Genomic DNA, 70,513 nt, shown 5'->3' on the forward strand with positions numbered 1-70,513 from the left:
TTTTGTTCTCTCTCGCGTGTTCAGAAATACCTGCTAACCACAGCCGCTAGAGCTCCCAAACACTCCAAGGAGCAACTCTCAGGGGCAGGTTCAATTAACAGTCTGACATTTCAGAGCATTACATGATTGGGTGAATACTACACGTTTGCTGAAGAACACGTTTCCAGTCACAAGGGAACACCCCTGCATGCCTGGCTGCACGATCCCACTCCCGTTAACACGAGGGGGAAACGCCGGGCTGCGCAGCAGCTCCTTGTACCCACCAGCATGCCGCACAGCTCTCCGTTCCCTAAAAACCTGCCCTGAGCAACGGGTTGGAGCCAAAAACTCAGCAAGGGGGATCCCCGGACCCTCCCTGCTCCCCCCCCCCCCAAAAAAAAAACCATTTGGGGTCCCCGGCGGGACACCCAGGGTCTCGCCGGGGGTCACCGGGGTGGGTCCTCCGGGGTGCCCCCGAGGCCCCCCCCCCCCCGGCAGGCACACCAGCGCCCCAGAGAACCCCCACCGGTTAAGCTCAGCGGGCACCCAGCCCCCCCAGAGTACCCCCCCGGTGAACCCCCAAAGACCCCGGGCTCCCTGGAGAACCCCCACCGGTGACCCCAGGCAGCCCTCAGGGCATCCCGGAGGACAGACCCTGGTGAACCCCAGGAGGACCCCAGGCACCCCAGAGGACCCCCACCCGTGACACCCAGCACGCCCCAGGGCCGCTTGGAGGACCCCCGCCAGTGGCCCCCGGCCGCCCCAGAGGACTGCCCCTGGTGATCCCCAGCAGGTGCACGGGCATCCCGTAAGACCACCTCTGGTGACCCCCAGCATGACCCAGGTTGGCTTAGAGGACCCCCACCGCTGTCCCCCACCGAACCCCCAGGCACCCCAGAGGACCACCCCCGGTTATCCCCAGCAGGCCCCCGGAGGACCCTCCCCGGTGACCCCCGATGAGCCTCCTGGCACCCCAGAGGACCCCCCCCAGTGACCTCTGGCGGGCCCCCAGGCTCTCACCTATGGTGACCCTCCCGCGGGTCCCCTGGCGCCCTGGAGGACTGCCCCGCAGGGACAACCAGCAGGCCCCCGGGCGCCCCGGAGGAACCCTGCCAGGGACACCTGGGAGTGTCAATCTCTGTGAATGTTCACATAACAGAAAGGGAACTCAGATTTTAGCCCTAAGTAACTATTTTTAGAGACAGGCTGAAAAGAATCGCTTTCCAGCCAGGGACCATTTCAGCATCCTCAAAGCTGAAAAAACAGTTGACAGCTCTGTCGAATCGTGTTCCTGGCAAAAAAATCCCAGGGACCAGATCCAGGGACCAAGGACTGCCCACTGCAATTTGGTGCAGCAAGTTGCACACAAAACCCCCTTTTCCCCCATTGTTTTTATTTGCAAATCACATACCTGTGCCTCTAGTGTCAACGTAGATTTTCCATCCTTTTTTCTCATGTCCTCTCAATGGTCACATTGGTGAAACCACAGGGTGGCACGGGCTGTGTACCCTCTGTCATCTTCCTTGCACAGAGGGACACTTACCCCTCATACCTCAGACACTGGTTTGTACAGGTGGGGAGCAAGATAAATTCTCTAAGTTGGTGGACCTTGTTATAAATTACTCTTAGTCAGAGAGAATTTGAATTAAGTCAATTAGTTTATTGAGTAAGCAATCAGCAAGCAAAACAGTGCTGGGCGGCCAGGGAGCCCATGCTCCTCCAAACAGCGCGCAACTTCCCCCTTTTGCAGTCCCCTTTTATCATCAGGCTCTTCCGGGGTTACGTGGCTTTCTTCTACGCAGCTGCGTCAATTGTTACTAGGGGGTCGTCTCTGTCCCTCCTTCCGGGGTTACGTGGCTTTCTTCTACGCGGTTGCGTCAATTGTTGCTAGGGGGTCGTCTCTGTCCCTCCTTCCGGGGTTACGTGGCTTTCTTCTATGCAGCTGCGTCAATTGTTGCTAGGGGGTCGTCTCTGTCCCTCTGGTGGTCGCACAGATGAAGGCAGTAGTAGTAGTCTTCCTCATCTCTCTCTCTCTCTCATCTCTCTCTCTCTTCCTTATTTGGTTATATTTGTCCTCAAGACAGGGAAGTAGGTTATCGGTTTAGCAATCTACTATTTATACAATGTTCCCTTAGCCATATATCCGAGACACCCTGTTTCTGGAGGATGTCTCAGCATTTCAACCACTGTTTGAGGAACTCCCTTTGTTCCCTTCTTAAGGTAGCAAAATAATGAACAAACATTCTTATTGTCAATCACAGACATCTTCCAAAAGTTTCTCCACGGCTGAGACGCAGGCCTGTAGGGAAGAGGAGAGGCTTCCTTCGTACTGCCAGGGTTGTTTAGCCAATTCATCCACTGTGGGTTCCTCATGGTCTTTCCAGTGGAGGTGCCTCCTGCTCTAGATACCTGCCCATATCCTCCCACTCTCCCTGCCACTCCTAACTATCCTGCCTCAGGACACATCTCTGGATGACACTCTTCAGTGTTTGTTTAACCTTCGACAAAACCTGAAGTGTATTCAGGAGACATAACGAGAAGAACATGCTGGTCTGAACATCGCAAGGATAGTCAAAGGTTTGGAAAGCTACGATAACATTCCTGGAGGAGAAGAAAGGGAGAGTGAACAAGGGGGAAGAAACACCTTCCCCTGACCCTACCTCAGAAACTATTAACAATTACACCTTTCACACTTTCTCTTCAGGGAGAAAATCTACAGAGGGGTCAGGGGGAAATGTCCAACAATAGTTTCTTTCTTTGAAGTTATCTCCTTGAAGTTATAACTTCTGGTAATCCAAAGGCTTTTGACTTGCATATTGTGAAAACAGCATTTCTTTTATGAACAGCACATTCTCACAATTTCCACTTAGTGAAAGTAACGCTAATGCCACCAGTATCTATCCAAATTTGTTTCTACTTACCAGAAGTTGTCATTTGAGTTCACATTAAGGCACCTTTTTCACACAGTCTGTTGTTCCATCTTAACAAGTACTTAAGAACATTCTTCAAAGTCAGGCTTACCTGTAAGCACTGGAGCTTCTGAGTTTGGGGTTTTTTTAATCATTATTTTATTTTTAAGGGCTGGAAAGGGAGCTTAGAATCCACATAAGTAATTTCACTGAAAACAGACAAGGTGAAGGAAGTACTCAAACTCCTCAACATTAAACAACTGTAGAACCCAGGAACACTTATCTGCCAGCTTCTGAACTTGAGTCACTTCCAAACTACTTCACAGTGAAGTCGTACCACCAGGGTTTTACTGTACTGAGAAGGCACCACCAACGTAGCTAGCTCGTAGAGTCACTAAAACTATTTCACAGAGATGGTAGGAAACATGAAGAAAAAGCAGCCTGCTGGGGAACACTGAGTCCACTTCATCACACTGGAAACACACCCTAAACAACACAAGCCTCCAACTCTCCTGAGGAGGCAACTCCCCACAGCTCCTCATGTTTCCTATATAGCAAATGTCAAATGATCCACACCTGGCAGATTTCACTTAACAAGGGTGGAGCCAAGAGACCTTGTGGAATAGGCTCATCTACCTGGCTTCAGTCTTTTAAGGTCAATCACTCCTTATCACTAATAGAAATAGCCTGAGACGGGGCTTAGTGGTTAGAGTTGATCTAATGAATTGACTACAAAAGGTGCACAAGGGTCATATTTCTGTTAGTCATTCTGTGAGGAAAAGTAGTACAGAGCCTGTTAAAATCAATCAATCAATCAATCAATTTATAAATAGAAGAAATAAAAGAAAAAAGAAAATGACCTTAAAGGCAAAATTGCTGTCATAGATTTTCTTCTGTCCAGTCACAGCAGATAAAGAATATATCAATCAGAATTACTTTTCTTGACATTAATGTTATTTAAATTTGCTTTTCTGAGATCTCTTCTTTATGTAGGACTTTTCAAAATCTAGCCCCATGACCTGTGACTACACTATTTACTTTGGCTGCGTATAAACTCTCACGTATAAATGCCAGGATCCGGATCCTCACTCACTATTCAGGTCAATGACTGGGCTGAAGGTTTGGGCTTTAATTTGGTTACATGCCTACATTGCTGTTTCCTGGCAGGTCATGGCAAGAAGATTGGCTGGCTTGGGGGAGCTTATGTACACGTGGCTTTTAGGCTGCAGCCAAAGTGTTCCTCTAGATCTGGAAGTTTGAAGAGGGTTGCAGTCTCCAAGCTCAGATACAACCACATATTAGTCTGGCATAACTGATTTTTGTGTTCCTTGCAATAGCTGTTCCTTCACCTCCTCTTCAGAGACAAGCACACACGTCTCTTTCGTGCTCCTTCATTAGGAAACAAACCAGGAGAGATTAAAGCCTCTTTCTTCAAGTCAGTAAGATACTGGGCTACAAAGATGGTGAAGGGCCTAGAGGGGAAGACGTATGAGGAGCGGCTGAGGTCACTTGGCCTGTTCAGCCTGGAGAAGAGGAGTCTGAGGGGAGACCTCATCGCAGCCTACAGCTTCCTCACGAGGGGGAGTGGAGGGGCAGGCGCCCATCTATTCTCTTTAGTCACCAGTGATAGGACCCGCAGGAATGGTGTCAAGCTGAGGCAAGGGAGGTTTAGACTACACATCAGGAAGAGGTTCTTCACTGAGAGGGTGGTCGCCCACTGGAACAGGCTCCCCAGGGAAGGAGTCACTGCACCAAGCCTGTCAGAGTTTAAGAAGCGTTTTGACTGTGCACTTAGTCACATGGTCTGAATTTTGGGGTAGACCTGCGTGGTGCCAGGAGTTGTACTCAATGATCCTTACGGGACCATTCCAACTCAGGCTATTCTATGATTCTATACCCTCCTTTGGTTTCAGCGAGAATTCAGGCCCTCCCAACTGAAGTTTCTTCTGGATGGTGTTTCTTCTGAATAAGATAATTTCATTTCCCTTTTGAAGACTTACAAGGATGTAGTAACAAAAGCAAAGGCCTAAAACAGTACCTGAGGCATAGGCTACTTTTCAGCCTGCAGCAGACTATAGGTGTGATATTAGCATTTCAGACAAATGTGATCTACGTAACGTGAAGTGTTCCGGCATGCTTACAATTTGCCAAAGGCCACAAAAGGGGACCTTCATTTTAAGACTGTATGGAAAAGAAAACAAAAACAACAACAACAACAACAGAGAAGTAACTTAACCTTCACCTAAATTTTATTATTATTTTGCAACTCCTTCAGGTGTCCACAAGGAATTCTGCCCCTCTCTTTACCCAGCCCCCCCCCCAAAAAAAAAAAAAAAAATAGAAATTGTGGCATAGAGGTATAATTTCAGTTCACACCAGAGGACATTCTTCTCACTGAAGTACAGTTAAGCCCCACATAGTGCCAAAAAGTAATGTATTTACAAGTTCGTTTTACATGTTGGCGTTATTTACTTGTCTCGTCTTGCTGAATGCAAGATCTATCTTGATCTATCTGGGGGCTTGATCTATCTGGGGAGGAACATGTAATGCCGTGCAAGGTTGTTTGGTTGTATGACTGACAACATGACTTTAAAATTTTGAACTGTTTGTATAGAAGCAAAATACAGAAGAGTACACTATCACCAAGGGAAACATAGAAACTACCTGTTGCTTCTCAGGTTTAAAGTTAAAAGGTGTAAGCATCAGTTAAGGTGTAAGAAAAAGTGTAATCAGCTGTTTGAGCACCATTCTTATGTATACATGAACATTTTCCTCTCCAATTTCCAAATTGGATTGCAACATTTTTCATCATACTCTTAGATACGGATTCTGATTTTAACACTGCTTCCTAGTGCAAATTTCCAGAAAAGAGAGAAGCAAACCAGTCCTGACTGCTTTGAATGAGATGGAGATAGCAAACAAATGTAAATGAAGAAAATAAACCTGTAGCAATGCTTTCAAATAACATTCAAATAACCCCTCCAGGTGACCCCCCTGTGGGCCTCCGGATGCCTTGGCGGAACCCAGCCGGTGACCCCCAGTGGGCCCCAGGGCACCCCAGAGGATCCCGCCCGTTGACCCCTAGTGGGCCCCCAGGCGCCCTGGAGGACCCACCCCGGTGACCCCCGGCAGGCCCCCGGGCGCCCCGGAGGACCAACCCCGGTGACCACAGGTGGGACCACGGGTGCCCCGGAGGACCCACCCTGGTGACCCCCGGCGGGCCCCTGGGCACTCCGGCGGGCCCCCGCCGGTGACCTCTGGCGGGCCTCCCAGTGCCCCAGCAGACCCCCACCAGTGATCCCCAGCGGGTCCCCTAGTGCCCCGGCGGACCCCCACCTGTGACCCCCAGCGGGCCCCCAGGCGCCCCGGCGGACCCCCGCTGGTGACCCCCGGAGGCATCTGGGCGCCCTGGTTGACCTTCGCCAGTGACCCCCTGAGGGTCCCAGGGCGCCCCCACGACCCCCCGCCAGTGACCCCCGGCGGGCCCTCCAGTGCCCCAGCAGACCCCTGCCGGTGATCCCCAGCGGGTCCCCTAGTGCCCCGGTGGACCCCCACCTGTGACCCCCAGCAGGCCCCAAGGTGCCCAGGCAGACCCCCGCCAGTGACCCCTGGCAGCGAAGGGATGAAAGACATGGACTCCCGATGGCTCTTGAATAGGAGACCTTTAATGCCATTTTTCACTACTACATATACTTTCCCTGTAGCCCCATGTGCTGTCCATGCGCCCAAAACTGTCATACAATTGGTTAGAGACCCTCAGACTCGTGCCTCGAGCCAGCCAGCAATTGGCCACTGCCCAAAGCTCATCTTTAACAGTGTAGCCAATTTACTTTATCTCAACCTTGCTCAAGTTTTTGTTTCTACCGCTTGTTTCCTCATTATCTCTAATTCAGGGACGTGTGAAACAGCACAAAGCCACCTGCAAATTCCTTTCCCACAATTCGTTGCAGCCCTGGGGCAATGGCAGTGACCCCATGAACTGGGTCTGCCTCCCAACCTGCCCAGCATGGCCCTGCAGAGTGCCCCCGTGCCCCAGACACCCCAGCCCCATCGCTCTGCAGAGCAGAACCACCAAAAAGGGAGTGTTTTGTAGGTGTGGTATTATGAGCTCGGTGGTGACTCAGAAACTCTAAGTCCAGCAGGAAGCGAATGGCTGTTAAACAGCCTGTGAGGTTACTTTGCTCTGAAGTACCCGACAGGCCATCCCTTGACTCCTGGCTGGGATCTGTGCCATTAGGCTCACATCTGCCAGTGTGCGTGGATCAGCAGAAGGCACTTGCTGTGCATGTAGTTTGTGAGATCAACTCTTCCTACATATCTGGGAAGCCCCATAGGGGACCAGGTCTTGGATAGGGGTCATCATGTCAGAGGTGATGACTTTTGCCTAAAGTCATCCTTCAGGGCTGCTTTCAGTTCTCTACAAAGAAGTGGCCACTGCCTCCACGATGCCCGAGGAAAACTGAAGCATGCATGAGGGCCTGGAAAAAGTTACCCTGGATCCATAGGACCCATTCTAGATCTAAAAGTTGGAGGCAGGAAGCACAGTTTTACGGTGGTGAAGAGCTGCTGGGCACATTGTGTGGGGTGCTCCTACAGGCATTTGTATCCTTTTCCAACATGCCTTAGGTGCCGCGTCTGTCTCAGAAATGGAGTACCCAACAGAGGTGAGACAGATACTCTGAGATCATGAAAGCCATCAGAAAACTGCCCCTAAGAAGATGACTGATATGGGGAGGTCAAGAGAACCCTGGACAAGAGAGATGTGAGATTTGTGGGTGGGGAATAGGAGCTTGGCCAGCAGAAATCAATGATTTCAGGGATGTTAGAAGGTTCAGGCAATGTTGATTCTGCTACAACGCTGACTGAAAACAGTCATGTAAAGCCCTTCCCCTATTTTAACCAGTGACATTAATCCTTAAACCTAAATACTAGTCCACACCCTGACAGGAATCCACTGCTCTAATGCCTGACCTCAAAGTATCCTTTGAAGCCAAAACTCAGCCCATACACTCTTTCCCTTACATTTACACTCTTGCTCACCCTGATCCCTGCCCTTAACACTAGCATTAAAGTGCTCTATTTAACCCTAGACTTCTTACCAGATCTAAACAAACTCCTAAATCTCAAAGCTTGCCCATAACCTAACCATAGGCAGAACACCTAAGCAGAACACCAAACCCTTCTACTACAATTTTGCCTAAACTCTAACCCAGAAAGGTGAGCCCTAATACCTAATATCATACATGAACACCTAACATCCAAAGCCCCTCTTCCTGTGCATTAACCTCCTCACCTTCAGCCTCTCACCTGACCCTTAACTTTAGGCGCTTGACCCCTTGGGGCAGGGAAGGAATCTTCAGGTTGCTGTGCAGTCACGTGGCATTCAAAGATGAATGTTGGGGGGCCATGGATCTGATCAGCTTGTAGGCCACAAGGAGGAGATGTGTGGGAATGCCCTGATGAGCTCAGCTCTGCCTCAGGATCTCCTGCACAAGCGGGAGGAATGTGACTGTGGAAGTGACTGTGAGGTCACTTCTGTCTCTGCAGTTGATAGGGAACCAGCAGGAATGTGTCACAGAAAGGGACTGTGAGGTCACTTCTGCCTGTAGGTGGCAGGTCACCATTGACTCCTACCTGGGATCTGTACTTTTTGGCTGACATCTGCCAGTGGCCCTCGCAGGCCAGCAGAAGGCACCTGGTTGGCATGCTGACTGTGGGATCCCCTCTGCCTACATACCCAGGACAACCCAGACAGAAAGAAGGCCCGGATATGGGTTGTCCTGTCCCTTCTGCTTGAGTACATGACTGGACTGCAGGAGGCACAAGGCTTGAGTGTGTCTAGCCAAGAAGCTGCAAGACCAGCAGCAGGCCCATGGCTTTAAAAATGCTGGTGAGGTGACTTCTATCTTGTTGATTGACAGGCCGCAAGAAGGCTGATGTGTTGGGATGCCTACTTTAGGAGGGGTTTCCAACCCGATGGAGCTTTCTGTGGTAGTAGGAAAGAGCAGGAGAGAAAAAACTGCCACAAAATGAATCTTGGAAGGTTGGCACTGGCCATGAGGATGAAGAATGTCCCTCAATGGGTTGTGCTGTGCTGCCAGAGGTCACCCAAAGAGTGTCTGTGAATACACCATGGCTCTGTGTTTTAAGGAAGAGTTCATGAGGATTGACGAGACTGGGTGAAATGATGGAAATGCTGGGATGAGAGCAAGGTGGTGAACAGAGATGGGTGTCTGCAGACTTCAGGAAAATAGGGAAAAGAGTGTGACAGCATAGGAAAGTCTGCAGAGGAGAAGGAAGAGGGTGATGGCAAGAAGGGAAGACCCCAACAGCCCTGATGTTTTTGTCCGCTTGGCTAGAGCTTATGAGGAGAGAAGATATACTCATTTCAATGAGGCCTCGTTGCTTCCTTACAACCCTGTGCAGAGGCTGGGAGGTATTGTTGGTAATAGAAGATGAAATATACAATATTGCTTAATATGTGTTATGTTTGCGATGTACTGTTCTGGGGCTGCGCTTGGAAGATAGAAAATATATGTGCAAGGATAGCATGAGAGAATGCACCGATTCATGATGAGGAGTAAGGAGGACTAAAAGAATGCTCAATTTGCAAGACATCTAGATAACTGGGGCCTCTCGGACCCCAAGAACTGGATCAAACCAGCCTTGTGGTTTGGACTGAGACCAAGGGCTAAGAGAGCATGCGTAAGAAGAAAAGGTTAAAAAGTTCAACTCTGAAGAAGACATCTTACTTCATCCCAACAACCACCCGGACGACCACCAGAGAATGATACGCAAGCGCAGAAGGACTGATAAGATAATTAGCATACGAAGCAGGGCAAGGCAGAGCTAGGAAATGAATATGCATAGCTGTGTTGTGAAACTTAATGCATATGTAATATTTTAGGAGATAAAAGAGAACTGAGTAAACAAATTGGACGAAGTTAGATTTGGGCAGGCATGCCCCTAACTTCCGGCGCCTAATAAAGCACCTTCATATAATCACTCTGTGGATTATGTGTCTTCGTGAATGCTAACAGTATCATACCACTGTTCTTCTCATGGCATCACACTGCCCACACAGACCCCAAAAAGAGTCCTGACCCAGACATGGGGTACAGGATCTCCCCTCCCAGTGGCTGGGGTCAGGCCTTGGCCCTTCTGCTTCACTAAAACCAACCAAGATTTTTCTCAGAACACTGCCTTTGCCTGTCTTGTAACCATGGCCTCCCATTATCTGCCCCAACAAGTCCCTGGGGAGGCTTTGTTAGTAACAGCCCTCAGCGGGGCCCATTAATACTCCAAGTCACTTCAACTTTTCCGTCTGACTTTACTTTCTCAAGCAGTTGCATCATTCTCCTCTCAGTACCTGATATTTCATAGCCTCAGCACCAAAATACACCATGGAACTCATTAAAATTTGGAAACTCCTAAGCAGTCATATCTCTCCTATAATTCTCATCAACTCTTCAAGACTTGTAGAGCTAATTGGAGAGCTTTCATGTTGTAGTTAAGGAGGAAAATTTCAAAGAACATCTAATAAAAATCTTTTCTCATTTTAAAGGAAAATTTTTGTTGCATTTCAGTTTGGAGCATTATTTTCCTATCAATATTGATTCAGGACTTCTCCTATGGAGATATGCACAGGGAGGAAAAGCAGACTCTTGAGGTCTGACACTGCATGGACAACCTTGTTCCTCAGCACCCCAGCCCTGCCATTTCTCTCATTGGCCACCTGGCACTTTCATCACTTTTTCTTACATCAGAATTCTGCACCAAAGTCTGCAGCTGGATGTTACAGCTCCTTTGCACCAGCTCCCTCCTGCTTTCCTTAGAGACCTGGCTGCACACAGGCGCAGAAGTGTTTTTCATATTTCCAAACAAACAACAAGAAAACTTGGAGCAGTTTTCCAAAAAACAAAGCAAGCTCCTCATCTTGTCTGCCTCCAGTGAGGTTGACCTTCTTAAAAGGATGACTGTACAAGAAGTCTTTTATACTGATGGAAAGGAAATTATAAGTATTACAATAAGTATTAATCCATATGATATTAATTCAATGGTAATTGATGAGGAGCTTCCTAAGAACAAAATCAGACCAACTGCTGATATATGGGCAAGCTTGAACTCCTTGAAACTCAAAGCAACCACTGGGTCAGTGAGAGCGATCTGAGTGATCAAAGAGTAAGAGGAGGGCAAACCAGGAGAACAATGGGAAGTGCATAGGTCCAGACAGGCAGCTGGAAAGGGGACATTCAGCAGTGGGGTAGGGGAGGCCAGGAGAAGCAGTCCAAGTGTGGTGCTACTTGTGAGGACACGTTTGTGCCAGCCGCCTGAGTGGGCAGCAGCTGTGTGCAGGCGAGGGGAGGCCAGGAAGCGCATGCCAAGAGCTCTCCTGTCAGCAGAGACAAGGCCAGGGCTGAGGGCAAGGGGAGAGGCAGGCGCAGGGCAGGGGGCTGCAAGGGCCATGCTGGGCTCCCTGCCCCTGCAGCAGCCACACTGGCCCTCAGCAGATGTGCTGGCCGCACTGGGAGGTCCTGGCGTGCATCAGAGAGAAGCAAGGAGGGCGCTGGAGAGGGCCAGGGCGAGGCAGGTGGCAGAGCCCCATGCAGGGGCTGGCTGGGGGTCCCCTCTGCTGCAGGCACCGCATGCAGCATGGCAGGAGGAGGACAGACAGGGCTCATGGCCACGGTGCAGAGCCTGGCCCTGGATGCTCCATGACCGCATTGCAGGTCCTGGCAGGCTGCGGTGAGGGGAAGAAATGCCCTGAGCCCCCTTCCTGCTCTGCCCAGGCCAGCAAGGGCCCAGAACAGCCTCCTCTCCCCTGCCCCTGCAGCTCTGGGCTCCCTCTGTGCAGCCCTGGGCTCCCTTCGCGCAGCCCTGGCTCTGCAGCAGGAAGCCCTGCTGGGAGCCCTCCCCTGCATGCTCCCACCTCTCCCTGATGCTGCTGTTGCCCTCTGCTGGGCACTGCCCAGCCCAGCCCAGCCCAGCCCCTGTCCACCTCTCCCCACCCTTCTGCCCTTGGCTAGTCAGCCAGTCTTGGCCCTTTCTGCTTGTTCACTGAAGGCCTCTGAGACCTTTGCACTGTGGCCTAGTTTTACTGTGAAGATCCACCCACTGCCCACCCAACGCAAGGCACATGGTGCCGCTAAACAACCCTTAGGATATCTTGGTGGCTTCTGATACCTCCTTGTTGCCAGCAGCCCTGGCACGTCAGACAGTGTCAGGAAGCTGCTTCTTGACCATTCAGGGCCTCCAGGAGCACTGGGAATCCGCCAGTGATGACTCAGTCCAGCCCTGACTCCCTCACCCAGCACCCTGTGCCCTCATGCCCCTCTGTCCAGGTGGCACCCAAGTGCGAGAGTGAGGCCTTGAGCCTGGCATTCCCTGAGTGTCGTCTGCACTCCAGTTTGGGAAGAAAATCCCTGAGCACTGAGCAACTTCACTTTTATTAACAAGATGCCACAACAGAGGCCAGGTGTCATTTAGGAATAAACACATTTAGAGAAAGCCTCTGGGTCACACAGAGGATTGGTCATCTGGAAAAGAGGAATGAAAGCGAACATTTAACTGCAAATAGAATTTTAAAGAATGATATACCTAAAGGTCACAAATTGCCTGATATTAACTTGAGTAAAGCTAGAAAAGTGAGATATCCCATTTATTGCTAAGTAAATATTACCACTAGAATCAGTTTCTTCAGTGTGGCTGTCAGACCTGGTTCCTCATGCTGTAGATGAGGGTGTTCAATGCTGGAGGCACCACTGAGTACAGAACTGCCATCACCATGTCCAAGGATGGGGAGGAGATGGAGGGGGGGGTTCAGGTAGGCAAACATGGCAGTGCTGACAAACAGGAAGACCATGGCCAGGTGAGGGAGGCACATGGAAAAGGCTTTGTGCCGGCCCTGCTCAGAGGGGATCCTCAGCACCACTCTGAAGACCTGCACATAGGACACCACAATGAAAACAAAACAACCCAAGACTAAAGAAACACTAAACACAAGTACCCCAACTTCCCTGAGGTAGGCATCTGAGCAGGAGAGCTTGAGGATCTAAGGGATCTCACAGAAGAACTGGTCCACAGTATTGCCTTGGCAGAGGGGCAGAGAAAATGTCTTGGTCGTGTGCAGGACAGCATTGAGAAAGCCACTGTCCCAGGCAGCTGCTGCCATCTTGGCACAAGCTCTGGTTCCCAGGAGGCTCCCATAGTGCAGGGGCCTGCAGATGGCAATGTAGCGGTCGTAGGCCATGACGGTGAGGAGATAATACTCTGCTACAACCAAGAAGACAGAAAAGAAGACCTAAGCAACACACCCTTCATAGGAGATGGCCCTAGTGTCCCAGAGGGAATTGGCCATGGCTCTGGGGAGAGTGGTGGAGATGCAGCCCAGGTCGAGGAGGGCGAGGTTGAGGAGGAAGTACATGGGGGTGTGGAGGCGGTGGTCGCAGGCTACGGCGGTGAGGATGAGGCCGTTGCCCAGGAGGGCAGCCAGGTAGATGCCCAGGAAGAGCCCGAAGTGCAGAAGCTGCAGCTCCCGTCTATCTGTGAATGCCAGCAGGAGGAACTCACCCACAGAGCTACCATTGGGCATCTGCATCGTTCTTGGCATGGGGTTCTGTGCCAGGGGAAAAAGCAAACAAACAAACAAACAAAAAAACACATTAATAAATCAGAAGACTTATATGAGAAAAACTTGTTCCATTTCTCAATTAATCCAACGTAATGATTGTCCTCTTTCAGGATTATAGTTGGCAGGTCACTTTCAGGAGTTCTGAATGACACTGCCTGAGGATGTGCCTGTGAGTAGAGACTTCTGCTGTGAGCAATACATGAGGCAGTCCTGCCCAAGAACAAGAGGTTAAAAGGAAAATGGGGTAATCTCAGATTCAAGTCACCTGCTAATAAAGAGCTTTTCCATATAGTTTCTCACAATTCACCCATCTGCAGAGCAAGGCTATGGGGATTTTGTATGGGGATTTTGTATTTTTTGTCTAGCTGCCCACGACAATCCTGACGACTTTTTCTAAGGCAGAAATCCTGGGCATTTCTGCTGTACTCCAAGAGAAAGCCTGTGGATCGTCAGAGGCAAAGGGACTGTCCCTTTAATGCAGAATGTTCTTTAGAGAGGCCAGCCAGTCTGTCCATCACAGGTGGTCACAGCCGCCCTGTGCTAGCATCCATTTGAGATGCAGGACAATTGCATTCAGAGGGTCATAGAGTCATAGAATCATAGAATATCCCAACCTTGAAGGGACCCACAAGGATCCTCAAATCCCACCCCTGAATCTGTACACAACCACCCAAAAATCAGCCCATATGAGGGTGTTGTCGAAATATTTCTTAAACTCTAGCAGCCTCAGTGCTGTGACCACTTCCCTGTGGTGCCTGTTCCAGTGCCTACAGAACCTGGACACTGCTGCGAGCAAAGGAATCCAGGCTCAAAGTGCACAACTCCAGACCCCTCACCCTATCGCCGTACTCCCCTTCCCCCAAGCACATCAAGGGCTCACTCCATGGGCATGTGAAACCCCCATCCCCAGCCAGCCTGGAAACAAGAACAGCAGCAGCACGGCCAGGTGGAGAAGCCAGGAGGAATGCCAGCGTACTGCTGCCAGGGGAGGCAAGGCCAGGGAGGGACAGACGGACACTCAGCAGACCCTCCTGTGCTGCAGCTCTGCCTGCAGAGGAGGCAGCTCCTGCTGGGGACACCGGAACTTGAGGGCATAGGCTGTGCTGGTGGGAGAGGAGAGCAGGGGGTGTCCCAGGGAAGGCACCTGCCCTGCAGGGGATGGCAGGGAGGTGCCTGAGCCCTCCCTCGCACAGCATTTCTGTCAGAAATCTCACTGCCTGCCCATGTCCCTGCTGCCTGCCCATGTCCCTGCTGGGAGACGGTCCCCACGTCTCTTCCCTGTCCATGGCCAGCAGACCCCATCCCACACGCTGTGTGCTCAGATTCACTCAGATTCCCCTCCACTGCAGGAATCTCAAAGCACAGAATTAAAAAAAAAAAAAAAAGTATTTCCCTTCAGACAAACCAAACCTCAGTCTTCCTCTGGAAATGCCCTTTTATAAATTCCATTCTCTAAGGCATCTTCTACACTTTGCTGGAGAAACAGAGAGACCGATCTTGACAGATGCTATCAGCCATTGGATGTGCCAGATGTAGAAGACCCTTTGGCAACTGCATCTGCACTGCCCTGCTGCCAGACACTCACGGTGTCAAGAGTCTGCAGATCTCTCCTGCCACATGCTGCCCTCCGTTGTTGCGCTCCTCACTGCCTCCAAGCCCTCTCTCCTTCTCTCCTCTCCCCGTGCCACCTGCGGTCAGAGCCCCCAGCCCTGCTGCGCTGTGCAGAGGAGCTGCTCCTGGGCAGAGCTGTCTCTCTGCAGCGCTGCCCGCTTGCAAGGAGCTCCCCTTGGGCCCAGGAGCCCGGCCCAGCTCAGCAGCACAGCACCCAACCATGGCATCGCTTGCTCTGTGCCATTGGGCTCCCTCGAGGTGTCCCCAAGGCCTCAGGGCTGACAGCTCCTGAAGGCAGCAGGGTCTCTCCTGGGGTGTGGTGCTTGAAGCAGACTGAAGTCATCACCAACCTCTTCTCTCTGTAGATGTCAGAGGCTGATTCCATAAGTGTGATTTCTGCTGTTAGACTGTGGTTGTCAAACCTGATGTTGTGGTTTAACATGGCTCTCAGCTCCGCACGACACAGCTCTTCGCTCAACACCACTCCTGGTATGGGGAGAGAGAAACAGGAACAACAGGAACGTAAAAGCTTTTGTGTTGAGGTAAAGACTGTTTAATAGGTCAGAAAACAAACAGAAAATAACAATAATAATGATAATTATGTAATTTATGGTTAATAATTATAATAATAATAATAATAATAATTAGATGTACAAAGGAGGTGATGCTCAAGGCAATTGCTCACCACCCACTGACCGATGCCCAGCCTGTCCCCAGGCAGTTGTCTCCTGACTCTTCCCAGCCTGCATCAGGATCTCCTCTGCAGGTCTCTTAACCTTACTTTGTTTACAACAAAACCATCTTTCAGAAGGATTTGAACTATTTTTTCCCCTTTCTCAAATACTTCTGCTGTGTTACCCCACTCAATGATGCCATCAATGTACTGGAGGTGTTCAGGAGCTTCCCCCTGGTCCAGAGCACTCTGTATCAGTCCATGGCAAAAGTCAGGGCTGTGTTTCCATCCCTGGGGCAGTCAATTCCATGTGGACTGGACACCCCTGAAGTGAAAGCAAACTGTGGCCTTCACACTTCTGCCAAAGGGATGGAGAAAAATGCATTAGTGATATCCATTGTGGCATACCACTTGGTTGGAAGCCTCCAGTTCATGTTTAACAAAGTTCTAGCATGCCCGGCCCAGCAGCACTCACCAGTGGTGTGACTTCATTCAGGCCACAAAAGTCCACCGTTAGCTTCCTCTCACCATTAGACTTCCACAATGGGCATATGGGACTATTAAAATGTGAGCGAGTCTTGCTGATCACTCCTTGGCTCTCCAGTCAATGAACCAACTCATGCATAGGAATCAGGGAGTCTCTGTTAGTACAATGCTGCCTCAGCTGCACTGCTGTGGTAGTGATTGGCACTGCTGTTCATTGGCCATCAGCACCCCCACAGCAGAAAGGTCCTGTGAGAGAGTGGGCAAGATAGACAACTGTTTACTGTCCTCCGTCTCCAAGGCAGCTATGCCAAAGCCCACCAGAAAACTTTGGGTCTTTGAAGTACCTTTTCCTGAAGCCACGATTTCAAGGAGCCTCCAGGCCAGTCTCGATGGAGTACTTTTGCCACTCTTTCCCATTAGACTCACTTCAGCCTCCAATACAGTTAACTGCTGGGATCCCTCTGTCATTCCAGAAATACAGATGGGTTCTGGCCCTTCATAGCTTGATTGCATTACAGTACACTCTGCACCGGCGTCCACTAGAGCCTTATAACTTTGATGGGTCTGATGTGCCAGGCCAATAATCCTCAAAGTCCAATACACAACGATTGTCCCCTTCCTCCCTCTGGATGGAGGGTGGGCCCCTCTAGTCCTGCTCATAGTATTCACTACTCTGTTTGGAGGACTGCCCACTAGAAACTGGAGCAGCAATTTTCTCAGAAGATCCCCTTTTTGCCGATTTTTTTCCTTGTGCTTCATGTATCCATGCCTTTAGGATGGAGGTAGATTTTTGCATCCCATTTTCTCATGGCCTCTCCATGGTCACACAGTTAAAACCACAGGGTTGCACGTGGTGTATAACCACTGTATCACTTTTCTTGAGCAGAGGGACACTTACGCCTGACAGCTGAGGTATTGGTTCGTGCAGCTGGGGAGGAAGATGTATTCTCTTGTAGTTGTTGGACCTATTTGGACAGTTTCTCCATATATGAGATGCGGGTCCATAGGGAAGAAGAGACACTTTCTTCATACTGCCAGAGTTGGCTAGCCAATTCATCCACTGAGGGTTCCTCTTGGTCTGTCCAGCTCATTTCAGCCAATGAGTTGGCATATGATGATGGTGCACCCTGTACAAACTTCTGCCACATGGGTCGTGTGCACTTGACTTCATCTGGATCTTTGGATAGCTGTTCGTTGTCTAGGTTACTATAAATCACCTCCAACATGGCTAATTCCCTCAGGTACCGGATAACCCTCTGCATGTTGGTCCACCTTCCTGGTTGACATACAAGACCTTTCTTGAAGGGATACCTTTCCTTCATGCCTAACAGGAGTAAGTTCCTTGTGCCCTTTCCCAATGGCTGTGTCAATCATCCCTTCCATATAGGGGGATCCCAGCTGCTTGTCTTCCCTGCCCTCTAATTCCAGGCTATTGGCCCCTTTCTCCTCACACTGGAGCAGCCAGGTGACAATGTGCTTGCCTAGATGATGGCTGAAATCTTTTCCCATATCTCGTAGCTTACACTGGGATAGGGATCACATGGTTTCTGATGTTTATATGATCTCTTCTTCTTTGTCCTCCTGCTTACAAGATGGCCTAACTTTGGAGAAACCTGCCTCATCTTCTTCTTCTTCCTTTCTTGTCTGGATAGGAGTTTCTTTCCTTTCTAAAGAAAAACTGACTTTCACATCCATTGTTTTCACTTGCATAAAGAGGCAACTGATACTGGCACAGGATGGTTCTCTGGCCCAGCCATGGGGCCCATTGCAGGGGTTGGAGTGTCTGCAGGGCCCATCACAGGAGTTGTTCTGGCTGCAGGGCCTTTCAGAGGAGTTGGAGTGGCTTCAGGGCCTATTGCAGGTTTTGGAGTGGCTATAGAGCCTGTCACAGGTGTCAGTTTAACTTTGGGCCCATCTCAGGAGCTATAGTGCCTGCAGGGCCTGTTCCAGTATTTGGAGTGGCTTTGGACAGGCTATGGGCCTGTTGTTCTGGCTGCAGGGCCTTTCAATGGGAGTTGGAGCAGCTGCTGTTCTTTAACCTTCAACAGCCCCACAACAGAAGGGCCCTGTGAGAGACCTGGCAAAGTATACAACTCTTTAATGTCCTCTGTCTCCAAGGCAGCTGTGCCAAAAGCCCACCGGTACCCTTTTGGATCTTTGAAGTACCACCTCATGGGGAAGTCTATGCCAAGGTTGCATGGAGCCTCAGGGCCAGCATTCTTCTTACTCCTTTCTTGTCTGGGAAAGAGTTCTATTCTAAGGAGCCCAATTTTCATATCCATTGATTTTTCTCGCATGTAGGGGCAACCGATACTGACACAGGTTGGTTCTCTGGCCAGCTATGGGGACCATCACAATGGCTGTAGTGGCTGCAGGGCATTTACAAGGATCTGGAATGGCTGCAGGGCCTGTCACAGGGGTTGGAGTGGCATTGATTAGAGCTCGGTAAGCATAGGCTAAGTCCTAGCGTGTTGCAGTGATTTGTGTGTCTAGAATTGCCAGGCTGATGACACCCCTTTTTCTAGTATTTCACCAGTTTTTTAGGACTCTGCACTTGCTCAGGGGTGAAGTTCCAAAGCACTGGAGGTGCCCACTGCTCTAGGTGCCTGCCCATATCCTCCCACACTCCCTGCCACTCCTAACTCTCCTGCCTCTGGACAGATCTCTGATTGTCATGCTTAAGTAGTTGTTTAACCTTAAAGTAAAGCTGAAACACATTTAGGAGACATAACAATAGGACCATCCCAAGGATATTCAAAGCTTTTCAGAGCTATTGTAACTAGCCTCCAGGAGAAGGGGAACGTTAATGAGAAAGGGAGAGCGAAGAAGTGAGGAAAAGTATCCCTCCCTTGTTTCCCCCATGGATTGTTCCCTGAGGAGAAAAGGTACAGAGTGTAATTCTTAATAGTTTCTGAGTGATAGTTCCTGAGGTATGGAGGTGATGGCAATGCTCAGTACAAATAACAGATTTGTCACATGATCAGTAATTGTATAGAACCATAAGCCAGTGTTATACAACATAGCAAAATAACTTTAAACCAGCCACAGAAATGATAAACAGCACAATGGGAACACATACAGTAAACAATGTGCTATACAACACATTTCTGAAAACAAGCACAACAGACCTGAGATCCAAAACGCTGACATTGTGATCAGCAACTATTAAACTGGTCTAATGCTTATAACAATTTAATTTTAGCACTCTGTGGTAAGATCTGTCATTATCTCAACCCTTCATGCCCCACACTGGGTGCCAAAAAGACTGCTGCGGTTTAACACGCCAATTCAAGTACTTGGAATTATTCGAACGAGTCCAGAGGAGGGCCACAAAGATGGTCAAGGGGCTGGAGCACGTCTGCTATGAAGGCATGCTGAGAGAACTGGTACTATTCAGCCTGGAGAAAACAACGCACCGGAGAAACCTTAGAGCAACCTTACAGTACTTAAAGAAAACCTACTTCTACTTAAAGTACTTAAAGAATACCTACAGGAAAGCTGGGGAGACAGTCTTTGTCAGGGAGTGTAGTGATAGGACAAGGAGTAATGACTTTAAACTAAAAGAGGGTAGGTTTAAATTAGATATACGGAAGAAATTCTTTACTCTGAGGATGGTGAGGCAGTGGAACAGGCTGCCTGGAAAAGCTGTGAATGTCCCATCCCTGGAAGCGTTCAAGGACAGGTTGGAATGATTTTTGAGCAACCAGGTCTAGTAGGAGGTGTCCCTGACCACAGCAGGGGGGGGTGGAATAAGACGATCTTGAAGGTCCCTTCCAACCCAAACCATTCTATGATTCCATGATCCCATGATTTTGTGACTATCTATGACACTGCCGTCATTGTCCATGATGATGGAAGCCCCTTGATCAAGGGGCTGGAGCAACCTCCCATTAAAAAAGACTGAGAGAGATGGGGCAGTTCAGCCTGGAGAAGAGAAGGCTCCGGGGTGACTTCTTTGTGGCGTTTCAGTATTTAAAGGGGGGTTATAAAAAAGATGAAGAGTGACTCTTTGCTGAATTAGATAATGACAGGATAAGGGGGAATGTTTTTAAGCTAAAACAGGAGAGATTTAGATTAGAGGTTAGGAGGAAATTCTTCTCTCAGAGGGAGGTGAGGCAGTGGAACAGGTTGCTGAGAGACCTGAGAGGTGCCCCATCCCTGGAGCTGTTCAAGAGCAGGTTAGATGAGGCCCTGGGCAACCTGATTTCATGGGGGGCATTCGTGTCTATGGTTGGGGGGTTGGAACTAGGTGATCTTTAAGGTCCCTTCCAACACGAGCCATTCTATGATTCTATGGTCTTATAAACTATACCTCAAGCATGACTCCCATCCCATCAACCTTCCTGTGGTCTGTCACCTGACCAGAACAAAAGGTACCTCACCATCATCTTCAATGCCATGTGCATGCTTCTGGCCTTTACGGTCCCTATCTGTGCCACATTCCTCCTGCTGTATTGTCAGCGCCAGAGACAGAAGTGACCTCCCAGCCTCCTTCACAGCCACGTGCCTCCTGCAGGCCCAGCAGATCCCGAGGCACACCTGACCTCATCACAGCATTCCCAGCCATGTCCTCCTTGTGGCCTCTGATCTGATCAAATACCTGTCACCTCACATGCCTCTCCCAATGCCACGCACTGCTGAAAGACCTCACAGTCCCTGCCCTGTCCCAAGGGGACAAACAGGTTAAGTTAGGGATAGGAGTGGGGTTAAAGCTGAGATGTGTTGTGTGCATGCTGGAGGGCTTTGGGAGTTAGGTGTTCAGGTTAATGTTTAGGAATTAGAGATCACATTCCAGGGTTAAGGGAATGGCAAGGGCATCGAGGGAGGGACTTGTGTTCTGCTCAAGGATCCTGCTCAAGGTTTAGGATAAGGGCAAGCTTTGATAGATATAGTTTAGGTCTGGGTTGAGGGCTAGTGTTAAGGCTGGCATTTTACTCCTTGGTTAGGCTTAATCATCCTTCTGCTTGCCCTTCTACTAGAAGATGGGTTTGACATCTGCCTTTTCCAAGTCCCGAAGCACGTCTTTGATCAATCTGTCATTTACAAGGTCTTTGAGATAGATCTTATGACAATGTCAGCAGTTCCACCAACATCTCTTTCACCCTTCCTACACCACCACTAAGCAACCTGAGCATTGACCAGGGGGTGATGAAAGTTTGGGAAAGGGCTTGGTTAACATCTGTGAGGAGGGCTGTTATGGGCTTCACACTGACAGTAATGATGGTGTCGTAGAAAACAGTGATACTTGTGAGGACAGAAGAGCAGTTGGATAAGACCTTGGGCCTGCCAACACAGAACACACACACATGAAAACTGCATGAGACGGAAGAGGAAGATTGGATCCAAAATATAGATTTTGAAAGCAAAGGCCATGCATATTACCGTGGCACTGCAGGAGAGCTCCAGCAATGGGGCAAAATCAGAGAAGTTGTCCACAACACTGGGGCCACAGAAATGTAGCTGGGAGGAGGAGAAATAATTACTGTACATGAGAGAAATTCCCCTAATTCAGGTACAGCTGCCTTCTGGAGTCAGATCTTCCACTTCTCGAGCCTTGCAGAGAACAGGGATGGCATACAGCCCGGGACTGATTGTAGGACATGGCCCCCAGCAGGAAGCACTCCCAGAAGGTACAGCTGACAGTGCTGCCACCTCTGTGAGCAAAGGGGGTGCTGTCCCCAGTCAGGAAGCTGGCCAGCATCCAGTGCAGGGTGGTGGAGCTGTACAAGGTCTGCAAGGAGGATAAATCTCCAAGGAAGAAGGACACGAGCATCTGCAGGTGTTTGGTGGCAGGCACCATCACAATGATGAGGGTGTTCCACATCCCAGTCACCATGCTGGTCATGCAAGACAGGAGGAAGAGATGTGTCTGAGGGTTGAGGACCTTCCATATTCACAGTAGGGGAAACTCAACCAATGATGTCATATTGTCCCATTCCCCTTTCTTCATGGAAACCATTTGTTTCTTTCTCAGTTCTTAAATGGTGAAGAAAGTTCAGAGAAGTGAAATGCTCCCTGCCTGTCATGGCTGAGGTGTCCTGCAATGCAGGAGGAACAAAATAGGGGTTAAGGAATCATTTGTATTCATGTTTGACAACCACAGTCTAACAGCAGAAATCACACTTATGGAATCAGCCTCTGACATCTACAGAGAGAAGAGGTTGGTGATGACTTCAGTCTGCTTCAAGCACCACACCCCAGGAGAGACCCTGCTGCCTTCAGGAGCTGTCAGCCCTGAGGCCTTGGGGACACCTCGAGGGAGCCCAATGGCACAGAGCAAGCGATGCCATGGTTGGGTGCTGTGCTGCTGAGCTGGGCCGGGCTCCTGGGCCCAAGGGGAGCTCCTTGCAAGCGGGCAGCGCTGCAGAGAGACAGCTCTGCCCAGGAGCAGCTCCTCTGCACAGCGCAGCAGGGCTGGGGGCTCTGACCGCAGGTGGCACGGAGAGAGGAGAGAAGGAGAGAGGGCTTGGAGGCAGTGAGGAGCACAGCAAGAGAGGGCAGCATGTGGCAGGAGAGATCTGCAGACTCTTGACACTGTGAGTCTCTGGCAGCAGGGCGATGCAGGTGCAGTTGCCAATGGGGTCTTCCACAGCTGGCACATCCAATGGCTAATATCACTTGTCAGGATGGTTCACTCTGTTTCTCCAGCAAAGTGTAGAAGATGCTTTAGAGAATGTCATTTAGAATTGGATTTTTCAAGAGGAAGACCAAGGCAGTGGCTACCTAAAAGGGTAAGGCTTTTTCTGCAGTCTGTGCTTTCAGATTCCTGCAGTGGAAGGGAGTCAGGTTTCATGGCAAAGGATTGTCAGGATTGTACAGCAGACTGAGACGCCTAGAGCATTGCATTGAGAAATCAATGTCAGTGGTGAAATTTGTGAAGTCCTTTCCCACACATCAGCGCACGGACTGCACCAACATCATATTTGTGGTCCCCTCGGGTTTTATCTAAGCTGATCTTTAGGAGCTGCAAACCCTCTGTGATGCCCAGTGCCCTGTCTTTGGGAGGTATCTGTGGGCCAGAGCAGAGCACAAAGCATTTGCAATGAGCATGAGCTGTCTCCTCTGCAGCCAAAGCTGCAGCAGAGGAGGGTCTGCTGAGTGTCCATCTGTCCCTCCCTGGCCTTGCCTCCCCTGGCAGCAGCACGCTGGCATTCCTTCTGGCTTCTCCACCTGACTGTGCTGCTGCTGTTCTTGTTTCCAGTCATTAAAAGGAGCGTGGCCAGCAGGTCAAAGGAGGTGATCCTCCCCCTCTACTCTGCCCTGGTCAGGCTTCACCTGGAGTACTGTGTCCAGTTCTGGGCTCCCCGGTACAAAAAAGACAGGGATCTCCTGGAAAGAGTCCAGCGGAGGGTCACAAAGATGATACGGGGCCTGGAGCATCTTCCCTATGAGGAAAGGCTGAGAGACCTGGGTGTGTTCAGCCTGGAGAAAAGAAGACTGAGGGGGGATCTCATCAATGTGTATAAATACCTGAGGTGTGGGAGACAGAAGGATTTGGCCAACCTCTTTTCAGTGGTTTGTGGGGACAGGACAAGGGGCAAATAGCCAAAAAATTGAGCTCAGGAAGTTCCGCACCAACATGCAGAAGAGCTTCTTCATGGTGAGGGTGATGGAGCACTGGAACAGGCTGCCCAGAGTGGTTGTTGAGTTTCCTTCTCTGGAGATATTCAAGGCCCGTCTGGACGCCTACCTGGGCAACCTGCTCTAGGGAACCTGCTTTGGCAGGGGGGTTGGACCCGATGATTTCTTGAGGTCCCTTCCAACCCCTACAATTCTGTGATTCTCTGATTCTGGCTGGGGATGGGGTTTCATATGCACATGAAGAGAGCCCTCGGTGTGCTTGGGGAACGGCAAATATGGGGACAAGGTGAGGGGTCTGGAGATGTGCACTTTGAGCCTGGATTCAGCAGTGCCCTGGTTCTTTTCAGGTGAACATGTGAGTGTAATTATCCTGCAGCTCATAGGCATGCCAGCAGAAGAGACCAGCCTTTATGGACAGACTGGCTGTCCCCTCTGAAGTACACCCTGAACTAAAGGGACAGTCCCTTTGCCTCTGATGATCCACAAGATTTCACTTTGGACTGCAGCAGAAATGCGCAGGATTTATGCCTTAGAGACACTCCTCAGGTGTGGTGGGGCAGCTAGAACATAATATGGAAAATATAAATCCACCTATGTTGCTGTAGGTTAGGACTGTCTCCTGCATTGTCCATAGCAGAGTCACCTGCCCCAGGGAGGCCCTCAGGCAGCATCATTAATATGGCATGAAAGGGACCTGCCAAATGTCTGCAGATATTTGCAAAGGGGGGCTTAAAAGAGAAATGGACATTGTTTCTCTCACATAACTCTGTGGTAAACGGTCCTCCTCTGCCTTGGGCAGGACCCCATGGCCAGAACCTGTAAATGGCCAACAGCAGCTCTGTGAGTGAGTTCCTCCTGCTGGCATTCGCAGACACGCGCGAGCTGCAGCTCCTGCACTTCGGGCTCTTCCTGGGCATCTACCTGGCTGCCCTCCTGGGCAACGGCCTCATCCTCACCGCCATAGCCTGCGACCACCGCCTCCACACCCCCATGTACTTCTTCCTCCTCAACCTCGCCCTCCTCGACCTCGGATCCATCTCCACCACTCTGCCCAAAGCCATGGCCAATTCCCTCTGGGACAACAGGGCCATCTCCTATGAAGGGTGTGCAGCTCAAGTCCTTTTTTTCGTCTTCTTATTTGATGCAGAATATTCCCTCCTCACCATCATGGCCTATGACCGCTACATTGCCATCTGCAAGCCCCTGCACTATGGGAGCCTCCTGGGAACCAGAGCTTGTGCCAAGATGACAACAGCTGCCTGGGGCAGTGGCTTTCTCAGTGCTGTCCTGCACACGGCCAATACATTTTCTCTGCCCCTCTGCCAAGGCAATGCTGTGGACCAGTTCTTCTGTGAAATCCCCCAGATCCTCAAGCTCTCCTGCTCAGATACCTACCTCAGGGAAACTGGGGTTCTTCTGGTTACTGCCTGTTTAGGTGTTGGCTGCTTTATTTTCATTGTGGTGTCCTACGTGCAGATCTTCAGGACTGTGCTGAGGATCCCCTCTGAGCAGGGCCGGCACAAAGCCTTTTCCACGTGCCTCCCTCACTTGGCTGTAGTCTCCCTGATGGTCAGTACTGTCTTGTTTGCCTACCTGAAGCCCCCCTCCATCTCTTCTGCATCCATAGACCTGATGGTGTCAGTTCTCTATTCAGTGGTACCTCCAGCACTGAATCCCCTCATCTACAGTATGAGAAACAAGGACCTCAAGTATGGAGTGAAGAAACTGTTTCTATACATGCTTCTTAAGCATCATTAATGTGTTTATAATATCTAATCATAATTATGTGAAATTATTGTGATTCATATCATTTCATTTTCATCATTATTTCAGTAATGTTATTCTTAGCATCCTGCCTCTTAAGTAGTTTATTTACTTTGACCAAATCATCTAATCCACCTGTAGTACTAGTCTTCCAGTGTAAATAAAGACAATAAAGAAGCCATCAGAAATTCATTGGTCTCAGTATCCCTCTCTTCCCGTCTCCTCTGGAGCTGGGGGAGCAGCCCCAGCACACAGGAGAGGCTCAGGGCCAAGAGCCCAGCTGCCACATGGAGGAGCAGCCCCGGTGGCCCTCAGGGCTGCCCTTCACTGCCTGCTGGGCTCTGCCTCTCTGCTGCCTTTGGGTCGGGGCTGCTGCTTCCCTGGAGCCATGGCCATGGCCAGCAGCAGGACGTGGCCTTTTCACTGCTGCTCTCTTTTGTTTCCACATATTCTCTTGTGCCCTCACATTTGACTAGGACTTTAGATCTCATTTATCTTGCTCACAGTCTTGTCTGTACAGGGGCATCTCTTTCTTTGCACAGCTCTTCCAAAGCTGGTGTTAGGAATAAACCCAAGGAAATGCTGCATGAACAGGCCTCTTGCTTTTCCGGGCTTCAACGTGGACCAGAATTTCAGAGTGATCAGTTTAGTGCTGGACTGGGAGCTCCCTTCTTGGGTTGCCCATTGTCAGCAAACAATAACTGGCCTTGACTGGCCTGAGAGTGTCCTGCAATTGCTGGGTCTTATGGCAAATGGCATCCTGGAGAGGAATCTGGAGCTGCTCTGTGCCTGGACCAAGCCTCTTGTGCTGGCCTGGGGAGTGGGGCTGGCCCTGAGGGGCACAGGCACTCTGTGCTGGGGATCTCCCACGCAAGAGACCAGGGCTCCTGCAGCTTCAAGGACCTCCATTTCCTGAGCCGTGGCTGGCCCCAGCGTTGGGGGCTGCTGGGTACGCTCAGGGCCACCTTCATCCCAGCAGCTGCAGTGCCTTGTGAGGGGCTGGGGCTGTGGTGGCTGTGCCCAGAGCCCTGCAGCAGCCTGCGATAGGCACTGCCCTGGGGCCAGCCCAGCCTGGGCTGCTGGGCTGGGCTGGGCTGGGGAGAGGGCAGGGAGGTGGGGAGAGGATGGCAGGGGCTGGGCTGGGCTGGGCAGTACCCGGAAGAGGGCAACAGCAGTGTCAGGGAGCGGTGGGAGCATGCAGGGGAAGGCTCCCAGCAGGGCTTGGTGCTGCAGAGCCAGGGCTGCGCAAAGGGAGCCCAGGGCTGCAGGGGCAGGGGAGAAGAGGCTGCTCTGGGCCCTTTCTGGCCTGGGCAGAGCAGGAAGGGGGCTCAGGGCATTCGTTTCCTCACTGCAGCCTGCCAGGACCTGCAAGGCGGTCATGGAGCATCCAGGGCCAGGCTCTGCCCCGTGGCCATGAGCCCTGTCTGTCCTCCTCCTGCCACGCTGCGTGCGGTGCCTGCAGCAGAGGGGACCCCCAGCCAGCCCTCGCATGGGGCTCTGCCACCCACCTCGCCCCGGCCCTCTCCAGCATCTTCCTTGCTTCTCTCTGATGCACGCCAGGACCTCCCAGTGCATGCCAGCCAGCACATCTGCTGAGGGCCGGTGCGGCTGCTGCAGGGGCAGGGAGCTCAGCATGGCCCTTGCAGCCCCCTGCCCTGGGCCTGCCTCTTCCCTTGGCCTCGGCCCTGGCCTTGTCTCTGCTGACAGGAGCGCTCTTGGCATGCAGTTCATGGCCTCCCCTCACCTGCGCACAGCTGCTGCCCACTCAGGCGGCTGGCACAAACATGTCCTCACAAGCATCACCACTCCTTCGGCTGCTTCTGGTGACCTCCCCCACCCCACTGCCTTGACTCCTTGTCTCTGCTGGGCACCACCTTCCACACTCAAATGTGTCCCTGGCCTGCCAGCTCCCTCTTCCCTGTCCCGTGGAATGACAGAGCCATGGGTGGGACACATTACCCTTATGGGTTGTAGTGCTTGTGTAATTTCCAATTTTGATGGCACAAAAAGACAGTTCCTTCACCAGTGATCTATACCCTTCTTCATGTTAGGCCACAACTGAACATCCTTCACTACTTTTAGAGTGTTTGCTTTATCTCACAGATGAACTGGGTTAGGTCTCCTTGGTTAGTCTGAGGTACAATGCAATGCTTTTTGTCTTCTGACACTCCAGCACAATATGTATGACTTTCCCTTACTCTGTGTACTGACCTGATGGGACATTTCATGTTTTTCACTTTCATATTCCTAGTTGGAAGGGGACGATTTCCTAAAGTGGAACAAGCTGATGGGCTTTGTCTCAGTCATTTGAAGTGTTCTGCTCATGAGTCTTCTGAAGGGAATGAAGACACGGACTCCAAGATAGTCGAGAAATGGAGACCCTTTATTCTTCCAATGCAGGATATTATATAGCTTTCTGAGCCAGCTACACGCGCTGCACTCAGCTAGGGTGCGTAGTTACAGACTTCTGATTGGTGCATCCCTTTTGATCACACATAGCCCTCCATAGGCCTGTCCAAGCCTAGCAACTTCTTCTTAACCCTTAGTGCACCGCCGTATCAATCAGCTCCAGTTTATCACCAAACGAGTCACCCATAATTCCCCCTTTTTTTGTTTCTACAAGCCAAATCATGCCCAACGAACGATTAATCATTTTTTGCAAACATTGCAACAGGCACGGTATAACTATTACAATTGCAACAAACGCGATAAGCAAAATAATCATTATCTTTTACTTTCCCAAGTACTTAAATTTGTTGCTACAGGACTACAGCATCAAGCAAGGAAAGGACAGCTGAACCACATTAAGTTTTTTTTTTTTTTTTTTTTTTTTTAAAGCTATAAAGGAGTTAATCAAGAAACTAACTAGGTGTTGTGGTTTAGCCCGGCTGGCAGCCAAACACCACATAGCCGTTCGCTCACCCTCCCCCCTCCCTCTCCAGGATGGGGGAGAGAAACGGGAAAGTGAAGCCTGTGAGTTGAGATAAAGACAGTTTATTAAGACAGGGAAAATAATAACAATAATAATAATAATAATAAAAGTATTAACAGTAATAATGTGTACGAAATAAGTGATGCACAATGCAATTGCTCACCACCCGTTGACCGATGCCCAGCCTATCCCCGAGCAGCCGGCCCCCCCACCCCACCCTGGCTAGCCACCCCTATATATTGTTCAGCATGACGTCAGATGGTATGGAATACCCCTTTGGCCAGTTTGGGTCAGCTGTCCTGGGTCTCTCCCCTCCCAGCTCCTGCTGCATCCCTAGCCTGCTCACTAGCAGGACAGAGCGAGAGGCTGAAAAGTCCTTGGCTTGGTGTAAGCACTGCTCTACAACAATTAAAACATCAGCATGTTATCAGCGCTCTTCTCATTCTAATCCAAAACATAGCACCCTGCCAGCTACCAGGAGGAAAATTAACTCTGTCCTAACTGAAATCAGGACACTAGGTCTATGCATAGTTAGGTTTTAAAGTGTGCTAAAAGAACTTGAACTCTTTCATTAGGACTGTGCTTGAACAACGCACAGATTAACCCCCCATAAAGCCGAATATTCCAACTCTATACATAAGAGGTTTTGTTTGTTTGTTTGTTTTTAAAAAAAAAAAGGTCTACACACTCTCAAAATTATTTTAAAATTGATTTAAATACTTTACCTTGCAGCTCTGCTATGGCACAAGACAGCACATGTGAAATTTAAGGCTAATTTATGTGTGCGTACATGTAAAAGCTGGTCTTAGAACAAGAGCTGTTGTATTTACTTAATTCTGAGTCTTTAGTGTGGATTCACATTAAAGTAGAGCTGCCACAGCAATCAACAGAATCACGGACTTCCTTCACCTGAATGATCCCATCTTCTGTGAATCCAGTCATACCAGTTTTAAACAACCTATCTAAAGCAGTATATCTTAGACTTCAACTTTCTCTGCAACTGTTTCAGAAGAAATTAATATCCACAAAACCTAGAAAAGAACCATCAGCTGGTCATATTACACAAATTTGATACACAAACCCACTTATTTTAAAACCTTCTCCCCCTCAACAACTTCTTCAGTGTAAATCAGAGCTGTTACTTCAAAACAGAGCTCTTTAGTCCCATCTGCACACATCTATCTATTTTAATGGGAAGAAAGGTAGCAAATCAAATTCTGCTCACTTACTAGTTTAACAGATCTAATATTTTAATAGCTCCTGGTACATTTTTCGTTTGCTGAACTTTTGCATAATGTTTTAAAGAGGGGCTCAATTCACCCTGAATGCAGGACTTGTATAGGCTAGTGTGATTTACACTTACTTGCTCAGTAAAGTTTATTGCTATAAGACAGTTATTTACGTGGGACTTACAGGAACAGTAAGTGTGCGTCAAAACTATGACTATTATCTGCAAAAGTATGCACGTAACTTTGTTTTCTAAGTGAAACATTTGCAACCAAATTCAGCATAATGAGCACTGAACAACTTTGTTAAATTTGTGGTATAATCTTTACATGTAACTGGGGGCAAGCAATGGGGGGACTGAGTCTTCACCATGGAAGCATCATAAATGCAGTGAGAACTGCTCATGTGCAACAGACCAATATTCAGACCCACAGAGTATCCACAGTGACATTAATTTGAAATTACTGAATCTACCTCTGTAAAAGAGGGTACAAGGCAAACCTTTTTTAAGTTGATATGACACTGGTATTCAAGTCACTGCAGTTTTTTGCATATCTATGTTGTATATACTGAAACCCAAGTAATACACTCTAGGAACACAAGAGAAACCTCACTGAAGTTCCTGAACAGCTTCCATTTGAAATGGCCCTTTCCCCTATTTTCACCTTTTACTATAACTTCAAAGAAACCATAAACTGCTGCATATGAGGATAGACTAGGTGTCAAAAAATCCGGTTTTACGTGACAGCCTAAATTGCTAGTCAAAAAAGAGAGAATGTGTCTGGCACTGTAGACTACTGTGTAACGGATGCCAAGGCTGACGAGCCATCACCTTCAAGGACACACAAAACACTATGACAAAAGAGAGGGAATCATGCACAGGTATTTCATTATTATGTGGCTAGGGTCTATAATACAGTGATGAGTCACAACAGAGCAAGTTTGTGCCAAGAGCGATTAACGACTCAGGCTGACCAACTCTGTAAGTAGCCAAGCAAACCTGTAAGAGGCAAGTAGCATATTTTCTGGAAGAATAGAAAACAGGAGGATAACATGTTTTTCCTACCCCTGCACAAAAATTGTATGGACAAATGGAACACTACAGGGACAAGTGCTTTAGAATGTAATTCTCCAGCCAATAAACCAACACTGTGTGGAACTGGGTGAAGGTAGGAGTTTTAAGAATGGGACTTACCGGTAGCACAAATTTACGATACCAACAAAAAAAAGTACACCACATACTGACACTGCTTTTTAGATACTCTTCAGTTTTAAAATTTTCAAACACATTAACTTGTCTTATTTTGTTTAGGGCTGAGGCTGTTCAGCAAGGTCACATAATTTGAGACTGCTGAAATACTTCAGCAATCCTTTGGTCCCAGTAGCTGTAAAACTGTAAAAAGTAAAGCTGTAAAAAGTAAAAAGAAACTTCCCTACTAAAAAAAGTGTGTGTGGGGAAAGGGGGGAGAGAATTGTCACCAGAAAAGTGTCTTTTAAACACTATCTGCTACACACCACAAAAGTCTTTGTTATAAAATACACATTTTCATACAAAAGACATCTTGCAAAACTATTTGATTGCCCCATGATGATGAACGTTTGTGTGAGCTTCTCTTCTTTTCTAAATATTCTTCAGCCCAGGCACTTTCAGTCTGAGTGGCTTTATCTCTCATACATGGAACAGCTTGGCCATGATTATCATGAGGCCACTGTCCAGCAAGGTAGGGAGCAGCAAGTGTGTCCAACGAGGAAGTCCAGCGAAAAATACAGGAAGGGCTTGATGAAAGTAGTCTTGACTTGTCAGCTCTGCAGCCCAGCGAGCCGGGGCTCTTCCTCTCCAGTGAGCTCTTGCCTTGCTCCGGGGACTGCCACCAGTGCCGGACCCTGCCCGTCGCAGTGGCACTGCCCTCCGGCAGTGGGGAGGAGCAAGGTGAGGGCCCGCAGCCCAGCAGCGTTTGTATCCCCACTTGATGCTGCCTCCCACACTATCTCCCCAGCTTGTTCCCAAGTCTTTACATCGAACACAGCTGAGACCATCGAGGGGATTCCTTGTTTTTGCAAAAACTTCAATAGTAGCTTTATCTTAAATGAGTCATATTTTACACCCCTTTTTATTAATAGTTGCGTTAATAATTTTACTATTGCCTCTTCTCCTGCTGAGATATTGGCTCCCATTGTGAATGCCCAGCCGCTCACCTGTCCTTCAGGCCCAGCTTGCCCGTCTATCAGCAGTCTGTCTGTTTCCTTACCAAGATCCTCATCATTTATCATTAAATTCAAATGATATGGGTTAATACTAACACTATCATTTTTAATTTCCTATCTATCAGTATAAAATACCTCTTGTACAGTCATCCTTTTGGGAAGGTAAACTTCACAAGAGGCATACATGTTGAGCTTGCTTTGTTTTTTGGATAATTGCTGTATGTTTTCATGTTCTTTGGTTGGAAATAGGAAAAGCCCTTCTGCAGCTGTGTGCATCCAGGTCTCTAAGGAAAGCAGGAGGGAGCTGGTGCAAAGCAGTTGTAACATCCAGCTGCAGACTTTGGTGCAGAAATCTGGTGTAAGGAAAGTAAGTGATGCAAGCACCAGGTGGCCAATGAGAGAAATGGCAGGGCTGGGGTGCTGAGGAACAAGGTTGTCCATGCAGTGTCAGACCTCAAGAGTCTGCTTTTCCTCCCTATTCAGGTCTTCAAAGGAGACACCCTGGATCAATATCAATTAGAAAATAATGCTCCAAACCAAAATTCAAATAAACGCATCCTATCAGATGAGAAAATATTTTTATTAGGTGCTTTTTGAAATCTTCCTTCTTAACTACAACAGGAAAGCTCTCCAATTTGCTGAATAAGTTTTGAAGACTTGAAGAAAACTGTGTAAAAGGTGTTAGGAGTTTCTGCATTTTAATGAGTTCCATGGTGTATTTTGGTGCTGAGGCTATGACACTCAGCTACTGAGAGAAGAATGATGCAATTGCTTGAGAAAGTAAAGTCAGAAGGAAAAGTTGAAGTGACTTGGAGTATTAATGGGCCCCACTGAGGGCTGTCACTAACAAATCCTCCCCAAGGACTTGTTAGGGCAGCTAATTGGAGGCCATGATTACAGATAGGCAGAGACACTGTGATGAGAAATATTTTGATGAAGCAGAAGGGCCAAGGCCAGATATCAGCTACTGGAGGGGAGATCCTGCACCCCCATGTCTGGCTCAGGGCTCTTCCTGGGGTCTGTTGGTTGTGGTGGGCAGTGTGATGCCATGAGAAGAACAATGGTATGACACCTCCCAGCCTCTGCAACGGGTCTCAAGGAAGCAATAAGGCTCCACTGCAACGAGTATAACATGTCTCCTCATGAGCTCTAACCAAGGGGACAAAAACGTCGGGGCTGTTGGGGCCTGCCATACTTGCCAGCACCATCTGCCTTCTCCTCTGCAGGCTTTCCTGTGCTGTCCCACATTTTGACCTATTTCCTTGAAGTCTGCAGACACCCATCTCTGTCCACCACCTTGCTCTCATCCCGGCATTTACATCATTTCACCAATGTCTCATCAACGCTCACCAGCTGATCCTTGAAATACAAAGCCAGGGTCTGATCACAGACACTCTTTGGGTGACCTCTGGCACCACAGCACTAACTTTTGAGGGACATTTCTTCTCCCTTGTGGCCACTGCCAACCTTCCAAGATTCATTTTGTGGCAGTTTTTCCTGTCCTGCTCCTTCCTACTATCAAAGAAAGGTCTATCAGGTTGTAATCCACTCATAAAGCAGGCATCGAACCCATCAGGTTTCTTGTGGCTTGTCAGCCAACCAAACAGAAGTCACCTCACCTGCATCTTCCAAGCCATGTGCCTCCTGCTGTCCAGTCATGTACTCAAGTAGAAGGGACAGGACTACCCATATCCGGGCCTTCTTTCTATCTGCGTCCTCCTGGGTATGTAGGCAGAGGGGATCCCACAGTCAGCATGCCAACCAGGTGCCTTCTGCTGGCCTATCAGGGCCACTGGCAGATGTCAGCCAAAAAGTACAGATCCCAGGGAGAAGTGAAAGGTGACCTGCCACCTACAGGCAGAAGTGACCTCACAGTCCCTTTCTGTGACACATTCCTGCTGGTTCCCTATCAACTGCAGAGACACAAGTGACCTCACAGTGACCGCCACAGTCACATTCCCCTGCTGGTGCAGGGGATCCTGAGGCAGAGCTGAGCTCATCAGGGCATTCCCATCCATCTCCTCCTTGTGGCCTACAAGCTGATCAGATCCACGGCCCCTCAACATTCATCTTTGAATGCCATGTGACTGCACAGTAACCTCACTATCCCTGCCCTGCCCAAAAGGGCCAAGCACCTAAAGGTAAGGCTTAGGAAAAGTGTTAAAAGTGAGAAGGTTAATGCACAGGAAGAGGGGCTTTGAGTGTTAGGTGTTCGTGTATGGGATTAGAGATAGAGATTAAGCAAATGTGTAGTGGGAGGGTAGGGTGTTCTTCCTAGGTTCCGTTCTGCTTAGGGTATGTGCAAGGTGTATGGTTGAGGATTTTATTTAGGTCTGCAAGAAAACTAGGGTCAAATAGAGCATTTTAATAATAGTGTTAAGGGCAGGGATCAGGGTGAGTAAGGGAGTAAAGGTAGGGGAAAGGGGCTATGGGCTGAGTTTTGGCTTCAAGGGATATTGTGGTCAAACATTAGAGCAGAGGATTCCTGTCAGGGTGTGCAGTAGCCTTTAGTTTTAGGTATTCAGGTTATTGGTTAAAATACGGTAAGGGCCTCACATGACTGCTTTAAGTCAGCTTTACGGTGGGATGAACACTACCTGAACATTCTTACCTCTTTAAAATCATTAGCTTCTGCTGGCCAAGCTCCTCTTCCCTCCCCCAAATCTCACTTCTCTCCTGTCCAGACTTATCCTGACTTCCCCACATCAGTTATCTTCTTAGGGGCAGCTTTCTGATGACTTTCATGAACACAGAGTATCTGTCTTACCTCTGTTGGCTACTCTGTTCCCGAGAAAGAAGCAGCTCCTAAGCCAGCATGGAGAAGGACACAAAGGTCTGTAGGAACACCCTGCAAAATGTGCCCATCAGCTCTGCACCACCACAAAAGTGCACTTCCTTCCTACAGGTTTTGGTTCCAGAATGGCTCCTATGGATCCAGGGTAACTTTTTCCAGGCCCTCATGTATGCTTCAGTCTCCCCCAGACATCCTGAAGACAGTAGCTGCCTCTGTGTAGAAAACTGAAAGCAGCCCTGAAGGATGACTTTAGGCAAAAGCTGACGCCTCTGACATGACAACCCCTATCCAAGACCTCTTCCTTTATGGGGCCTACCCAGTACTTAGGAAGAGTGGATCTCAGAAACTATGTGCAAAGCAGGTGCATCTGCTGCCCTATCACCGACACTGGCAGATGTGAGCCTAAAGGCACCGATTCCAGCCAGGAGTCAAGGGATGACCTGTTGGCTACTTCAGAAAGAAGTCAACTCACAGGCCATTTAACAGCCTTTCACTTCCTAATGGACTTAGAGTTTCTGAGGCACCACTGACTTCATAATACCATTCCTACAAAACACCCCCTTCTTGGGCCAGGACCTGCCCGGGTAGAAGTGAACTGGTTGTGATCCTTCCAGCCCATGGCACTGCAGCTGGACTCCCAGCCTCTCTGATCCATGTTTTGTTTCCAGAATGGCTCCAATTGATCCAGGGCAAATTTTCCCAGGCCCTGCATGCTTCAGTTTCTACTGGGCATCTTGGAAGCAGTGGCCACCTCTGTTTAGAAAGTAGAAAGCTGCCCTGAAGTATCACAGAATCACAGAATGGACAGGGTTGGAAGGGACCTCTGATCATCTAATCCAACCTCCCTGCCGAACAGGATCACCTAGAGCACATTGTGCAGGTTGGCAACCAGGCAAGTTTTGAATATCTCCTGAGACGGAGACTCCACAACCTCTCTGGGCAACCTGTTCCGGTGCTCTGTCACCATCACAGTAAAGAAGTGCCCTCTCGTATTGAGCCAGTACCTCCTGTGCTTCAGTTTGTGACCATTGCCTCTTGTGTTGCTGGACACAACTGAAAAGAGACAGGCTTCATCCTCTCACCACCAACCTTGTGATATCACACCTACAAAACACATTCTTTTTTTCAAAATCGTTAATTTCTGCTGCCCAAACTCCTCTTCCCGCTCCCAAATCTCACATCTCTCCTGTCCAGACTTATCTTAACCTCCCCATATCAGTCATCTGTTTGGGAGCAGGATTCTCGTGACATTCATGATCTCAGAGTATCTGTCTCACCTCTGTTGGCTACTCTGCTCCTGAGAAAGAGGCAGCTCTTAAGCCAGCATGGAGCACCCTGCACAATGTGCCCTGCACCACCACAAAAGTGCGCTGCCTACAAATTTTGGTTCCAGAATGGCTGCTTTGGATCCAGGGTAACTTTTTCCCAGGCCCTTATGCATGCTTCATTTTCCCCCAGGCGTCTTGGAGGCAGTGGTCCCCTCTGTATAGAAAACTGAAAGCAGCCCTGAAGGATACCTTTAGGCAAATGCTGACACCTCTGATATGACAACCCCTATCCAAGACCTCTTCCTCTTTGGGGCCTACCAGGTACTTAGGAAGAGTGAATTGCATGAACTACATGCAAAGCAGGTGCCTTCTGCTTGCCTTTCAGGTACATTAACAAATGTGAGCCTAATGGCACTGCTCCCAGCCAGGAGTCAAGGGATGACCTGTCAGCTATTTCAGAAAGAAGTCACCTCACATGCCATTTAACAGCCATTCACTTCCTACTAGATTAGAAATTTCTGAGGCACCGCTGACCTCTTATTAACATACCTACAAAACATCCCCTTTTGGGCCCAGCACCTGCCCGGGTAGAAGTGAGCTGGTTGTGATCCTTCAAGCCCATGGCACTGCTGCTGGACTCCCAGCCTCTCTGATGCTTGGGAGCCAGTTCCGTACCATTCCTGTGAGGTGCTAGGGTAGGAGGGACCTTGCAGGCAGTCTTCAAGGCCCGTACTTGTTGGCGGTCTCTCAGCTCCTTGTGCACAGCGAAGATAACGCCCACATCCAGAAGCCATGTGCCTGAAGCTGTCTTAGAACACAATCAGGGAAGGGCCCTCCCAGCCCCAGCCCCAGCCCCAGCCCCAGCCTCAGCCCCAGCTTGCAGTGCTGCTCTGCAGAGCAAGGGGGCTGTGGTGCCTGGGGCACAGGGGCACTCTGCAGGGCCGTGCTGGGCAGGCTGGGAGGCAGACCCAGCTCATGGGGTCACTGTCATTGCCCCAGGGCTGCAACGAATCACTCACCAGGCTCCTTTGCTGGGGCTGTGTTGTGGTTTAACCCAGACAGCAGCTAAGCACCACACACCCATTTGCTCACCCTCCCCCCTCCCTCTCTGGGATGGGGGAAAGAAACAATAAAATTAAGCCTGTGGGTTGAGATAGAGACAGTTTATTAGGACAGAAAATAAAATAAAATAATAGTAATGATAATAGTACTAATAATAATAATGTGTACAAAACAAGTGATGCACAATGCAATTGCTCACCACCCGTTGACCGATGCCCAGCCTATCCCCGAGAGCCAGTTCCCCCAGCCCAGCTAGCCACCCCTATATACTGTTCAGCATGAAGTCAGATGGTATGGAATACCCCTTTGGCCAGTTTGGGTCAGCTGTCCTGGGTCTGTCCCCTCCCAGCTCCTGCTGCATCCCTAGCCTGCCCGCTGGCAGGACACAGCGAGAGGCTGAAAAGTCCTTGGCTTAGTGTAAGCACTGCTCTCCAACAATTAAAACATAAGCATGTTATCAGCGCTCTTCTCATTCTAATCCAAAACATAGCACCCTGCCAGCTACTAGGAGGAAAATTAACTCTGTCCTACCTGAAACCAGGACACCTCACAAGCAGCACTGCCCCTTGGGCTGCTTCTCCTGGCCTCCCCCACCCCACTGCCTTGACTCCGTGTCTGCTGGGCCCCACCTTCCACACCCAAATGTGTCCCTTGGCTCTCACCTCGCTGTCTCCTGCCCTGTGGGGTGACAGAGCCATGGTGGGACGTGTTATCTGTCGGTGTGGTCATTCTCATGTAATGGCTGTGAAAAAGCGGGTTTTTAAATTCATTTCTATGGTGAGGAGGAGACCCCATGGAGGACAGATGATGGACAGCAGCTTTGTGGTAACGGCCTCCAAGCTGGTTTTCCAGGGGTTCACTTCTGCCCAGTTGCTAACAGGATCTGCTGCTACCAAGGTGTATTTGTTGTTTCAAAATGCCAATTGTAAAGGTCTTGCAAAGTCCATCTGCATTCATACAAAAGGGCCTTCAATACATTGGTGCTGGCCTACGCCTTTAACACAGGCCTTAGACCTTTTCCTGCAGCATATACTGCAGTGGTTGTGGCACAAAAAAGGCTGCTTCTACACCAGCAATCAAAATCTTTCTTCATATTAGGCCACATTTCAGTGTCCTTCCTCCTGCTTAGACTGTATGTTTAATCTCACAGATGAACTGGATTACAGAGTATTCTGAAGCACAATACAATGCTTTATGGTTTTTGCCTCCATAGCACAACACATATGACTTTTCTTTACTCTGAGGATTGACCTGACTGGTCTTTTCACATTATTCACTTGAGTTTCCCCTTCTGGAAGAGGACAATTTCTCAAATTAGGCCAAGGCTCATGGGTGTGGCCATTTGAAGGGACCTGCTCTTAAGTCTTTCAGCCTGAGTATGCCACAGATGACCCAAGATGGTTCATGGATGTTTGGGTGTGTACTAAGAATAAGGCAGAGTTTGTCTCTTTTCAAATGGCCATTTCAGCTCTAGGTCAATCCCTAGAACCCCCTGACTTGTCTTTGAAGGGATTTCATGTGCTGGACAGGGCTGCAGTTAGAGGGGCAAAGTCCACTGCTGGCAGTGGAGGTGCCCTGAGAACTCCACCCAGCTCCATCTGAATCCTCCAAAGGTCTCTTCTCCTGCAGGTTCTCTCTGACAGCTGCCAGTTCAAGGAAGTTCTTCAGATACATCAGGGCCACTATAGGAGGAACTGGTTGTTTATGGTCAGACGGCAAAGCTCTGCCTGACATCCAAGGAATTTCTTCAATATTTAACAAATACAGCACCTGCTCATCATCACCTGAAGTGATTCAGGTGAATCCTTTCCACAAAATGTCCCACAATAAGTTGAATTTCTGTCATCACAAAATGAAAATTTCCAGGGTGTGTATTCATTGTAGGAAAAGAAATACTGTTCTTCCCCTGCACTTGCACTACTCTGTTGATGTTGATGTGCATTTAATCTCCATAATCTTCCACTGATCCTGACTAAACTGACCACGTTGGAAGTCCCCTTTCCAGCTGCCTATCTGGACCTATGCACTTCCCATCATTCTCCAGATTTGCCCACCACAAACCTTTGATCATTCTGATTCCTCTAACCTACCCAGTTAGTCTCTGACCATGAGGGAGTTCAAACTTGCCCATCTATTGTGGTTTAGCCCGGCTGGCAGCCAAACGCCACACAGCCGTTCGCTCACCCTCCCCCCTCCCTCTCCAGGATGGGGGAGAGAAACGGGAAAGTGAAGTCTGTGAGTTGAGATAAAGACAGTTTATTAAGACAGGGAAAATAATAACAATAATAATAATAGTAATAATAATAATAATAATAGTATTAACAGTAATAATGTGTACGAAATAAGTGATGCACAATGCAATTGCTCACCACCCGTTGACCGATGCCCAGCCTATCCCCGAGCAGCCGGCCCCCCACCCCCACCCCGGCTAGCCACCCCTATATATTGTTCAGCATGACGTCAGATGGTATGGAATACCCCTTTGGCCAGTTTGGGTCAGCTGTCCTGGGTCTCTCCCCTCCCAGCTCCTGCTGCATCCCTAGCCTGCTCACTAGCAGGACAGAGCGAGAGGCTGAAAAGTCCTTGGCTTGGTGTAAGCACTGCTCTCCAACAATTAAAACATAAGCATGTTATCAGCGCTCTTCTCATTCTAATCCAAAACATAGCACCCTGCCAGCTACTAGGAGGAAAATTAACTCTGTCCTACCTGAAACCAGGACAAGTCTGTCCAATCGTGTCCTTAGGCAGCTCCTCAACTCTCTTTGTACTTATCATTTCTAATCTCGCTGTCTTAAATATTTTATCTAGAAAAGAAAAATCTCATTTCTTATGTATCTAATTTCTATTACACTTGTTCCTTGTGGAACGTGAAGTTGGCTAGAGGCAGCCTGGACTTGGCACACAGCTGAGGAGTTTGTTCTATTTTTCAGCAAATTATATCATGGTTTACAGTTGTTTGCTTCAAAAAAATCAAATCAAATCAAATCAAATCAAATCATTAACAATAATAATAATAGTAATAGTGGTAATAATAGTAATAATAGTAATAGTAATAGTAGTAGTAATAGTAATAATAATAATAATAATAATAATAATAATAATAATAATCTGTGCTTCTGTGAAACCTAAGGTGATAACTGGTGCAAAGGACAGTTATGTCCAGCTGCTGATTTCAGTGGAGAAATCTAGTGTAAGGAAAAGCGATGAAATCCTCAGCTGAACAGTGAGAGAAATGAGAGGGCCAAGAGGTGAGGAATGAGGTTGTCCATGCAGTGTCCAGCCTCAAGAGACTGCTTTTCCTACCTGCCCAGACCTTCTTAGGCTAAAACCTGGATCCACATCAGTTGGGGAATGCTGCTATCACTATTTGCCTGATTTCAAGACTATTGAAAAATAACTGTAAATATGAAGAATTCTTCTTTACCCTTCTTGAAGTCTTCCTCCTTAACTACATTTCTCATAGTTCTCTAATTAGCTGTACAAGTCTTGAGGAAATGGTCAGAACAGACATGGGTTGCTAGGGCTTTCTGCATTTTAATGATCCCATGGTGTATTTGGTGCTCAGGTACCTCAGGTACTGCAAGAAGATTGAAGAAACCTCTGCAGGACATAAAGTCAGAAGCAAACATGAAAGATTCTTGGAGCATTAAACTGGCCTCACTGAGGGTCATTACCATGAAAGTGTCCTAATGGAATTATTTGGAAGATAATTGGAGGCCATGATTATAGATTGGTTAAGAGTACTGTGCAGGTAGCTCTGATGCTGAGAAAAAACTTGGTTTTTATGTAGCAGAAAGGCCAAGCCCTGAGCCCAGCCCTGGGAAGAGAGGCCCTGTCCCTCACCCATTGAGCAGTGGGATGTGGGCTCTGTGATGCTGAGTGGAGGGCAAGGCTATGACACCACAGGGCCTGTCCGCAGGGTGGCAGGGAGGCAGCAAGGCCCCAGTGTCATGAGGACAACGTGTCTCCACATAGGGAGAGACATCCCCCATAGCCAAGGGGACAAAGACCTCCATCCTGCTGGGCCCTCCAGCCTTGGCAGGGCCCTCTGCCATCTCCACTGCTGGCTGTCCTGCACTGCCCCACACCTGCCCGTTTCCCTGCAGGCTGCAGACACCCCTCTCCCTTCCTCTCCTTGCTCTCAACCAGGGCATTTCCCTGCCTTCATGGATGTCTCTCCAACCCTCACTGGGCCTCTCTTGAAACACATTGACATGGTCTGATGACAGACTTCATCTGAATGACCTCTGGCACCACAGCACTACACTTTAAGGGTTATTTCTTCCTCCTTTAACCCAGTGTCCACCTTCCAAGCTGCACATTGTGACATCTGATCCTGCTGTTTTCTACTAACAACCAAAGCTCAGCCATCTCAGAAACCACTCTTCAACCAGGACTCCCAACCCAGCAGCCTTCCTGTGGTCTATCAGCTGACCAGACACAGTTGCCTCACCATCATCACTCAAGCCATAGGACTCCTGCTGGCTTCAGTTTCCTCTGATAGACACGACCAAATTGTGTGCCTCCTACTTTCCATTCCTATTGTCTTGCAGAAGGGACAGAACAACACATCTCCAGGTCTTCTTCCTTCAGAGAGTGCCTGGAGGAGAGCCCCCCTTAGGAGGGAAGTCCTGCAGAGGAGGCCAGCTGTGCCACTGCTGAGCCCACTGCCTGTCCCTGCCTGCAGTCCCAGCACAGCCCCACAGCAGCACTGGCACCAAGCTACAGGAGCAGCCGGGCCTGACCCCACAAGCAGGGCTCAGCAGGAGAGAGTGGCAGTGGCAAGAGAGCAGCTCTGCATGCACCAAGCGCTGGTGCTCCCTGGCCGTGCTGCTGGGATGGGACTCTTTTCTTCTGCACCCCTGCACATGGCACTGCCCCTGCAGAGCCAGGCCAGGTCTCAGAGGAAGAACGCCAGGCAAAGAAGGCAGTGCAGGCTCCTTCATTTTGTGTAAGTTCACAGGGTGGAGGGCTCCTTGTGTACAGCTGTTGAGCTAGACTTGAAACATACATACTGAAGTGGAAATGGGATGCATAATATCATTTTAGTGGGTAACATTAACCAAACTAAACATGAGGAAAACCAGTAATAAAATTGCACACAAACACACACACAAATAAACAGAATATAGGCTGTTCGTATAATAAGTGACATTGTGACTCATCTGCAGAAGTAGATTGGCCACTTATTCTTCTGAAACACATCTAGTCATCAATTTCCACAAGGCATCTGTCAGCTCCTGATTCCTCATGCTGTAGATGAGGGGGTTCACTGCTGGAGGCATCACCGAGTACAGAAATGCCACCATCAAGTCCAGGGATGGAGAAGAAATGGAGGGCGGTTTCAGGTAGGCAAACATGGCAGTGCTGACAAACAGGAAGACCATGGCCAGGTGAGGGAGGCACGTGGAAAAGGCTTTGTGCCAGCCCTGCTCAGAGGGCATCCTCAGCACTGTTCTGAAGATCTGCACATAGGACACCACAATGAAAACAAAGCAACCAAATGCTAAAGAAAAACTAAATACAAGTGCCCCAACTTCCCTGAGGTAGGCATCTGAGCAGGAGAGCTTGAGGATCTGGGGGATTTCACAGAAGAACTGGTCCACAGCATTGCCTTGGCAGAGGAGCAGGGAAAATGTATTAGCCGTGTGCAGGACAGCATTGAGAAAGCCACTGCCCCAGGCAGCTGCTGCCATCTGAGCACAAGCTCTGGTTCCCAGGAGGCTCCCGTAGTGCAGGGGCTTGCAGATGGCAACGTAGCGGTCATAGGCCATGACAGTGAGGAGGCAATACTCAGCTACAACAAAGAAATCAAAGAGAAAGAGTTGGGCAGCACATCCTTGATAGGAGATGGCCCTGTTGTCCCAGAGGACATTGGCCATGGCTTTGGGCAGAGTGGTGGAGATGCAGCCCAGGTCGAGGAGGGCGAGGTTGAGGAGGAAGAAGTACATGGGGGTGTGGAGGCGGTGGTCGCAGGCTATGGCGGTGAGGATGAGGCCATTGCCCAGGAGGGCAGCCAGGTAGATGCCCAGGAAGAGCCCAAAGTGCAGGAGCTGCAGCTCCCACGTGTCTGCGAATGCCAGCAGGAGGAACTCGCTCACAGAGCTGATGTTGGGCATTTGCTGGTTTTAGTCATTTGATCCTGCCCAAGGAGGAAAAAGCACTGCTAAGATACAGCAGACTTATCTGAGAAGTTATTACAGATTTAGTGAGAAAAAATCATTCTATTTTTTCAACTTAAACCCCCAGAATGATTGTTCCCTTCCAGGCAGACTTTTGGTAGGTCCCTTTCAGAAGTTCTGATTCATGCTGCCTGAGGGTATCCCTGGGAGAAGGGGACTCTTCTGTAGGCAACAGAGCAGTCAGTTCTGCCGTATAGCAAGAGGTAAAGAGGAACATAGGGTAACCTCAGATAAAATTTAGTGATGATATCAAAGAGCTTTACCCCTTTGTTGCTCACATCTCAACCAATTGCCGAGCATGACTTTTCTTTCTTCTTTTTATTTTTTTTTTGTATTTTTTATTCTCGATACCCCCACAACACTTAAGGTCTTTTTCTAAGGCAGAAATCCTGAGCATTTCTGCTGCACTCCAAGTGAAATCCTGTGGATCACCAGAGGCAAAGGGACTGTCCCTTTAGTGCAGCATGTCCTTCAGAGAGGACAGCCAGTCTGTCCATCAGTGCTGGAGTCAGCTGCGCTGTGCTGGCATCTCTTTGAGCTGTAGGAGAATTGCACTCAGAGTTTCACTTGAGAAGAACCTGGACACGGCTGGGAGCAGAGGAATCCAGGCTCAAAGTGCACATCTCCAGACCCCTCACCCTATCCGTGTACTCCCCTTCCCCCAAGCACACCAAGGGCTCACTCCATGGGCATGTGAAAACCCCAGCCAGCCTGGAAACAAGAACAGCAGCAGCACAGCCAGGTGGAGAAGCCAGGAGGAATGGCAGCGTGCTGCTGCCAGGGGAGGCAAGGCCAGGGAGGGACAGACGGACACTCAGCAGACCCTCCTGTGCTGCAGCTCTGCCTGCAGAGAAGGCAGCTCCTGCTGGGGACACCGGAACTTGAGGGCATAGGCTGTGCTGGTGGGAGAGGAGAGCAGGGGGTGTCCCAGGGAAGGCACCTGCCCTGCAGGGGATGGCAGGGAGGTGCCTGAGCCCTCCCTCGCACAGCATTTCTGTCAGAAATCTCACTGCCTGCCCATGTCCCTGCTGCCTGCCCATGTCCCTGCTGGGAGCTGTTTCTCTGTCCCCACATCTCCTCCCTGCCCACGCTCACAGACCTCATCCCACAAGCTGTGTACTCAGACTCACTCAGATTCCCCTCTGCTGCAAGAATCTGAAAGCACAGAATACAACCTCATCAGGTAAACCAAGCCTCAATTTTCCTCTTGAAATGCCCTTTTATAAATGCCATTCTCTACAGCATCTTATACTTTGCTGGAGAAACAGAGAGACCCATCCTGACTGATGCGATCAGCCATTGGATGTGCCAGCTGTGGAAGACTCCTTTGGCAACTGCACCTGCATCGCCCTGCTGCCAGAGACTCACAGTGTCAAGAGTCTGCAGATCTCTCCTGCCACATGCTGCCCTCTGTTGTTGTGCTCCTCACTGCCTCCAAGCCCTCTCTCCTTCTCTCCTGTCCCCGTGCCACCTGCGGTCAGAGCCCCCAGCCCTGCTGCGCTGTGCAGAGGAGCTGCTCCTGGGCAGAGCTGTCTCTCTGCAGTGCTGCCCACTTGCCAGGAGCTCCCCTTGGGTCCAGGAGCCCGGCCCAGCTCAGCAGCACAGCACCCAACCATGGCATCGCTTGCTCTGTGCCATTGGGCTCCCTCAAGGTGTCCCCAAGGCCTCAGGGCTGACAGCTCCTGAGGGCAGCAGGGTCTCTCCTGGGGTGTAGTGTTTGAAGCAGACTGAAGTCATCACCGACTGCTCCTGTCTGAACACAGGAGATACGCATTTTAGAAGTGTGATCTGTGCTAGAGCGTGTGGTTTTCTAACAACAGTACAAATGATTCCCTCCCTTAACCCTGTCCTTTTCCATGGTGTGGTAGCACACCTCAGCCATGACTGCCAGGGATTATTTCACCCCTCTTAACACCCTTCACCATTTCTTTTAGGAACTGAGAAAGAAGCATCTTGCTCATTGGCGTCCTAACAAGAGAGGGGGGACCAGAATGCTCTAAAAGGGTTTCCCTGAAGAAAGGGGAATGGGACACTAAGACACCATTCGTTAACTTTCCCCAGCTGTCCATCTGGAAGATACTCTACCCATAGACAAATTTCTTCTTCTTCTTTTGCATGACCACCACGGTGACTGGGATGTGGAACACCCTCACCATTGTGCTGGTGCCTACAAGCAAACACCTGCAGATGCCCCTGGCCTTCTTCCTGGGGGAGATTTGCCCTCCTTGCAGACCTTGTACTGCTCTGCCACCCTGCGCAAGCTGCTGGCCAGCTTCCTGATTGAGGACAGCACCCCCTTTGCTCACAGAGGTGGCAGCACTGTCAGCTGCACCTTCTGCATGGCTGGAGTGCTTCCTGCTGGGGGCCATGTCCTACAGTCAGCCCTGGGCTGTATGCCATCCCTGTTCTCTGCAAGGCTTGGGAAGTGGAAGGTCTGACTCCAGAAGGCAGCTGTACCTTAACTAGGGGAATTTCTCTCATGTACAGTAATTATTTCTCCTCCTCCCAGCTACATTTCTGTGGCCCCAGTGTTGTGGACAACTTCTCTGATTTTGCCCCATTGCTGGAGCTCTCCTGCAGTGCCACGGTAATATGCATGGCCTTTGCTTTCAAAATCTATATTTTGGATCCAATCTTCCTCTTCCATCTCATGCAGTTTTCATGTGTGTGTGTTCTGTGTTGGCAGGCCCAAGGTCTTATCCAACTGCCCTTCTGTCCTCACAAGTATCACTGTTTTCTACGACACCATCATTACTGTCAGCGTGAAGCCCATAACAGCCCTCCTCACAGATCTTGACCAAGCCCTTTCCCAAACCTTCATCATCCCCTGGTCAGTCCTCAGGTTGCTTAGTGGTGGTGTAGGAAGGGTGAAAGAGATGTTGGTGGAACTGCTGACATTGTCATAAGATCTATCTCAAAGACCTTGTAAATGACAGATTGATCAAAGACGTGCTTCGGGACTTGGAAAAGGCAGATGTCAAACCCATCTTCTAGTAGAAGGGCAAGCAGAAGGATGATTAAGCCTAACCAAGGAGTAAAATGCCAGCCTTAACACTAGCCCTCAACCCAGACCTAAACTATATCTATCAAAGCTTGCCCTTATCCTAAACCTTGAGCAGGATCCTTGAGCAGAACACAAGTCCCTCCCTTGATGCCCTTGCCATTCCCTTAACCCTGGAATGTGATCTCTAATTCCTAAACATTAACCTGAACACCTAACTCCCAAAGCCCTCCAGCATGCACACAACACATCTCAGCTTTAACCCCACTCCTATCCCTAACTTAACCTGTTTGTCCCCTTGGGACAGGGCAGGGACTGTGAGGTCTTTCAGCAGTGCGTGGCATTGGGAGAGGCATGTGAGGTGACAGGTATTTGATCAGATCAGAGGCCACAAGGAGGACATGGCTGGGAATGCTGTGATGAGGTCAGGTGTGCCTCAGGATCTGCTGGGCCTGCAGGAGGCACGTGGCTGTGAAGGAGGCTGGGAGGTCACTTCTGTCTCTGGCGCTGACAATACAGCAGGAGGAATGTGGCACAGATAGGGACCGTAAAGGCCAGAAGCATGCACATGGCATTGAAGATGATGGTGAGGTACCTTTTGTTCTGGTCAGGTGACAGACCACAGGAAGGTTGATGGGATGGGAGTCATGCTTGAGGTATAGTTTATAAGACCATAGAATCATAGAATGGCTCGTGTTGGAAGGGACCTTAAAGATCACCTAGTTCCAACCCCCCAACCATAGACACGAATGCCCCCCATGAAATCAGGTTGCCCAGGGCCTCATCTAACCTGCTCTTGAACAGCTCCAGGGATGGGTGTTGTGGTTTAGCCCGGCTGGCAGCCAAACACCACACAGCCGTTCGCTCACCCTCCCCCCTCCCTCTCCGGGATGGGGGAGAGAAACGGGAAAGTGAAGCCTGTGAGTTGAGATAACGACAGTTTATTAAGACAGGAAAAATAATAACAATAATAATAATAATAATAATAATAGTAATAATGTGTACAAAATAAGTGATGCACAATGCAATTGCTCACCACCCGTTGACCGATGCCCAGCCTATCCCCGAGCAGCCGCCCCCCCACCCCGGCTAGCCACCCCTATATATTGTTCAGCATGACGTCAGATGGTATGGAATACCCCTTTGGCCAGTTTGGGTCAGCTGTCCTGGGTCTCTCCCCTCCCAGCTCCTGCTGCACCCCCAGCCTGCTCGCTAGCAGGACAGAGCGAGAAGCTGAAAAGTCCTTGGCTTGGTGTAAGCATTGCTCTACAACAATTAAAACATCAGCATGTTATCAGCGCTCTTCTCATCCTAATCCAAAACATAACACCCTGCCAGCTACTAGGAGGAAAATTAACTCTGTCCTACCTGAAACCAGGACAATGGGGCACCTCTCAGGTCTCTCAGCAACCTGTTCCACTGCCTCACCTCCCTCTGAGAGAAGAATTTCCTCCTAACCTCTAATCTAAATCTCTCCTGTTTTAGCTTAAAACCATTCCCCCTTGTCCTGTCATTATCTAATTCAGCAAAGAGTCACTCTCCATCTTTTTTATAACCCCCCTTTAAATACTGAAACACCACAAAGAAGTCACCCCGGAGCCTTCTTCAGGCTGAACTGCCCCATCTCTCTCAGCCTTTCTTAGTGGGAGGTTGCTCCAGCCCCTTGATCATTTTTGTGGCCCTCCTCTGAACCCGTACAAACAGATCCACATCTTTCTTGTGCTGGGAGCCCCAGGCCTGGATGCAGGACTCCAAGTGGGTCCTCAGGAGGGCAGAGCAGAGGGGGACAATCACCTGCTTCCACCTGCTGGCCACTCCTCTCTTGATGCTGCCCAGGATGCAGCTGGCCTCCTGGGCTACAAGTGCACACTGCTGACTCATATTGAGGTTTTTTTCACCAGAACCCCCAAGTCCTTCTCTGCAGGGCTGCTCACAATGAGTTCTTCTCCCAGCCTATCCTCATGTCTGGGATTTCCCTGGCCCAGGTACAGCACCTTGCACTCGGACAACCTCATTAGGTTCACATGGGCCCAAATTTCAAGCTTGTCCAGGACCCTTCCTCTGTTGCATCAACTACACCACTCGCCTTGGTGTCATCTGCACATTTGCTGAGGGTGCACTCGATCCCACTGTCTATGTCACTGATAAAAATATTAAACAGTACCTGTCCGAGCACAGACGCTTGAGGTACGGCACTCAACACCAACCTCCACTTGGACATACAACCATTGAGCACCGCTCCCTGGGTGTGACCTTCAAGCCAACTCCTTATCCACTCAATGGTTCACCCATCAAATGCATATATCTCCAATTTGTAGACCAGGATGTCATGTGGGACCATGTCAAAGGTCTTACAGAAGACAAGTAGATGAAATTGGTCGGTCTTGTCTTGTTGTCTGATGTGGTCGCTCCATTGTAGAAAGACACCAGATTGGTCAGGCACAATTTACCCTTTGGTGAAGCCATGCTGGCTGTCTCGGATCACCTCTTTGTCTTGCATGTGCCTTGACACTGATTCCAGGAGGATCTTTTCCATGATCTTGACAGGCACAGAGGTGAGGTTCACCATTCAGTAGTTCGGGTCCTCTTTCCTAAACTTTTTAGAAATTGGATATTTTCCTTTTTCCAGTCATCAGGGACTTCACCCGACTGCCAGGACTTTTCAAATATGATGGAGAGAGGCTTGTTAACTACATCAGCCAGTTCCCTCAGGACCCTGGGATGCATGTCATCAAGCCCCATAGAACTGTACGTGTTTAGTTTCATCAGGTGGTCTCGAACCTGCTCTTCACTCACAGCGGGTGGGACTTTGCCCCCCCCAGCCTCCTTCTATGGGTTCAGGAAAATGAAAGACTTGGGAAGCCTGGCTGGCAGTGAAGACTGAGGTAAAGACATTGTACCTCAGGCTTTTCCATGTCTGTCATTGCCAGTTCACCCTTCTTATCCATCAGAGAGAGGGTACACTCTACTTGGCCTTTCTTTTCTGAGCAATAGAATCTCTTACCTGAGCATCTATAGAATCTCTTCCTGTTATTCCTTGCATCCCTTGCCAAGCTCAGTTCAATCCGTGACTTGGCTTTCCTTATCCCATCCCCACACATCCAAAACTGAAGCATGCATGAGGGCCTGGGAAAAGGAACTCTGGATCCATAGAAGCCATTTGGGAAACAAAACCTATAGGTAGGAAGCGCAATTTTGTGGACAGAATAACCTTATGGGCATATTGTGCTCCTAAAGACCTTTGTGTCCTTTTCCCTCCTGACTATAATGCCACTTCCTTCTCAGGAATGGAGTAGCCAACAGAGGTGAGAAAGATAATATGCAATCATGAATTTCATTAGAAATCTAATCCCAATAAGATATAGAGAGGTCAGGAGCAGCCTGGACAAGAGCGATGTGAGAATTTGGGGTGGGAAGAGGAGCATGGCCAGCAGAAATTAATGATTTTGTAGAGGCAAGAGCGTTCATGTAATGTAGTTGTTGCAGTAACACTGACTTAAAACAGTCATGTATGGCCCTTACCTTATTTTAACCAGTAATTTTAATCCCTAAACCTAAATGCTACTCCAGCAATCTGACAGGAATACACTACTCTAATGCTTGAACTCAAAGTATCCCCTGAAGCAAAACTCAGCCCATAGCCCCTTTCCTTTACCTTTGTTCTCTTACTCACCCAAATGCCTTCCCTTGACACTAGCATTAAAATGCTCTATTTATCCCTAGACTTCTTGGAAGACCTAAACAATACCCTCAAGCACAGAGATTGTCCATACCCTAAACACAGAAGAACGCAAAAACTTCCCATTAAACCTTTGTTTACTCTCTAACCCAGAAAGATGAGTCCTAGTCCTATGGGAACTAGAAAGTGGTCAGCTCTGCCTCAGGATCTCCTGCACCAGCAGGAGGAATGTGACTGTGAAAGTGACTGTGAGGTCACTTCTGTCTCTGCAGTTGATAGGGAACCAGCAGGAACGTGTCATGGAAAGGCACTGTGAGGTCACTTCTGTCTGTAGGTGGCAGGTCACCTTTCACTTCTCCATGGGATCTGTACTTTTTGGCTGACATCTGCCAGTGGCCCTGGTAGGCCAGTAGAAGGCACCTGGTTGGCATGCTGACTGTGGGATCCCCTCTGCCTACAAACCCAGGAGGACCCAGACAGAAAGAAGGCTCGAAAATGGGTTGTCCTGTCCCTTCTGCTTGAGTACATGACTGGACAGCAGGAGGCACAAGGCTTGGGTGTGTCTAGCCAAGAATCTGCAAGGTCAGCAGCAGTCCCTTGTCTTGGAAGATGCTGGTGAGGTGACTTGTGTCTGGTTGGCTGACAGGCCACAAGAAGGCTGATGGATTGGGATGCCTGCTTCAGGAGAGGTTCCACTCTTATTTTTCTTAGTTTTCTTTGATAGTAGGAAAGAGCAGGAGAGTAAAAAATGCCACAAGGCTGCTTGGAAGGTTGGCACTGGCCATGAGGAGGAAGAAATGTCCAGGGGAACATCTGTTCTTGCTGCTAGAGACTGAGGCAAAGAAGGAATTAAGTACCTCAGCCTATACCTTATCTCTAGATCATCACCAGAATTCCCCCAAATCTTATAAAGGATGATGATTCTCTTTAATCCTCCTTTCTTTAAAGTATTTATATAAGCAGTGTTTATTGTCTTTTAGAGTAATGTACGGATTGAGAACCAGCTGGGCTTTGGCCCTTCTAATTTTGACCTGCACAGCCCCATAACATTTAGGACACAGCTCCAGGCAAACTGACAGTATGCATGAGAATGAAGAACAGAAAAACTGGAACGTGGCAGCCTTCCATCCCCTACACTTCTGTGACTCTGTGCTGCAATTCCATTCAACTGGTTACTCCTGTATTATCCAAACTTTCCTGCAACTCCTGATGCTGCTATCTTGTCAGAGATAGCACAATCACACAAAGGTTGAACCGTCTGCCTGCAGACATTAACAGCTGACTGAATGGAGCATCTGTCCAGGGAAACCTTGAGAAAATGCAGGATTTTCCCTACAGAAACATCCTGACATTTACAATGAGAAGAGCCTAGGCCTGCACCCGAGGAAGAGGAAGACCACACATCAGGGCAGACTGGGACCCTGCTGAGTGAGCAGTGCCCAGGAGGAGGAGGACCTGGGAACTATGAGGGATGCCATACGAGCAGTGGTGCCTGCTCACCACAGAAACCAGGCCAGCTTCCTACAGAGCTGCCTTACGAGGAGCATGGCCACCAAGAAAATCTGAGTTATCATACTAAGCTCAGATCCAATGTAACACTACACAGAGAAGGGTCTGCATCCAGCAGGGAAAGATGTGGAAGTCTGGGAGTCCCTCAGACAGGCTAGTGAGGAGAAGAGCTGTGGCAAGACTGAGAGTCCCAACAGGACCGAGGTCTTTGTGTCCATGGTTATGCTTGTTGTCTCTGACACTGAGGTCTATTAGGAGTCAGATTATCATTAAAGTGCCAGGGCCTCATTACCTCCTTGCCCCCACCCATGAACCACGCAGGGGTCGTACCATTCTCCTAGACTTGGCCATGCACATCCCCACCTCCTACTGCCCCAGGAAGAGCCCTGAGCAGTGTGTGTAGGGAAAGGATCTCCCTTCCTGTGTGCCAGTGGACAGGGCCTGGCCCTTGTGCTTGGTGAAACACATCTAGTTTTCCTACACATCACTGTCACCTTCACATTGCCTTTGTCTACTTGTCCTCACTGCCTCCAATTTCTGCTCTAAGGAGCTCCAAGGGAGGCTATGTCAGTGCTGGCCCTCAGGGGGACACTCCAGGAAACTTGCATATGACTTGGACTTCCTGAAGAGATTTCTTCAATTGTCTCTCAGTGCCTGAGGTTTGTGGGCTCATCACCAAAGCCCCCAGAGCGGTGATTACAATGCCTTGGGCTGGGCCTCTGCTGCTGAGCGGGATCTGGCTCCTGGGACAGAGAGAGCTCCTGGCAAGAGGGCCCTGGTGCAGAGAGACAGCTGTGCCCAGGAGCAGCTCCTCTGCACAGCACAGCAGGGCTGGGGGCTCTGACCACAAGTGGCATGCAGAGGAGAGAAGGAGAGAGAGGTTGGAGGCAGTTGGAAGTGGGACCATGCTGAGAGCTGACTGCAGGAGAAATCTTCACAGCCCTTGACAAGGTAGGTCTCTGGCTGCAGGGCCATGCGGCTGCAGGTCCTGGAAGGGTCTCGTTCTGGGTCTTGTTTCTGGGAGGGTAGTGGGCAGTGGAGTAGGCTTTGAGAGTCCTGCTGGATTGCACTGTGAGGTGAGGAAGTCTGGCAGAAGCCCCTTGGAGTGTCATAACAGCTGCCCCCGGTCAGCCAAGAGCAGAGTGGCCAAGCATCCTGCAGACACTGCAGGGGGTGCAGCTGGGAATCTGGGACACCCCAGCTTGTGGATATTCAGGTCTGTCTGTGGGGTGTTCTCCTGGGCTGCAGGCTGCTGTCCAGCAGGATGCAGCTCTCTTGTGCTATCCTTGTGTCATCCAGGTACCCCAAGGGGAAGACACTTCCTTGCTAAGGTCATGTCCATGATGCTGGATGGCTGTTTGTGGGCAGCTGGAGAGAGGCCACTGAAGCCCTGGCTAGGAGGGAAGAGCTGAGATCCTGCTCAAAACCCAGAGACAAGGTGAGGATTCTGTCCAGCTGCATTTGGACTTGGGCTGTCTCCTGTTTCTTCTCAGGGAAACACCTGAGTGGGATGGTCCTGCAGCTCACAGAGGGGTGACACAGGGCAGCTGAGAACAGGACTGGTGGGCAGAGCTGTTCTGCTCAGTCTTCATCAATTGACACTTTATGCCTCCTGGAACCCACAGGATTTCACCAGGAGGGCACAGGAAATGTCAGGGAGTTCCACCATCCTTTACCTCTTCGAAGCTAAAGATTACAGGGGCAACTGGGATAAAATATACAAAATCCCTACAGCTCTGCTTTGCATTCAGATGAGTTGTTTGTAACAGCACTGCAAATCTAATGGATGTGACAAGTAGACTGAACTTGAGTTTCCCCTATGTTCCTGCTTTCCTCCTGCTGCACACCAGGAAGGACTCCTTTGGAGCCCACACCAGTCCCTGCTCCCAGTGCCACTCTCAGCCAGCACCAGCCACAGCTCAAGCAAGAGAGCTGCAGAAAGGTTCTCCTGCAAAGAGAAAGGCTAAGGCTGGGGATTCTCTAAGACCTAGATGGCTTTCTAGGTTTTCCTCTGAGAAGTCTGTTCTTACTTTGCTCTGCCTTCTCCTCTTCAACAGACAATGATGTCCAAAGACAGAAAATGCCCAACAGCAGCTCTGTGAGTGAGTTCCTCCTGCTGGCATTCGCAGACACGCGGGAGCTGCAGCTCCTGCACTTCGGGCTCTTCCTGGGCATCTACCTGGCTGCCCTCCTGGGCAACGGCCTCATCCTCACCGCCGTAGCCTGCGACCACCGCCTCCACACCCCCATGTACTTCTTCCTCCTCAACCTCGCCCTCCTCGACATGGGATCCATCTCCACCATTCTCCCCAAAGCCATGGCTAATTCTCTCTGGGATACCAGGGCCATCTCCTATCAAGGATGTGCTGCCCAGATCTTCTTTTTTGTCTTCTTGATTGGAGCAGAGTATTGTTTTCTCACCATCATGGCCTACGACCGCTACGTTGCCATCTGCAAGCCCCTGCACTACGGGAGCCTCCTGGGCAGCAGAGCTTGTGCCAAGATGGCTGCAGCTGCCTGGGGCAGTGGCTTTCTCAATTCTCTTCTCCACACTGCCAATACATTTTCCCTGCCCCTCTGCCAAATTAATGTACTGGACCGGTTCTTCTGTGAAATCCCTGAGATCCTCAAGCTCTCTTGCTCAGATGCCTATGTCACAGAGTTTGGGTTTCTTGTTATGACTGTCTGTTTAGCCTTTGGTTGTTTTGTTTTCATCGCATTGTCCTATGTTCAGATATTCAGGGTTGTGCTGAGGATGCCTTCTGAGCAGGGAAGGCAGAAAGCCTTTTCCACATGCCTGCCTCACCTGGCCGTGGTCTCCCTCTTTCTCAGCACCATCATGTTTGCCTACCTGAAAACCACCTCCATTTCCTCCCCATCCCTGGATTTGGTGGTGGCAGTTCTTTATTCGGTGGTGCCTCCAGCAGTAAACCCCCTCATCTACAGCATGAGGAACAAGGAGCTCAAGGATGCCCTGTGGAAACTCTTTGGAAAATTGTTTCTCCAGCATCAGTAAGGGGACAATTATTTTAAGAGGACTCACATGACTCTCAGAAAATATTATGGCAAGCTGTTGTTGCTCTTTCTCCTCAGTAATATTTTCTAAAAAGTGTGATAATGTTATTATTGTTTAAATAATAATATTAAAAGATAATTCTTATCTTCTCATCTGTTGATTATTATATTTGTTTTAATCTAATCCTCTTATGTACCTGTAGAACTAGGCTTCCTCTTTAGATAAAAACAATAAGAATGCCGTCAGAAATTCACTCAGAAATTCATTGTTTTCAGCTACTGTCTCTTTCCATCTCTGGAGCTGGGGGAGCAGCCCAAGCACACAGGAGAGGCTCAGGGCCAGCTGTCACATGGAGGAGCAGCCCCGGTGGTCCTCGGGGCTGCCCCTCACTGCCCACTGGGCTCTGCCCCTCTGCTGCTTTTGGGTCGGGGCTGCTGCTTCCCTGGAGCCATGGCCATGGCCAGCAGCAGGACGTGGCCTTTTCACTGCTGCTCTCTCTTGGCTTCCACATTGTTCTCTTGTGCTCTTGTGTCTGGGTTAATCCTGAGGTCTCATGTGCCTCGATGACAGTCTTCTTGTCTCTGCAGTGACATCCCTGTGGCTGCAGGCAGCAGCAGGCACTGTGCAGTCCTGCGTCACAGCTGGCCTCTCTGCTAGCAGCACAGAAACAAAAGAGGCTGTTCAGGGCAAACCCAGAAGCCTGGACACCTCTTCCAGTGCTGCTGTCAGGAATACAGCCAAGGGGTTACTCCCTGCCCTTCTGTTTTCTGGCCTTCTTCATGGATTGAAGGACACAGGATGAAAGTCCCAGGGTGGTCCCTGAGGAACCAATGACTGGACCAAGACCTCCCTTTATGGCGGCACTTGTCCAAGCAGACAACAACGGGTCTTGGACTCATCTGCATGGGACTGAACTCCCTGCAGTGGGGCTGATGGCCGATACCAGCCTGGAGAGGAATCTGGAGCTGCCAGGAGATTTCAGGGGAACAACAAGCTCAGTGCGTAGTGATTAGAAAACCTCACAAAATGAGCGACCATCCAAGGTTGCTTCTGGTAAGGTCAATCTGAGGAGTCCATGGGCTCCAACGTGTGGGTAACCAACACTGTTTTTGTCACATATTAAATACGCAGCACAACAGATGCTATCACAGAAACACCACAGTCTGAAGAGAGTAACTCCGTCCCAGCCAGAGCCAGTAGAGGGCCCCATGATGGACAAGAAGGCTCCCTCTGAGCTCTGGGAGGAGCCAGGAAGGTGCTAATAACGATCAGGACAATTCAGGAAGCCCAAAGGTCCTTCTGAAGGGTCGCTGAGTGCCACCTGAGAGGCAGCACTGGTCAGTGGGGAGGGCCAAGAGAAAGACTTGTGTGAAGGCTGTGGGAAATGAAAATGTCACTGCCATTGCCCCAGGGCTGCAACAAATCACTTGCCAGAGTCCTTTATCAGGGCTGTGTGAGCCTGTAGACAGCAGTGAATGGAGCCCACAGAGCGTGAGCCTGTCCAAGGTGGACTGACCAGAGCTCAAGTGCTCAATCTGGTGTGAGCAGGCAGAGGAGAGCTCTGCAGCCCCAGGGCACACAGCAGCCCCAGCAAAGGAGTCTGGTGAGTGATTCCTTGCAGCCCTGGGGTAATGGCAGTGACCCCATGAGCTGGGTCTTCCTCCCAGCCTGCCCAGCACGGCCCTGCAGAGTGCCCCCATGCCCCAGGCAGCACAGCCCCCTCACTCTGCAGAGCAGCACCTCTGGTTGTCATGTTAGAGATTTCAGCTTTTGATTAAACCCATACTTCAGGGCTATTTTCAGTTTTTTCCATAGGGCAGCCACTTCCTCCAGGATGCCTGAGGGGAGCTGAGGCCTGCATGAAGGCCTGCGAAATGTTACCCTGGATCCATAGGAGTCATTCTGGAACCAAAACTTGTACATAGGATGTACACTTTTGTGGTGGTGCAGAGCTGATGGGCACGTTGTGCAGGATGCTCCTACAGAACTTTGTGCCCTTTTCCCTTCTGACTACAATATCACTTCTGTCTCAGGAATGGAGTAGCCGACAGGTGAGACAGATACTCTGATATCATGAAAGCCATCAGAAAGCTGATCCCAATAAGATAACCAATATGAGGATGACAGGAGAAGCCTGGCCAACAGAGAAATGAGATTTGGGGGAGGGAAGAGGAACTTGGAAAGCAGAAATTAATGACTTTGTAGAGGTAAGAGGTTTCACGTAATGTTGATGATGCTTTAAAACTGACTTAAAACAGTCATGTAAAGCCCTTACCCTATTTGACCAGTAACCCTAATCCCTAAACCTCGATGTTACTCCAACACCTTGACAGAAATCCACTGCTGTAAGACCTGACCTCAAAGTATCCCTTGAAGCAGAACTCAGCCCGCAGCCCCTTTCCCTTACCTTTACTCTCTTGCTCACCCTAATCCCGTCCCTTAACACTAGCATTAAAACGTTTTATTTAAACCTAGATGACTTCTTGGCAGACCTAAAGAAAACCCTAAACCACGAAGCTTATCCATACCCCAGCCACAGACCTTAAACCCTATGCAGAACACCAAATCCTCCCAACAAACCTTCGCTTAATCTCTAACCCAGACAGGTGAGCCCTAGCTCAAGGCCAGTTCGCAGGTGACTTTGAGCAACCTGATCTAATGGAAATTGTCCCTGTCCATGGAAGAAGATTTGACTAGATGATCTTCAAGATCACTTCCAACCCAAATTGGAAGCGACCTGTTCTGTGAGTCTCTGACAGAAAAAGTTAGTGCATTGACTGCAAGGTTCCTCCTGCCCTAGCACCTCCCAGGATTGGCATGGAGCTGTCTCCCAGGTGTCAAAGACTGGGAGTCCAGGAGCAGTGCCATGGACTTGAAGGATCACAACCAGCTCACTTCCACCTGGCCAACATTGCGGCTTTTCAGTACTTAAAGTGGACTTATAAAAAAGATCAACTCTTTGCTCAATCAGATAATGACAGGACAAGGGGGGATAGTTTCAAACTAAAAGAGGATAGGTTTAGATTAGAGGTTAGGAGGAAATTTTTCACTCAGAAAGTGGTGAGGCAGTGGAACAGGTTGTCCAGAGAGGCTGGACATCCCTGGAGGTTTTCAAGACCAGGTTAGATGAAGCCCTGAGCAACCAGATTTACTGGGTGGCATGTCTGCCTGTGGCAGTGGGGAAGAGGTCTTGGGCAGGAGTTGTCATGTCAGAGGTGCCAGTGTTTGCCTAAAGTTATCCTTCAGGGCTGCTTTCTGTTTTCTACACAGAGGGGGCTACTGCCTCCAATACACCTGGGGGAAAACGAAGCATGCATGAGGGCCTGGGAAAAGTTACCCTGGATCTATACGGGCCATTCTGGAAGCCAATCCTGTAGGCAGGAAGTGCACTTTTGTGGTGGTGCAGAGCTGCTGAGCACAGCTGCTCCAGTAAGATGACTAATAAGCTGCACCCAATAAGATTACTGATATGGGGAGGTCAGGAAAAGCCTGCACAGGAACTATGTGAGATTTGGGAGAGGGAAGAGGAACTTGGCCAGCAGAAATTAAAGATTCTGTAGAGGTAAGAGGGTTCAGATAATGCTGATTCTGCTGTAACGATGACTTAAAACAGTCATGTATGGCCCTTACACTACTGTAACCAGTATCCTTAATCCCTAAACCTAAATGCTACTCCACACCCTGACAGGAATCCACTGCTCCAATGCCTGACCTCAAAGCATCCATTTAAACCAAAAGTCATCCCATAGCCCTTTTCTCTTACTCTCTTGCTCACCCTAATCCCTGCCCTTAACACTAGCATTAAAATGCTCTATTTAACCCTAGACAACTTCCTGACAGACCTAAAAAAAAAAAAACCCTAAACCACAGAGCTTGCCCATACCCTAACCACAGACCTGACACACCAAGCAGAACACCAAACCCTCCCACTAAATCTTTGTTTAATCTCTAACCCAGAAATATGAGACCTAGTCCCTAATCCCATGCATGAACAACTAACACATAAGGTCCCCTTACTGTTCATTAACCTCCTCACCGTCAGACCCTCTCCTAAGCCTTAACTTTAGGCCCTTGGCCACTTGGGGCAGGGCAGGAACCATGAGATTACTGTGCAGTCACATGGCATTCAAAGATGAATGTGAGGGGCCATGGATCTGATCAGCATGTAGGCCACAAGGAGGAGATGGGTGGGAATGCTCTGATGAGCTCAGCTCTGCCTCAGGATCTCCTGCCCCAGTAGGAGGAATGTGACCATGGAAAGGCATGTCACTCAAGGCTCCATTTTAGGGCCAGTCCTCTTCAATGGTTTTATAAATGATTTGGATGTAGATGATTTGGACTAGAAGGTGTTTTGAGCAAATTTGCCGATGACACCAAACTTGGAGGAGTTGTGGACTCAGATGAGGGTGGAAAGGCCTTGCAGAGAGATCTGGACAGATTGGAGAGCTGGGCAATCACAAACCACATGAGGTTTAACAAAAGCAAGTGCCAGGTCCTGCACCTGGGATGGGGCAACCCTGGCTATACGTACAGACTGGGCGATGAGACGCTGGAGAGCAGCCCTGCAGAGAGGGATCTGGGGGTTGTGGTTGACAGCAAGTTGAATATGAGCCAGTAGTGTGCCCTGGCAGCCAAGAGAGCCAACCGTATCCAGGGATGCATCAAGCAAGGCATCGCTAGTCAGTCGAGGGAAGTGATTGTCCCACTCTACTCTGCGCTGGTGCGGCCTCACTTCGAGTACTGTGTGCAGTTCTGGGCACCACAGCACAAAAAGGACATGAAACTGTTGGAGAGTGTCTGGAGGAGGGCGACGAAGATGGTGAAGGGCCTAGAGGGGAAGACATATGAGGAGTGGCTGAGGTCACTGGGCCTGTTCAGCCTGGAGAAGAGGAGGCTGAGGGGGGACCTCATCGCAGTCTACAACTTCCTCACAAGGGGGAGTGGAGAGGCAGGCGACCTATTCCCCGTAAACACCAGTGGTAGGACCTGTGGGAACGGTGTTAAGCTGAGGCAGGGGACGTTTAGGCTGGACATCAGGAAGAGGTTCTTCACCGAGAGGGCGGTCGCACACTGGAACAGGCTCCCCAGTGAAGTAGTCACTGCACCAAGCTTGTCTGAATTTAAGAAGCGATTGGACTGTGCACTTAGTCACATGGTCTAAACTTTTGGGTAGACCTGTGCGGTGCCAGGAGTTGGACTTGATGATCCTTATGGGTCCCTTCCAACTCGGGATATTCTATGATTCTATGATTCTACGATAATGCCCTGATGAGCTCAGCTCTGCTTCAGGATCTCCTGCCCTAGCAGGAGGAATGTGACTGTGGAAGGGAATGTGACTGTGAGGTCACTTCAGTCTGAAGTAGCTGACAGGTCACCTTTGACTTCTCCATGGGATCTGTACTTTTCAGCTGACATCTGCCAGTGGCCCTGGTAGGCCAGCAGAAGGCACCTGGTTGGCATGCTGACTGTGGGATCCCCTCTGCCTACATACCCAAGAGGACCCAGACAGAAAGAAGGCTCGAAAATGGGTTGTCCTGTCCCTTCTGCTTGAGTACATGACTGGACAGCAGGAGGCACAAGGCTTGGGTGTGTCTAGCCAAGAATCTCCAAGGCCTGCAGCAGGCCCATGTCTTGGAAGATGCAGGTGAGGTGACTTGTGTCTGGTTGGCTGACAGGCTGCAAGAAGGCTGATGGGTTGGGATACCTACTTCAGGACTGGTTTCCACCCTGATGGAGCTTTCTTTGGTATTGGGAAAGAGCAGGAGAGAAAAACTGCCACAAGTGCACCTTGGAATGTTGGCACTGGTCATGAGGAGGAAGAAATGTCCCTCAAATGTCAGTGCTGTGTTGCCAGAGGTCACCCAAAGAGTGTCTGTGATCATACCATGGCTTTGTGTTTCAAGGAACAGATGGTGATGGTTGACGAGACATAGCTGAAATCATGGCAATGCCAGGATGAGAGCAAGGTTGTGAACAGAGATGGGTGTCTGCAGACTTCGAGGAAACAGGGCAGAGTGTGAGACAGCATTGGAAAGTCTGGAGAGGACAATGAGGTGGGTGCTGGCAAGAAGGACATTTTTGTCCCCTTGGCTAGATCTTATGTGAAGATGAAATACAGTCATTGCAATGGGGCCTCATTGCTTTCTTGTGACCCTGTGCAGAGGCTGGGAGGTGTCATACCATTGCTCTTCCTGTGGCATCACACTGCCCACCACATCCCACAGACCCCCAGGAAGATCCCCAAGCCAGACATGGGCGTGCAGGATCTTCTCTCCCAGTGGCTGTGGTCAGAACTTGGTCCTTTTACTTCACCAAAACAAACCAAGAGTTTTCTCAGAACACTGCCTTTGCCTCTCTGTAATCATGGCCTCCAATTATCTTCCCTAACAAGTCCCTGGGGAGGCTTTCTTAGTAACAGCCCTCAGTGGGGCCCATTAATACTCCAAGTCACTTCAACTTTTCCTTCTGACTTTACTTTCTCAAGTGGTTGCATCATTCTCCTCTCAGTACCTGAGCTTCATAGCCTCACCACCAAAATACACCATGGAACTCATTAAAATGCAGAAACTCCTAAGGAGCCATATCTCTCCCACAGTTTTCTTCAAGTCTTCAAGAGTTGTATAGCTAATTGGAGAGCTTTCATTGTATAGTTAAGGAGGAAGATTTCAAAGAGTATCTATTAGAACTATTTCTCATTTTAAAGGGTGAATTTTGTTGTGTTTCAGTTCAGATCATAATTCTCCAATTGACAGCGATCCAGGGCTACTCCTAAGGAGCTATGCATAGGGAGCAAAACCAGACTCTTGAGGTCTGACACTGCATGGACAATCTTGTTCCTCACCACCCTAGCCCTACCATTTCTCTCATTGGCCACCTGGTCCTTGCATCACTTTTACTTACACCAGACAGGAGTCTTCAGCTGGATGTTACAGCTCCTTTGTACCAGCTCCCACCTGCTTTCCTTAGAAACCTGTCTGCACTAAGGTGCGGAAGGGTTTTTCCTACTTCAAATCAAAGAACATGAAATCATGCTTCAATTTTCAAAAAAAAACAGAGTACGCTCCTCATCTTGTATGCCTCTTGTGAGGTTTACCTTTCCAAACGGATGACGGCACAAGACCTAGTTTATACTGATAGATAGGAAATTATAAATAATAGTGTTAGTATTAACCCATATAATATAAATTCAATGATAAATAACGAGTTTCTTACTAAGGAAAATATTAGACAGACTGCTGATAGATGGACAAGCTGGGCTGCTTCTACCCGAAGCTCAAAGCAGCAACTGTGTCGATGAGAACAATCTAATGATCAAAGAGTAAGTGGAGGGCAAACCAGGAGAACAATGGGAAGTGCATAGGTCCAGACAGGCAGCTGGAAAGGGGACAGTCAGCAGGGTCTGTTTAATCGAGACATGTGGATGTACCTGGAAGATGAGGGAGCACACCATGATAGACAAAGCGATGACAATGCAAGTACAGGTGAACTTCAGTATTTCTTCTCCAGCGATGAATATACATCCTGAATATTCAAATTTCTTCATGATAGAAATTACACTTCATGTATAATGTTTTATAGAAAGGATTGAAACACTTCAGGTGATGAGTAGTTTCTCTTTTACTTAAGTACTAAAGAAATTACTGGGTATTCAGGCAGAGCTTTGCTGTCAGACAATAAGCAAGCAAGACATGCAAGAGACCAGAGACCTTTGGAGGATTCATATGGAGCCAGGTGGAGATACCAGAGCATGTCCACTGCCAGCAGTGGTCTTTGTCCCAATAACTCCAGCCCAGCCCAACACATGAAACCCCTTCAAAGACAACACCCTAGTTCAGTGGGTCCTTGGGATTCACCTAAATTTGAAATGGCCACTGGAAAACCCAATATACTCTCCCTTATTCCTAGTTGATGGCTGAACATCCTTTTACCATCACGGGTCATCTGTGGCAATCTCAGGCTGAAAGACTCATGAGTAGGACACTTCAAAGGGCTGAGGCAGAACCCATCAGTGTATCCCAGTTTGTGAATCATTCCCTTCCAACAGGGATATGAAAGTAAAAAATGTGAAATGAGCCATCAGATCAATGCACACAGTAAACTAATACGTATTGTGCTGGAGTGTCAGAAGGCAAAAAGCATTGCATCGTGCCTCAGATTAATCAAGGAGACCCTAATCCAGTTCGTCTGTGAGATAAAGCAAACACTCTAAGAATTGTGAAGGATGTTCAGTTGTGACCTAACGTGAAGAAGGATGTTGATCACTGGTGAAGGAACTGTCTTTTTGTGCCATAACCAATCTGGATTACACAAGCACCACAACACCTAATGGTAATACGTTCCGTGGCTCTCTCATCCCACGGGGCAGAGGAGAGGGAGCTGAACGACAAGGGACATATTTGAGTGTGGAAGGTGGGGCCCAGCAGAGACAAGGAGTCAAGGCAGTGGGGTAGGGGAGGCCAGGAGAAGCAGCCAAAGGAGTGGTGATGCTTGTGAGGACATGTTTGTGACAGCAGCCTGAGTGGGCAGCAGCTGTGCGCAGGTGAGGGGAGGCCATGAACTGCATGCCAAGAGCGCTCCTGCCAGCAGAGACAAGGCCAGGGCCGAGGCCAAGGGAAGAGGCAGGCCCAGGGCAGGGGGCTGCAAGGGCCATGCTGAGCTCCCTGCCCCTGCAGCAGCCGCACTGGCCTTCAGCAGATGTGCTGACCAGCATGCACTGGGAGGTCCTGGTGTGCATCAGAAAGCAGCAAGGAGGGCGCTGGAGAGGGCCAGGGCGAGGCGGGTGGCAGAGCCCCATGCAGGGGCTGGCTGGGGGTCCCCTCTGCTGCAGGCACCGCACAGAGCATGGCAGGAGGAGGGCAGGTATGGCTCATTGCTGTCCTGCTGTGGACGAGCCCCGAGCTGAGGGACAAAGCTTTTCCTGCTCTGCAGGCCCAGCAGTTTCTGCTTCGCACCACATCCCTGGCTTTGCCCTCTCCCTGTGCACCACAGTGCAGAGCCTGACCCAGGACGCTCCATGACCGCCTTGCAGGTCCTGGCAGGCTGTGGTGAGGGGATGAATGCCCTGGGCCCGCTTCCTGCTCTGCCCAGGCCAGCAAGGGCCCAGAGCAGCCTCCTCTCCCCTGCCGCTGCAGCTCTGGGCTCCCTTTGCGCAGCCCTGGCTCTGCAGCACCAAGCCCTGCTGGGAGCCCTCCCCTGCATGCTCCCACCACTCCCTGACGCTGCTGTTGCCCTCTTCCGGGCGCTGCCCAGCCCAGCCCCTGCCATCCTCTCCCCACCTCCCTGCCCTCTCCCCAGCCCAGCCCAGCCCAGCCCAGCAGCCCAGGCTGTGCTGGCCCCAGGGCAGTGCTCACCGCAGGGGGCTGCAGGACTCTGGGCACGGCCACCACAGCCCCAGCCACTCGCAAGGCACCGCAGCTGCTGGGACAAAGGCAGCTCTGGGCCTCCCCAGCAGCCCCCGGGCTGGGGCCAGCCACGGCTCAGGAAATGGAGGTCCGTGAAGCTGCAGGAGCCCTGGTCTCTTGCCTGGGAGATCCCCAGCACAGAGTGCCTGTGCCCCTCAGGGCCAGCCCCGCTCCCCAGGCCAGCACAAGAGGCCTGGCCCAGGCACAGAGCAGCCTGCCCCGAGCAGGTTCCTTTCTGAAAGAGCTTTCCCTTTCTCCTTTACCCATCTGTGCAGGCACAGAAATGCTGCCCTGCTCTTCCCCAAGGCCATCCCTGCTCCCAGAGAGCCTTGCCCAGGGAAGTGTGTCCGTGCTGGCCTGGCCGGCCATTACTGCTTCCCTCCCCGTGCTCCCTGCGTTCCCCGCAGGGCCTCGAGCTGGTGGTGCTGCTGTTTAGGGGCCTTTTGTGCCCTGGGACTCCTGGGAGGCTCCCTACTGCTGATGTTGAGTGGGCAGCAAACCCAAATCAGTGGGAATCTCTGCTGCTCCTTTACATGTGCCCTGATGGCTCAGCAGCACAGGGCAGTGCTTGGCAGGACCATCGGGTGTCTCTATGGACACAAAGAGCAGGCATGTGCAGACCTGCACCACACAGCTTCAAAGAGGCTGTCAACAATCACTCTCCAGTCTTGGCCTTGCCTGCTGGTTCTTCACAACCCCTCCAGGCAATGCAGAGCCCTTCTTTGCCTGTGGGCTCCTCAGGTTCACCTTGCCCTTTGTTACAGTCTACCTTGGATGGTTGCTCATTAGATGAGGAACCACTCACTGCCCACACAGACTCACACGCTGTCCATGGAATTCCCCTGACATCTCCTGGCAGCTCCAGATTCCTCTTCAGAATGGCATTTGCCATCAGCGCAAGCACTAGTGGAACAGTACCATGAAGACAAGTCAAAGGCCGCTTATTGTTTGTTGGGTCATGTGCAACCAAGAAGGCAGCTCCCACTCCAGCCCTCAGTCCTTCACTGATCAATCTGAGGCTACGATCCATGGTGAAGCCCAGAAAAGTAAGAGGCCTGTTCAGGAAGCAGTTCCTTGGGTGCATTACTGACACCAGCTTTGAAAGAAGCATGCAGAGCTGTGGCAGAGATGCCTCTGTAGGTACAACAGGACTGTTACCAAGGAACACGAGACCTGGGTGCTAACACAAATAGAAGTGCACAAGCGGAGAGTATGGACTTGAGCAGAAAGCAGTACAGAAAAGACCAGGTCTTGCTGCTGCCCATGGCCATGGCTTCAGGGAAGCAGCAGCCCCAACCTGAAGGCAGCAGAGAGGCAGAGCCCAGCAGGCAGTGAGGGGCAGTCCCAAGGACCACCAGGGCTGCTCCTCCATGTGGTAAGATGGAGGAGATGTGAAGAGATGGAAGCAGAGACCTTCTGATGCCTTCTTTATTGTCTTTATCTGTACTGGAAACATGGTTCTATAGGCACATGAGATAAATAGGTCAAAAAGAAAAAAAAAAAAAAAGGTCAAAAAAAAGAAAAGGAATAATTATCCAACAAGATGTTTAAGACAACCTGTGATTCCTGTTAAGACTATAGTCAAATTAATGATACTTAGAAGCATTTATCCAAAGAGATTCCTCACTGCATCCTTGAGCTCCTGGTTCCTCATGCTGTAGATGAGGGGGTTCACTGCTGGAGGCACCACCGAGTACAGAAATGTCACTACAACATTTAGTATTGCAGAGGAAATGGAGGGGGGCTTCGGGTAAGCAAAGATGCCAGTGCTGATAAATAGAGGGACAATGGCCAGGTGAGGGAGGCACATGCAAAAGGCTTTGTGCCATCCCTGCTGAGAGGGGATTCTCAGTACGTCCCTGAAGATCTGCACATAGGACACCACAATGAAAACAAAACACAAAAATGTAAAACATGCACTAAAAAGCAAAAGCCAAACTTCCCTGAGGTAGGCATCTGAGCAGGAGAGCTTGAGGATCTGGGGGATTTCACAGAAGAACTGGTCCACAGCATTGCCTTGGCAGAGGGGCAGGGAAAATGTACTAGCAGTGTGCAGGACAGCATCGAGAAAGCCACTGCCCCAGGCAGCTGCTGCCATCTGGGCACAAGCTCTGGTGCCCAGGAGGCTCCCGTAGTGCAGGGGTTTGCAGATGGCAATGTAGCGGTCATAGGACATGATGGTGAGTATAGAAAACTCAGCGGTTGTGTAGAAAAAGAGAAAAAATACTTGAGCAACACATCCCATGAATGAGATGGCCCTAGTGTCCCAGAGGGCATTGGCCATGGCTTTGGGGACAGTGCTGGAGATGCAGCCCAGGTCAAGGAGGGCGAGGTTGAGGAGGAAGAAGTACATGGGGGTGTGGAGGCGGTGGTCGCAGGCTATGGCGGTGAGGATGAGGCTGTTGCCCAGGAAGGCAGCCAGGTAGATGCCCAGGAAGAGCCCGAAGTGCAGGAGCTGCAGCTCCCGCTTGTCTGTGAATGCCAGCAGGAGGAACTCGCTCACAGAGCTGCTGTTGGCCATTTTCTGACATTCTCTGTTGAAGAGCAAAAGGCAGAACAAAGTTAGAAGAACCTTCTTAGAGTCAAAACCTCTTGCAAGTCTCAGAGCAAACCCATCCTGAACCTCTCTCTTTGCAGGAGAACCATTCTGCAGCTGTCCTGTTTGAGTTGCAGCTGGTGCTGGCTGAGAGTGGCACTCGAAGCAGGGGCTGCTTTGGGCTCAAAAGGAGTCCTTCTTGCTGTGCAGCAGGAGGCAGGCAGAAACATGGGGAAAAATGACATTCAGTCCACTGGTCAGATCCATGAACTCTGCAGTGTTGTTGCAAAAAAACTCATCTGATGCAGAGGCAGAGCTGCAGGGATTTTGTTTCCTTTGATTTATTGCAGTTGCCCCTATAACACTTAGCAGAGGTAATGGGTAGTTGAACTCCCTGACATTTCCTGTGCACTCCTGATGAAGTCCTATGTGTGCCAGGAGGCAAAGGGCCTCTCCCTTGGTGAAGACTGAGCAGAGAATCTCTGCCCACCAGTCATGTTCTCAGCTGCCCTGTCTTACCCCTCTGAGCTGCAGGACCATCCAACTCAGTTGTTTCACTGAGAAAAAAACTGTAGATGTATGCTAAGTGAGGAGGGCCACAGCAAGCCAGACAGAGCTTGAGAGCTTCTCCTCATTTGGGCTCTGCCTGCTGTGCTGGCCATGCCTGCCCCACAGCCCATGGGCTGCAGGGGGAAGACGAGGCCAGGGAAGGGCTGCTCCAGGGGAAGGCATCTGCACTGCAGGGCATGGCTGTGAGGTGCCTGAATCCCCCCTGCCATGGCGTTTCTGGCAACAGCTCCTTCTGACCACCTGCTCCTCTCTCTGCTGCCTGCAGCTGTCCCTGCCGGGAGCTGCTGCTCTGTGCCCACCTCTTCTTTCCCCCTGCCGGTGCTCACAGACCCCATCCCACGCGGCTGTGCTCAGCGCTGCCCTGCAGCACCCTGCCACCAACAGGGCCCTGCCAAGGGGCACCTCCATGACTGCAGGAGCTACGGGACAGCTGATAGAGAGCCCGGCATAGCCAGCCAGGGCAGGGTGTTCTGAGCTGACCAGGGGCATCTGGCTTAGGGCACTCCAAGGGGCTTCTGCCAGACTTCCTCACCTCGCAGTGCAATCCAGCAGGACTCTCAAAGCCTACTGCATTGCCCACTGCCCTCCCAGAAACAAGACCCAGAACGAGACCCTTCCAGGAAGTGCAGCTGCATGGCCCTGCAGCCAGAGACTTACCTTGTCAAGGGCTGTGCAGATTTCTCCTGCAGTCAGCTCTCAGCATCCTCCCACTCCCAACTGCCTTCAACCTCTCTCTCCTTCTCTTCTCTCCGTGTGTCTGCTGTGGTCAAAGCCCCTAGCCAGTCTTCATCCCCAGCCCCTGGGAAGGCAGATCCTTTCCTTTCACACACTGCTCAGGGCTCTTCCTGGGGCAGTAGGAGATGGGGATGTGCATGACCAAGTGCAGGAGAATGGTATGACCCCTGCCTGGTTCATGGGTGGGGGTGAGGAGGCCATGAAGCCCCAGTGCTTTAATAATAACCTGTCTCCTCATAGGCCTCAGTGGTAGAGACAACAGCCATAGCCATGGACTCAAAGACCTGGATCCTATTGGGACTTTCGACCTTACCAAAGGCCTTGATCCTCTCCACACCAGTTTGTCCGAGAGACTCCCAGACCAGTACCTCTTTCCCCGCTGGCTGTAGACCCTTGTGGTTTCTCAGGGGATCTGAGCTGAGTATGATAACTCAAATTTTCTTGGTGGCCATGCTCCTCATAAGGCAGCTCTGTAGGAAGCTGGCCTGGTTCCTGGTGAGCAGCACCACAGCTCGTATGGCATCCCTCGTGGTGCCCTGGGCCTCCTCCTCCTGGGCACTGCTCACTCAGCAGGGTCCCAGTCTGCCCTGATGTGTGGTCTTCCTCTTCCTCGGGTGCAGGCCTAGGCTCTTCTCATTGTAAATGTCAAGATGTTTCTGTAGGGAAAATCCTGCATTTTCTCAAGGTTTCCCTGGACAGATGCTCCATTCAGTCAGCTGTTAATGTCTGCAGGCAGACGGTTCAACCTTTGTGTGATTGTGCTATCTCTGACAAGATAGCAGCATCTGGAGTTGCAGGAAAGTTTGGATAATACAGGAGTAACCAGTTGAATGGAATTGCAGCACAGAGTCACAGAAGTGTAGGGGATGGAAGGCTGCCACGTTCCAGTTTTTCTGTTCTTCATTCTCATGCATACTATCAGTTTGCCTGGAGCTGTGTCCTAAATGTTATGGGGCTGTGCAGGTCAAAATTAGAAGGGCCAAAGCCCAGCTGGTTCTCAATCCGTCTATTACTGTCAAAGACAATAAAAACTGTTTATATAAATACTTTAATAAAGGAAGATTAAGAAGAATCATCATCCTTTATTGGATTTGGGGGAAAGCTAGTGACAAGAGATGAGGTAAAGACTGAGGTACTTAATGCCTTCTTTGCCTCAGTCTGTAGCAGCAAGACCAGTTGTTCCCTGGGACATTTCTTCCACCTCATGGCCAGTGCACCCCTTCAAAGGTGCACTCTGTGGGAGTTTTTTCTTTCCTGCTCTTTTCCTTCTTCTTTTCTTTCCTTCAGGAGAGGGTGGAACCTCTCCTGAAGCAGGCATCCCAATCCATCAGCCTTCTTGCGGCCTGTCAGCCAACCAGACACAAGTCACCTCACCTGCATCTTCCAAGACATGGGCCTGCTGCTGGCCTTGCAGCTTCTTGGCTAGACACAGCCAAGCCTTGTGCCTCCTGCACTCCAGTCATGTACTCAAGCAGAAGGGACAAGACAACCCATATCCGGGCCTTCTTTCTCTCTGGGTCCTCCTGGGTTTGTAAGCAGAGGGGATCCCACAGTCAGCATGCCAACCAGGTGCCTTCTACTGGCCTACCAGGGCCACTGGCAGATGTCAGCCGAAAAGTACAGATCCCATGGAGAAGTCAAAGGTGACCTGTCAGCTACTTCAGACAGAAGTGACCTCACAGTCCCTTTCCTTGACACGTTCCTGCTGCTGCCCTATCAACTGCAGAGACAGCAGTGACCTCACAGTCCCTTCCACAGTCACATTCCTCCTGCTGGTGCAGGAGATCCTGAGGCAGAGGTGACCCATTGTCTTGTACCATAGCAACCTGGTTTTACCTTTCTCGGTTAGAGATTAAGCAAACGGTTAGTGGGAGGGTTCAGTGTTCTCCTGGCAGTGTCAGGTCTGTGGTTAGGGTATGGGTAAGGTCTGTGGTTTAGGGTTTTTTTAGGTCTGCCAGTAAGAATCACAGAATCAGAGAATCACAGAATTGAAGGGGTTGGAAGGGACCTCGAAAGATCATCGGGTCCAACCCCCCTGCCAAACGAGGTTCCTTAGAGCAGGTTGCCCAAGTAGGCGTCCAGACGGGCCTTGAATATCTCCAGAGAAGGAGACTCCACAACCTCCCTGGGTAGCCTGTACCCTGTCACCCTCACCGTTCTTTTGCATGTTGGTGCGGAACTTCCTGTGCTCTATCTTGTGGCCATTACCTTGTCCTGTCCCCACAAACCACTGAAAAGAGGTTGGCCAAATCCCTCTGTCTCCCACACCTCAGGTATTTATACACATTGATGAGATCCCCCCTCAGTCTTCTTTTCTCCAGGCTGAACACACCCAGGTCTCTCAGCCTTTCCTCATAGGGAAGATGCTCCAGGCCCTGTATCATCTTTGTGACCCTCCGCTGGACTCTTTCCAGGAGACCCCTGTCTTTTTTGTACCGGGGAGCCCAGAACTGGACACAGTACTCCAGGTGAGGCCTGACCAGGGCAGAGTAGAGGGGGAGGATCACCTCCCTTGACCTGCTGGCCACACTCCTTTTAATGCACACCAGGATCCCTTTGGCCCTCTTGGCCACCAGGGCACACTGCTGGCTCATGGTCAACCTGTCATCCACCAGGACCCCCAGGTCCTTCTCCTCAGAGCTCCTCTCCAGCAGGTCATCCCCCAGCCTGTACTGATACATCCAATTGTTCCTTCCCAGGTGCAGGACTTGGGTTAAATAGAATCTTAAATAAGTCTTGTGTTAAATAGAGCATTTAAATGCT

At 49.9% G+C, this 70,513-nt stretch overlaps 4 protein-coding genes and 1 pseudogene across 4 annotated transcripts; 2 read left to right on the forward strand and 3 right to left on the reverse strand.

Moving 5' to 3' along the window:
* The window catches only part of LOC118260758 (olfactory receptor 14J1-like), a 14,165-nt pseudogene extending 1,028 nt beyond the window's left edge, over positions 1–13,137 (reverse strand).
* Positions 13,138–24,691: 11,554 nt separating this feature from the next.
* Positions 24,692–30,312, forward strand: LOC118260751 (olfactory receptor 14C36-like). Its single transcript, XM_035571212.2, has 2 exons — positions 24,692–25,602; positions 30,258–30,312. Exons 1-2 carry the CDS (start codon positions 24,692–24,694, stop codon positions 30,310–30,312), a joined length of 966 nt encoding a protein of 321 aa, XP_035427105.2.
* An 11,995-nt stretch (positions 30,313–42,307) lies between these two features.
* On the reverse strand, positions 42,308–43,240 carry LOC118260759 (olfactory receptor 14C36-like). The gene has a single exon (XM_035571218.1). It carries the CDS (start codon positions 43,238–43,240, stop codon positions 42,308–42,310), a length of 933 nt encoding a protein of 310 aa, XP_035427111.1.
* A 10,332-nt stretch (positions 43,241–53,572) lies between these two features.
* LOC118260760 (olfactory receptor 14C36-like) lies at positions 53,573–54,508 on the forward strand. The gene has a single exon (XM_035571219.1). The coding sequence runs from the start codon at positions 53,573–53,575 to the stop codon at positions 54,506–54,508; it is 936 nt and encodes a 311-aa protein (XP_035427112.1).
* An 11,007-nt stretch (positions 54,509–65,515) lies between these two features.
* LOC118260761 (olfactory receptor 14A16-like) lies at positions 65,516–66,430 on the reverse strand. The gene has a single exon (XM_035571220.1). It carries the CDS (start codon positions 66,428–66,430, stop codon positions 65,516–65,518), a length of 915 nt encoding a protein of 304 aa, XP_035427113.1.
* Positions 66,431–70,513: the final 4,083 nt, after the last annotated feature.

The sequence above is a fragment of the Cygnus atratus genome, unplaced genomic scaffold (assembly GCF_013377495.2).
Source record: "Cygnus atratus isolate AKBS03 ecotype Queensland, Australia unplaced genomic scaffold, CAtr_DNAZoo_HiC_assembly HiC_scaffold_37, whole genome shotgun sequence".
NCBI classification, from domain to species: domain Eukaryota; kingdom Metazoa; phylum Chordata; class Aves; order Anseriformes; family Anatidae; genus Cygnus; species Cygnus atratus.

Excerpts from the sequence above, each read along its gene's own strand:
- LOC118260751 (XM_035571212.2), top strand. The coding sequence starts at position 24,692 with ATGGCCAACAGCAGCTCTGTGAGTGAGTTCCTCCTGCTGGCATTCGCA. Across the intron at positions 25,603-30,257 it reads GGAGTGAAGAAACTGTTTCT|TGAATCTACCTCTGTAAAAG; the intron begins ATACATGCTTCT and ends ATTTGAAATTAC.
- LOC118260759 (XM_035571218.1), bottom strand. The coding sequence starts at position 43,240 with ATGCCCAACATCAGCTCTGTGAGCGAGTTCCTCCTGCTGGCATTCGCA.
- LOC118260760 (XM_035571219.1), top strand. The coding sequence starts at position 53,573 with ATGCCCAACAGCAGCTCTGTGAGTGAGTTCCTCCTGCTGGCATTCGCA.
- LOC118260761 (XM_035571220.1), bottom strand. The coding sequence starts at position 66,430 with ATGGCCAACAGCAGCTCTGTGAGCGAGTTCCTCCTGCTGGCATTCACA.